This window comes from Gadus morhua, chromosome 2 (genome assembly GCF_902167405.1).
Source record: "Gadus morhua chromosome 2, gadMor3.0, whole genome shotgun sequence".
In the NCBI taxonomy this organism is placed as follows: Eukaryota; Metazoa; Chordata; class Actinopteri; order Gadiformes; family Gadidae; genus Gadus; species Gadus morhua.
The window spans coordinates 14,384,939-14,457,027 of NC_044049.1; the positions used below are offsets into that span (position 1 = coordinate 14,384,939).

At 42.5% G+C, this 72,089-nt stretch overlaps 1 protein-coding gene and 3 long non-coding RNA genes across 4 annotated transcripts; 3 read left to right on the forward strand and 1 right to left on the reverse strand.

Moving 5' to 3' along the window:
• The first annotated feature begins 28,510 nt into the window (after window positions 1–28,510).
• On the forward strand, window positions 28,511–29,313 carry LOC115558604 (uncharacterized). The gene is made up of 3 exons (XR_003979354.1): window positions 28,511–28,743; window positions 28,897–28,981; window positions 29,086–29,313. It is a non-coding gene; the product is annotated as an uncharacterized LOC115558604 (long non-coding RNA).
• A 679-nt stretch (window positions 29,314–29,992) lies between these two features.
• LOC115539359 (uncharacterized) lies at window positions 29,993–30,832 on the forward strand. Its single transcript, XR_003975845.1, has 4 exons — window positions 29,993–30,121; window positions 30,238–30,374; window positions 30,485–30,578; window positions 30,719–30,832. It is a non-coding gene; the product is annotated as an uncharacterized LOC115539359 (long non-coding RNA).
• Window positions 30,833–30,935: 103 nt separating this feature from the next.
• Window positions 30,936–43,109, forward strand: LOC115558159 (uncharacterized). Its single transcript, XM_030376047.1, has 4 exons — window positions 30,936–31,164; window positions 31,273–31,444; window positions 31,539–31,666; window positions 42,476–43,109. The coding sequence occupies exons 1-4, from the start codon at window positions 31,063–31,065 to the stop codon at window positions 42,791–42,793; spliced, it is 720 nt and encodes a 239-aa protein (XP_030231907.1). The 5' UTR covers window positions 30,936–31,062; the 3' UTR covers window positions 42,794–43,109.
• A 14,891-nt stretch (window positions 43,110–58,000) lies between these two features.
• Window positions 58,001–59,349, reverse strand: LOC115557699 (uncharacterized). The gene is made up of 3 exons (XR_003979227.1): window positions 59,152–59,349; window positions 58,706–58,829; window positions 58,001–58,500 (listed from the first exon to the last, which is right to left on the reverse strand). It is a non-coding gene; the product is annotated as an uncharacterized LOC115557699 (long non-coding RNA).
• Between the last annotated feature and the right edge of the window lie 12,740 nt (window positions 59,350–72,089).

A 72,089-nucleotide genomic window follows, 5' to 3' on the forward strand; every position in this document is an offset into this window, starting at 1 on the left:
CTGCCTTGCATTCTTAATATGCGTTTCTTGACTTGCAGCAGTTATAGGTCCGTGGTTAGTCAGCTACTCTGATCATGGGAAAGCCACAACGTTAAAGTGACTGTAGTACAGAGCGGGTGGGATACACGGGCGGATCATTCTGCAAATGCGTTAATTGCATTAAAAAAAAAAATTAAACTTAAAGCATGCCCCCGGTGCGTTTGAGAGTTAACATGGGGGCTGAGAAGGTGGTCTAAATAAATGATAGATTGCGCTGAAAAACTATAGCGCTCGTGAAGAAAATTATCAGGAAAAGAAAGTATATCCAGCCGGGGTCTTAATAATCGTTCCTCACAGAGATTCCCTCTGAGGATCGCAGCCTCTACGTCCGCAGGCTCTCGTAGAAAGGACATGCCATTTCTAACACTTCCTTCTGTCGGAGAGCTGCCTCAGCCTTATAGACAACAAACTCAGAGTAGGTCTAACCACCTCCCGAGCAGGTTAGACCCACGGCGTATGTTGCCGCAGCAACTAACTCTCGGTTGCGCTGAACCTGCTACCTGAAACGGAAAACCCAGAGTTTCCATTAACTCAGAGCTTAACTCGGGGTTGCAAAACCAGCTACCTGAAACAGGGCTCTGAGCACAGCCTTGTGCAAGATGTAAGCACAAGGTGGAACAGCACCTTTTATATGGTCAGTCGACTGATCGAGCAAAGATGGCCTGTAACAGCAACACTGTCTGACATCTCTGTCACACAAAAAGGAAAAAGGTACCTTGATTTGAAACCAGAACAGTGGATCCTGCTAGAAGAAATTTTAAAAGCCCTCAAGCCTTTTGAATGTGCCACTGTGTTCATGAGTGCAGAGAAATACACAACAATATCTGCAATACCTCCACTTGTGAAGGGGCTATTGAAGTCCACCGAGAGTGCTGCCTATGAGTCGGGCCCGTTGCAGGCTTTTCAACTCACTGCTACCAAGCAGCTCCAGGAGCGATGGGAAAGGGAGACTTCCTTTTCAGACACAGCCGCAAACACAGTGATTCTTGCATCAGCACTTGACCCACGGTTTAAGAAACTGAAGTTTCTTTCCCCTGAAGAAATCCTTTGTGTTCAAACCAAAATGCAAAGACTGGCACTTGGAGAGATGGAGATGAATGTGCAGCAGCCCGTCACTTCCACCAATAAAGCTTCTACATCAACACCTCCTGCCACTCTACTTCATTCATTCCTTGGTTCCAGCAGTGAAGAAGGGGATGGATCAAGCGGAGATGAGGATGATGATGTCAACAGCAAAGTACGGGATGAAGTCCTCAGATACTTTGGAGAAAGGAAAGTTGCTAAGGAAGACAACCCACTGCAGTGGTGGAAGAATAACAAGGACAAATATCCAATATTGGCCAGGCTAGCCAAGTCCTACTTGTGCATCCCTGGCACCTCGACACCATCAGAGCGGCTGTTCTCTGCCGCAGGCAACATAGCTTCCAAGAAGAGAGCCAGCCTTAGCCAGGAGCATGTAGACATGCTTACATTCTTGCATTGCAATGCAAAGTTCCTGACTAAAACTTAAGTGAACAGTGAGTTTGTGTGTTTGATAGAGCACCAAGCAAGACCACGTTAATGTCAATGTTAATGTTTAAACAAATACAGCGTGGACAGATTAGTAATTTGCATTTTTCATTATTTTTTATCATTTATTTATTGTTCTAACAGTGCCTTGTTCTAGGTACTTCACTGAAAACCTAATTTTGTGCACTTTATAAAAGAAAGGAGCCTTTTCATTTGTGTATAATATATATATCATACATTATATGTTTTTCCAATGTTTTAATATTTTTTCATCATTTAAGGACTTTTAATAGCTCAGGGACGTTCAAGCAATAACCTGCACACTGCAGTCTGCACTGTGAATTTATGTTCAGTATTTAATGTTCAGAAAGTAATTTTCATTAAGTTTTTGAATAAAGATGCAGCATTTACAAATGTTTTATCCGATTCATCGATTAATCGAAAAAAGAATCGACAGATTAATCGATTATCAAAATAATCGTTAGTTGCAGCCCTACAACGGACCATCTCCTTCAGAAACATCAAACATATCAACACCACAGACCTCTCCACCCTGATCAGCTCCTACCCCAACCCTCCCCCAGCTTCCTCCCTGACTGACCTGGTGACTCACTACAATAACTGCTTCTCCTCTTCCCTCGCCACCCTGGCCCCCCTGAAAACCCCCTCAGTCTCATTCACCCACACTGCTCCCTGGTTCACTCCTCGTCTGCGCCAGCTCAAAGCCACTGGTCGTCGACTGGAGCGACTCTACAATAAGACTCAACTCACTGTACACCGCCAAATGTATTCAGACCACCACCATCACTACAAGAATGCCCTCACCACTGCCAAAACCTCATACTACTCCAACCTCATCAACACTGGTACAGGCAACAGCAGAGTCCTCTTCTCAACAGTCAGCCACTTAACTCAGCCTCCTAAAACCCTCCCTCCAGACATTTCCTCCACCCAATGCACTGCGTTCCTGGCCTTCTTCAGCTCTCAACACCATTCACCAACAACTGGCCTCATCTCGCACCCCCTCTGATGACCTACCCTGGATGATCCCCTCTGGCCAACCTCTCATCAGCTCCCTCTCTGATTTCACCCCAGTAACAGAACAGACCGTTTCAGAACTCATCCGCAAAGCCAAAACCACTACCTGTCAGCTCGATCCTCTTCCCACCTCCCTTGTCAAAGCATGTCTACCGTCCATCTCCCCCATGATCACCAACATAATTAACTCCTCCCTCACTACTGGTACTGTTCCCCCCACTCTCAAGCTGGCTGCCATCACTCCCATCCTGAAAGAACCGGGTGCTGACCCAACTGACCTTAACCATTACCGGCCCATCTCCAATCTCCCTTTCATCTCCAAAACACTTGAAAGGGTGGTTGCCGCACAACTACAGTCCCACCTTGACACAAACAATCTCCACAAACCGTTCCAATCTGGCTTCCGTCCAAAACACGGCACTGAAACAGCCCTAGTCAAAATCACCCACGACCTCCTCCGTGCAGCCGACTCTGGATTACTCACCATTTTCATCCTCCTCGATCTCAGCGCAGCATTCGACACCATCTCCCACCCTCTGCTCCTGGACCGCCTGGCTGGCATTGGGATCACTGGTGCTGCACTCTCCTGGTTTACATCCTACCTCACCGGCCGTCAACAATTTGTTCAACTAAGCAACCACAAGTCTGGGTGTTCAGGTGTCTCACTGGGTGTCCCCCAGGGGTCAGTCTTGGGTCCACTCCTGTTCACCAGTTACCTCCTCCCGCTGGGCACACTCAGTCCTCCGTCACCATGGGGTCCATTTTCACTGCTACGCTGACGACACACAGGTCTACATCTCCACCAAACCTACCGCTGCCATCTCCCCCACCTCCCTCATCACGTGCCTGGAAGACATCCGGAGCTGGTTGAGCAGGAACTTCCTGAAACTCAATGGAAACAAGACGAGGCCCCGCTCATCGGCTCCAAATCCACCCTCACCAAATCACAACACACCCCAGCTCCACTCATAATCATCGATGGATTCACAGTACCCTTCTCCTCCAAAGTCAAGAGCCTCTGCGTCATCCTGGACAACACCCTCTCATTCGCACACCATATTCACAACATCACCCGGACTGCATTCTTCCACCTCCGCAACATCGCCAGACTCCACCCATCACTGACCCATTCCAGCACTGAAATCGATAGTTACGTATTGTAACTCTAGATTCTATGAGAATAGGCGCAGCCTTTTAAGGCTATCGCTATTGGGTTATCCCTAGGCGGGAGCCGTAGCACTGAAAAATTTGTAATCCCCGCCCACCAACAGCGTGGTGGGCGGGGATTACGACGTCCGCATTTCGCAGATATAGTCGGGCGCCGGCGGACGTTCTGCTCCCAATAAACAGCTTTTCTTCAGCTATTTAAAGGACAATGAGGCCGACACTTAAAAGGCTGCGGCTATACTCATAGAATCAAGAGTTACAATAAGTAACTATCGTTCTATGTCGTATAGGCTTCGCCTTTTAAGGCTATCGCTATTGGGTTAAAGGGCGAAGCACGATATAGTCTATGCCTCATTGGTCCCGATCAGTACCAGAAACACAGCTACATACGCGCTAGTATCATGCGTCAGACGTAGCATAACCTCCTTAATGCGTCTAACTGCACGTCATCAACGAGCAGCTCCAATGTGTCCAGACACTAGAGCTCTCAGCATGAATATTTGACTCCTCCTCACATTGTCTAATATGCGAGGGGAATAGTCACACAATCAAACTCACTCTGAAAAAGCACCTAGAACTGAGTGTGTCATAGAGAGGCGCGACATGTCTCAAGAGCATGGGGAGGCCAGGGAGGCTGCTGTGCAGATATCCTCCATAGGCATCCCTCTTTGCAGAGCGACGGAGGACGATATTCCTCTGGTCGAGTGAGCTCTGATAGTCTCAGGCGGCTCTGCCCCCGCTGACACATAAGCCTGTGTGATAGCATCACACAGCACAATGCGACAGCCGTTGTTTCGTCAGGGGGAGGCCCTGGGAATGTTCTCTGTAATGCACAAATAACTGTTGAGATTTGCGCAGAACCTCCGTGCGCTTCACATAACAGGCAAGCGCAATTACGGGGCACAAGAGATGGGCTGTTGCCTCCTCCTCAGATTGATGAGGAGGGAGAGAGAAACCATTGAGTGTTATTACTCTCGATCTGAACGAGCTAGTAATACTCTTAGGTATAAAGGCCGGGTTCGGGCGTAATATGGCCGAACTGCCGTCCCCTTGTATTCTAAGACAAGAAGGGGCTACAGAGAGTGCAGACAGGTCGCTCACTCTCTTAGCTGACGTCAGCGCCAGCAGCAAAGCTGTCTTGGCTGACACAAACTTGAGGGGCACCCGGTCAAGAGGCTCAAATGGGGCTTTAACCAGTGCGCGCAGCACCAGTGTCAAATCCCATTGTGGAGCGAGAGAGCGCTTCACGGGTCTCTCTCCTCACACCTTTTAGGAAGCGCTTCATTAAGGGGTGACTAAAAGCAGTTTTATCCCCGAAGCCTTCGTGGCATGATGAAACAGCAGCCGCGTACGTCTTAACCGTGCTAAAGGCCAGCCCTCTTTCCATCAATGTCTGGAGGAAAGGGCAGGAGATGGGATCACAACCCCTCTCCGTGCACCATTTCTGGAAAGCAGCCCATTTAGCCGAGTAACACGCTCTGGTGGAGTCAGCAATGCTCAACACTGTATCCAATCCAAGTAGGCAACTTCTACTCTTAACATTAATACTTATTACTCTTTTCCTTAAGTCTTGATGCATCTGTTGAGGGTAATTCCCTCGGAAGGCTTGTGAACGATGACCACAAGAAGCCTAACTGCAAGATGAAAACAATTGATGGTGATGGGATGCCACATCTTTGCCTATTTGCTCTAAGGGACATTGCCCCAGGCGAAGAAATAACTTTCAGTTACGGGGATGCAGACTGGCCTTGGCGCAAACAGGTACTTAATATAATTTAGCAAATGTTCTAGTTTTCCCTTCAAATGATAAAAGTAGCAGATTAATTTGTTTAATGTTGATAATAGTTATTGTAATTTTCAGCAGAATCTTAATGAGTCCAAATGCAGCATCATTTATCTTACTGTGTTTTATAATGTGTGATATATTTATTTGATCCTGTTTCCTTTACCAGCAGAAATTGGCACCTGATGTCAGCGTGCAGTTTGTTCATGACAGTGATAAGCCTCAGGTAGGGGCCTGTTTCTAAAATACGACTTGATAGGTAATTTGACTTAACGGTATTTGTTCTGAGTGTAGTATTTAGTGGGTCTATTAGTAATTATTATTATCCAGTGTTTCTCTTATGGCAGCCCAATTGGTCATGGTCTGTCAGGACATCTCTCTTACGCATTTCTCCTTTTGGGATGGTCTGTGATTTTACGTGGATGAACGTCCCCGATTGGGTTTCAGTTGTGTGTGTCTGTGTGTTTGGAACGACCCCAAAGGTATTGATGGACTGACATACTGGTGTCCAAAGGTTTACGTGGATGAACGTCCCCAATTAGGTTTGAGTAGCGTCTGTGTGTGTGTTTAGAACGACCCCAAAAGCATTGATAGTCGGCAATGTTCATTTTGGCTCCTATTTAAGATTTAGCTTTGGTCTTTAGGCAGTAATGCACGTCCATTTAAGTCACATTTAGTCATTTTATCCTTAGTTTTAGTGGACGGCACCTCCAAACATTTCAGTCTAGTTTTAGTAAAATAAAACTCGGCCCAGGTACTCCCTGCTTTCTATTAGATTTTTTTCTATTCAAAAAAGAATTACACTAGGTTAATACAGGTATTGAAAATTAGATGCAAGTGTTCATGTATCAAACATGTGTAAATTTCAACAGATGTAACAGAGGGAGTGGCTGTTGCAACTCTAACCCAGGCCGCCTTCGACTGCATCATGATTGGTTTTAATTTTTTCCTGTTTTTGTTTCAAGCAGACATTGGCACCCGATGTCAGCAAGCCGATTGTCAATGACAAGGACATAGCTCAGGTAGGGGCTTGTTAATACAACAATACCTAATATCTTAAAAATCTTAACCAATTTTGTTATTTGCAATTGTTAGTTTGTCCCCTGGTCCTGAACAGCCTGTTAGACAAGATTAAGGTGTGGGGGTTTTATGTAAGCAATGTTCTGACCTTAACCCACCTTGGTATTTTTGGCGCAAACAGGTACATTAAGTTATCATGGATAACTGATCGTGGACCAGCAATATACACATTTTATAGTTTTCCCTTCAAATGATAAAAGTAGCAAATTAATTGTTTAATGTTGATAATAGTTGTTGTAATTTTCAGCAGAATCTTAATGAGTCCAAATGCAGCATTATTTATCTTACTGTGTTTTATAATGTGTGATATATTTATTTTATCCTGTTTCCTTTACCAGCAGAAATTGGCACCTGATGTCAGCGTGCAGTTTGTTCATGACAGTGATAGAACTCAGGTAGGGGCCTGTTTCTAAAATACGACTTGATAGGTAATTTGACTTAACGGTATTTGTTCTGAGTGTAGTATTTAGTGAGTCTATTAGTAATTATTATTATCCAGTGTTTCTCTTATGGCAGCCCAATTGGTCATGGTCTGTAAGGACTTCTCTTGTACGTACTTCCCCTGTCGGGGTGGTCTGTGGTTTTTACATGGATGAACGTCCCCGATTGGGTTTCAGTTGTGTGTGTTTGGAGCGACCCCAAAAGTAGCGATAGAGTGACACAGTGGTGTCCTAATGTTTTACGTGAATAAACGTCCCCGATTAGGTTTGATTAGCGTCTGTTTGTGTTTGGAACGACCCCAAAAGTATTGATAATCGGCAATGTTCATTTTGGCACCTATTTAATTTTTATTTAGTTTTGTTCTTTAGATGAAAATGCACATTCATTTTGGTCAAATTTAGTCATTGTAGCCTTAGTTTTAGTCTAGTTTTAGTGGACAGCATCTTAAAACATTTGAGTCTAGTTTTAGTCAACAAAAACTTGGCGCAGGCCGAGCACTCCCCGCTTTCTATTAAAAAAAGAAATAAACTAGGTTAAAACAGGTATTGGAAATTGGATGCAAGTGGTCAGGTTGTATCAAGTATGTGGACATTTCAACTGACTTAATAGAGGGAGTGGCAGTTGCAACTCTGCAAATGGTATTAATTTGTTCCTGTTATTGTTTCCAGCAGAAATTGGCACCTGATGTGCGCAAACTGATTGAAAATTACAGTGACATAGCTCAGGTAGGGGCTTGTTAATATAACAACACTTCATATCTTAGAGATTGTAAGCTATTTAGTTGTTTGTTATTGTAGTTTGTCCCCTGGTCATTGGCAAGTGTAATTCTAACACCATGGCTTCCCACACTTGAAACGGGAAGGACTTAACCAGACACAGGATTTCACTCAATCTTCATTTTTATTTGACCAGTATTGACCAGCATGATGAATAAGATAAGGTGAAAAACCTTTAAACATACAAAGATAGGACAATGCAAATTAAATCAATGTTTCCCATCAAACACAAAAGTACATTAAATCAGGCAAAAGGTAAGTATATTAAATTAGGCAAAAAGTATTTAAACAGAAAATAAGGCAATGAACGCCAGAAAGCCATTTCTACTTTTAAATTAACCTGTTAAGCATTTCAATTAGTACAACTCAGTCCAGTAAAGAGACCTGGGCTTACCGGTAGCCTCTTTGATCTTTTCCCCTTTCCCATGGGTTTTAACTCTGTGCTTGTCTGAGGCCACGTTTATACGTAGCAGGGTATTTATAGAAACTAATATTTCCCCCCCTCCGTTTTCAAAATAACATTGTGCACACAGCATTGTTTTCAAAAAAGTTGTCGTTTACATCAAAACGCATAAATACGCCGTCGAGCGCCAACTATGCCAAACCTACGGTCGGCAGTTTAGTAGAGCTTAGATCGGGCCCAGAAAATCAAGCCCGACCCGGCCCGAGCCCGTGCACGTTCGGTCCGAGGCCTGCCCGACACATTAACCGTAATCATGAGCCCGAGCCCGATTTCAACCCGACTTTTTTTTTTAATACATAGGCCTATGTAACTTTGTACACATTTGTTACTAGGCCTAGGCCTACTCTGCTAAATATATATGTAAGGGATAATGTATAGAACGCCGGTCATTATCGGGAAAATAAGCCCCGACAGGGCGAACCGTATACCGACCGACGCGCAGCGACGGTGTCTTGCTTCGCGCTGAAGGGGCTTATTTTCGACAATGACCAGCGACGTTCTATACATTATCCCGCTTATCACACGGCTACTTGCCAAAACGAAAAATTAACTTCACATGGTTTTTTTTTTTTTCTTTTTACAATTTATTCGTTACCAGCATTTGTAGTGTTGATCAGCAGAGAAATAATTTGTCCGCAAAGACGGTGTCGTCGCTTAGCAACGGAAGACGCTGGGCTTGACAAGTCAACGGACTACTACCCATGCAAGTGAACGGAGCGTTCCACGGCATTGAGAAGACCCGTGTAATAAAGGCCTATAATATTTCTGTTTATGGCATAGATTTCTTCTCAGATTAGGCCAATAAACCAATGATAAAAATAATTAAAAAACTCGTCGATCAAAGGCCCGGCCCGAGGATAGTGGTGGGAAATATTGTCCCGACCCGGCCTGCGGGTCGGGCTCGGGCAAAGAATCTAAACTCTAGTAGGGAGAAGGTTAAAGCCATGCAAGCCAATCAGAATCCTCAGAATCAACAACAACGAATAACACGAGCGTCTTCCTGTAACAAACAAACTGTAAACATAGGGCGCTCATATGACGCTAAGCATTTCCTGGCGCATAATGTGACGCTTCAGAACCTAAAACCCCGTTTCTCCCCGTTGACACGACAACACATAACCGGCGTTTTCAGAAATCTCCACTTTTGCCAGAGTTTTTAGAAATGATCGTTTTCTGTGACAAAAACTGCGTTTTCGTGTAAATGAGAGGCCAAACTGCGTAGAAATAACTGCGTTTTCCCTTCGTGTAAATGGGGCCTGAGAGCTCTTCCTTCTGCTGCCGCGTTGCAAACAACTGAACAAACACGTCTCTTCCCTTGTCTCTGGCACTCGCTGCTCATTTAGACCAATTGCATCCACCTGTTCGCTCGCTGATGCGCGCATGCGCAGTAAGGCCATCACGTGCACCCACTCGCAGGCAGACTTCCCTGGTAGATCGCCGCTGTTGCGCGCATGCGCAGTAAGGCCATCACGTGCACCCACTCGCAGGCAGACTTCCCGGTAGATCGCCGCAACAGTCATAAACAGGCTGTTAGCCAAGATTAGGTATGGGGATTCTATAGGGTTAGGCTTCACAATGTTCTGACCTTAAGCCACCGTGGTATTTTTAATTTTGATAATTTTGACCGCATTTTATAAACACTGATGGAATCACAGTGTTCAATTACACTCAAGCATCACACTATCCCTTTTTACAACTGTTTATAGTTACAAATTAGGTACTATTGAGATGTTCATAAATTTAAACCATCATTAATCCATACATTTTCATTATGCTCTTCAAAAATACACCCCATGATTTGTTTTGTTTGGTATGTTTTTAAAAAGAACATACCAAAGATCTGGGAATCATTGTGGATGACTCAAAAAGGAGGCGGTCAAAACAGGTATTTCCTGCCATTTACTAACAGATGAGTACATTTTGATGTGTATATGAAGCTCTAAATTATGTGGCTCTTCATTAACTAGTTTTTGATAAATGTAGCCTTTATATGCCATGTCCCTCATCTAATGTTCTTGCAATAAAAGTCCAATGTATCAACGCATGCATGACACACAGTATAGTAAATGATGACCGATGTTACTAAACAGAATCTTTTACTTTTCTTTTTTCCAAGACCCCTAAATATATGGAAATGTCCCTTGACGAATCCGATAACACAGACTATAGTGATCTCGACTATGTCCCAGACTCTGAAGCAGGATGTTACTCTGAGACTGAGGATGAAACACCACAGCATCCAGTTACAAAAAAGCCCATGCGCTCTCTGCAATATCCAATTTTATCGATTATCGATTCGGTAAGCAGCCCAATCAAAGTATTGGCTCCGTCAAATGCCGAAACTCGCAGAGTGTACAACAAAATAAACTGTCTCTTTTGCCTTAAGCCCACTTCCAAATTTGCACGACACCTGGAAGCTGTACATGGAAACGAAGCAGAGGTTGCCTTAGCGTTTCAGCATCCGAAAAATTCCAAAGAGAGACGCAAAAAATAGGACATTCCAAGAAGAAACTTTGCCCACAATGCTGCTGTTTTTAGAAAGGGAGCCGGAAAGCTGCAGGCCTGCTACAGACCACGAGAGAGTAGACGTGCCTCTGATTTTATTCACTGCTTTCACTGTCAAGGACTCTACTCCAAGTAAACTTTGTGGAAGCACATGAAAATCTGCCCAGCGAAAAAAGAAACAGGTGATGAACCCACTATTGGAAAGAAAAGGGTCAGATCCAAATGTGCCCTTAAAACTGCTGTTGTGCAAGAGATCAGTGAAGGCTTGAAGGCGGTTATTTCCTGCATGACATATGATCAGGTCACTCAGAGAATCCAAAATGACCCACTTCTCTTACAATTTGGACAACACCTTTTTGATCTTAACGGTTCTAAAAAGCACAGGCATGACTACATAAGGCAAATACTTTGAGAAGTTGGGCGACTATTACTCGTCGCTCAGAAGAATTGTCCTATCCGGAAACTTAACTCATCTGATATCTGCGGTGAGATAACTGGCAGGGTACAACCCAGAGAATAACAAGTTCTGCACACCATCCTTAGCCCTGAAAATTGGCAACAGTCTGGGAATAATTGCTGAGCTTAACCCTTGTGGAATTCGCTAGAGAATTCAAGACTATTAAACAAATCAGATGGAAAGGATTCATTACCAGAGGTGCAACCACTACTCTGAAAGAGTCGAAGTGGAATGCTCCACAGATTATACCTCTTACCGAAGATGTCAAATGTGTGGACGCCCACATGAAGAATATAAAAATCCTTGCTGAAAAAATCCTGAGAATGCGTCCCTCTGCATTTAACTATGCAAAACTTGCCAAAGTGACGCTTGCTCAGCTGATCATTTTCAACCGAAGAAGAGAAGGAGAGGTGTCAAGAATGGAGTTGGAGGCCACTTTCAAAGCAAGGAAAAAGTCAGAACTCAATGAAGACATTGCCGTATGTCTTACCCAACTAGAGAACAAGATGTGTGATTTCTTTACCAGAGTAGAAATCAGGGGAAAACGAGGAAGAGCAGTCCCTGTGCTCCTTAAACCATCAATGGTCTTGGCTATGGAGCTTCTAGCTGACACTCGAGAGATTTCTATGTCAAATGAGTCCCTAAGGAGAACATCTACATGTTCGCTAGACCAGGAGCATCATCATCTTACAGAGGTGGACAATGCATCCATAAGTTTGCAAGGGAGAGTGGTGCCAAACATCCCGAGGTCTTAACCTCAACAAGGCTCCGGAAGCACATTGCAACAATGTCTCAGGTACTTAATCTTCAAGAAAATGAAGCAGACCATTGCTGACATTCTGGGTCATGACATTCGCGTGCACAGGCAGTATTACCTTCTGCCACAGGGAACACTTCAGCTCGCCAAATTGAGCAAATTGCTTTTGGCAGTGGAGAAGGGGACGCTCTCACAGTATAATGGTCAAACCCTTGATGACATCGAGATTGACCCTGAAGGTATGGATACATGTATTTATATTATTTTGTGTAATATAGACAAGTAAGATACATTAAGCTCAGATGATGGCCATTGATAATGCCCATCGGGAAGTGAATATGAACTGAGACGTTCAGGACTTTTACCAGTTGTGAATTGGTCTGGCAATGCTACTGATGTATCACATTCATATACACAATAATTGTGATTTAATGTGAACTGAAGTAATTTGGGCAATCCATTCAGAATGGACTTGTTTGATATTTTGTTGAGGCTGTGCCGTTTTTTCTTTCTTTCATTTTGTCCTCAGAAACAGTTGATTCCTCACAAGATAAGGACGTGTCAAGTGATGAGGATGAGACTGTTCAACCTACAACCGAGGCCACAGGAAAAGACATCCATGACGACACGGATGAAGACGACCATGAGACATCAGAGAACATTAGCCGAGTTTGGCTGGTGACAGGTGACACACGCACACGCAAAATACTAGGAGAGCTATTGTTTTTCTGAAGTGATTTACAAACATATTTAAGCACATTTGTAACATTGGAACCAAGAAGAACAAGGAGGACATTGATGAAATTAAAAAGTCGCTTGACTTTTTGACAGAGGAGATGTCGGTTGTGAGTAAACAGCAAAAAATGATCATGGAGCTGGTTGCGGAAGTGAAGACGCTGCGGATCCAGAACGCCGAGAAGGACAAACGACTCGACTTTTTGGAGAGCAGGGTCCAAGCTTTGGAGCAATACAGCAGGATCAATGATGTGATTGTGTCTGGTCTCCACATAAAACCACATTGGATCACTATGAGCACAACACAATGGACTTGGAATTGGATATTGACCCAGATATTAATTTCTTTTCCAACATTAATAACTCTTGTAAATACTACACTACTGAACAGTATAATCACAACTTCAAAGCAGATGGGAAGTTATCTATTATTCACATTAACAGTAGAAGTCTATATGCAAACTTTAAATCCATCAAGAACTATTTGTACTCATTCTCACAACCATTCAATATCATTGCAATCTCTGAAACCTGGTTCAACAAGGAAAGGGAAATGGACTGTGAGATGGATGGCTATGAACTTACTTATAAAAACAGACTTAACAAGGGTGGAGGAGGAGTAGCAATTTATGTGGATACAAACTTCAATTTCAAGATTGTAGAGGCTATGTCACAGGTGGTTGATAACCTTCTCGAATGCATTACAATTGAGATCTGCATGGAAAACAAAAAAAATATGCTAATCAGTTGTGTATATAGGGCGCCCGATTCAAGTATTGATACTTTTAAGGACTGGATGGGAGGCATGTTCTCAGGAATAGGTAATAAAAATGTATTTATATGTGGAGATACCAACATAGATCTATTGAAACATAGCAATCATAAAAATACAGAGGATTTTATAAATACAATACACAGTATGTGCATACTTCCTTCGATCACTAGACCCAGTAGAATCACAACTCATAGTGCCTCTCTCATAGACAACATATTTACCAATGTAATTGATAACAAAATAAGTGGGTTATTAGTCTGCGATATTACCGACCACCTGCCAGTGTTTACGGTAATTGATTATGTTTATTTATTATTAAGACTAGGACAGAAAAACAAAAAATATTTAGACGAATCAAGACAGACAAATCAATTAATATGTTAATACAGGATCTAGTATCACAGAACTGGGACATGATTTATAATGAAAAAGATGTGGACGGTGCTTATAATATATTTTTGGAGATATTTAAGGCAAAGTATGATAAACATTGTCCAATCAATGAATACAACAAAAAAAGAGCACATGATAACTGTCCATGGTTAACGAAAGGTTTGCAAAATGCTTGTAAAAAGAAAAATGCATTATACAGGAATTATATTAGACAGAGAACCAAAGAAGCAGAGGATAAATATAAAAATAAGTTAATCAGTATTATAAGGATAAGTAGGAAAGAATACTATAAGAATAAACTAGATCGTAATAAAGATAACATAAAAGGGATATGGAACATTTTAAATAGCATAATAAGAGATGGTGTCAAACAAAACAGCTTACCTAAATAATTCAAAGAAGATGATATTGAAAATTACAATATGGAGGAGGTGGCAGATCGCTTCAATAACTTTTTTTTGTTAATGTAGGCCCTGATCTAGAGAGCAAAATTATGGATCGAGGGGTTGAAGGGAAGCATATGGGGGATCTGGTGAACAGAAATCCATGCTCAATGTTCCTTGAGAGAGTCGAAGAGAAGGAAATATTGGACATAGTAAAAAACTGTAAAAATAAACAATCAACAGATTTGAATGATATTGACACGTCACTGGTCAAACTGGTCATTGAGGGGATTTCTAAGCCACTTACTCACATATGCAATTTATCATTTCAAACCGGTTCATTTCCAAATCAAATGAAAATAGCAAAGGTCATTCCACTGTATAAAAATGGGAGCAAACACCTCTTCACAAACTACAGACCTGTCTCACTACTGCCTCAATTTTCAAAAATACTGGAGAAACCATTTAATAGCAGATTAGATTAATTTCTGGAAAGACATAATGTACTCTCAGAGAGTCAATATGGTTTTAGAACTAAAAGATCAACTTCTCAGGCATTGATGGAATCCATTGAAAGAATCACAGACGCAATTGATAATCATCAATATGCAATTGGCATCTTCATTGACCTTAGAAAAGCTTTTGACACCATCAATCACAATATATTAATTAATAAACTGGAGAAAATTGGTATAAGAGGCATGGCAATAAACTGGATAAAAAGCTATTTGGACAGACGGAAACAGTTTGTGAAGCTGGGTAACCATAGCTCAAATTGCTTTGACATTGCTTGTGGAGTCCCCCAGGGGTCAGTATTGGGACCAAAACTTTTTATACTGTACATAAATGATATTTGCCAAGTATCCAAGTTGCTGTATATGGTACTTTTCGCAGATGACACTAATGAATTTTGCTCTGGTGATGATCTAGATACATTACAAAAGAACATAAATGAAGAGTTGTACAAACTGAAATTATGGTTTGACTGGAACAAATTATCTTTAAATGTGAGCAAGACCAAGTGTATGTTCTTTGGAAGGTTCAGGTTAAACACACAGTTAAAGATAGAAATTGATGTCGATTGAAAGTAGGGTGAAAAGGGTGCTGGCGAGCATCCCCCGGAGTCGTTGTGTCGTGTACCTGGACGATTTGTTGGTGCACGCCCGCGACTTTAGGGGAGCGCTGGCGAACCTGCGGGAGGTTCTTGGGGCCATCCGCCGGGCCGGGTTGCGGCTGAACCCTGCCAAGTGTTCCCTGCTGGCCAGGGAAACGCTGTTCTTGGGGCACGTGGTGAACGAGCATGGCGTAGCCACTAACCCGGCCAAGGCAGCTGCAGTCCGGGACTGGCCGACCCCCACCAACGCCGGTGAACTGCAGAGTTTTCTGGGCCTGGCGGGGTACTACCGCCGGTTCGTCCAAGACTTTGCCACGGTCGCTAGCCCCCTCCACCGCTTAACCGAGGCAGGCCGGCCGTACGTCTGGGACGATGCCAGCGCCACGGCCTTCGCCCGACTCCAAGCGGTGCTCACCGAGGCCCCGGTCCTGGCGTACCCCGACGCTGGTCGCCCTTTCGTCCTCGACACCGATGCCAGTAACGTGGGGGTCGGTGCGGTCCTCTCCCAGGGGGTGGGAGAGGGGGAACGTCCCATCGCCTACTTCAGCCGCACTCTCAGTCGGGCGGAGCGCAATTACTGCGTGACCCGACGGGAGCTGTTGGCTGTGGTCCTGGCTGTGCGGCATTTCAGGCCGTACCTACATGGGAAGCGTTTCCTGGTCCGCACCGACCATGCGTCCCTCACGTGGCTCCTCAGTTTTAAGAACCCTGAGGGCCAGGTGGCTCGATGGCTGGAGATTCTGCAGGAATACGACTTCGAGATCCAGCATCGGGCGGGGCGTATCCACAACAACGCAGACGCACTCTCCCGGCGGCCCTGTGCGGTCCTGGTGTGTCGCTACTGCCTGCAACAGGAGGAGCGGGTCCACGAGTCTCCGATGGTGGCGGCTCTCCAGACCACCGAGGCTGACCAGACCGTCGGTGAGGCGGAGGGCTGGCTCCTGCTGACGGCGAGTCAGTTGGAGCAGCAGCAGCGGGCCGACGAGACCCTGGCGTTGGTGAGGGACTGGCTGGAGGCGGGGCAGCGCCCCAGCTGGCCGGAGGTGTCGGCACGAGGGCCTGAGGTGAAGGCCTACCACTCCCAGTGGGGATGCTTCCGGCTCCACAACGGGGTGGTCCACCGCAGCTGGCAGGACCCTAGGGGTAAGAAAAACATTCTGCAGCTGTTGGTGCCCCGTGCGCTTCGTCCCCAGGTGCTGCAGCTGGTCCACGGCTTGGTGGGAGCGGGGCACTACGGGAACGCCAAGACCCTGCATCGCCTGCGGGGGCGGTTCTACTGGCCGGGCTGTCGACGGGACGTGGAGTTGCATGTCCACTGCTGCGACACCTGTACGGCGCAGAAAGGGCCTGCCCAGCGTTCCCATGCCCCGCTCCAGCAGTACCTGGTGGGAGCACCGATGGAACGGGTGGGGGTCGACGTCCTGGGGCCGTTTCCAGTCACCGACTCCGGCAACCGCTACGTCCTCGTGGCCATGGACTACTTCACCAAATGGCCCGAGGCGTATGCGGTGCCGGATCAGAGCGCTGCCACCACCGCGGAGAGGCTGGTGGAGGAGATGTTTGCCCGTTTCGGGGTCCCTTCTGAGCTCTACAGCGACCAGGGGCGGAACTTTGAGGCCCAGGTCTTCGGGGAGGTCTGCCGGCGGCTGGGGGTGCGCAAGACCAGGACGACGCCGCTCCATCCCCAGAGTGACGGGTTGGTGGAGGGGTTTAACCGCACCCTGGCCACCCAGCTCGCCATCCTCACCAGCCAGCACCAGCGGGACTGGGACCGCCACCTGCCCTTGGCCCTGTGGTCCTATCGGACGGCAGTGCAGGAGTCCAGCCACTGCACACCGGCTGCCCTCATGTTCGGGCGGGAGCTCCGGACACCGGTGGACTTGGTGTTCGGGTCTCCGCCCGAGCCTGAGATCGCTGGGGGTGCGGCTATGGACTATTTCCGCAGGCTGAGGGATCGCCTGCTGGTGGTCCACGACTACACCCGCCAGGCTCAGGCTGCCTCAGGGGTGAGGCAGAAGAGGGGCTATGACACTCGCTGCCGGGGACGAGCGTTCACACCTGGGGACAGGGTGTGGGTGTACTGTCCCGTCAGAAAGAGGGGGGTCTGCCCTAAGCTGCGGAGCCACTGGCAGGGACCGGGGGAAATCCTCGACAGGGTGTCCGAGGTGGTGTACCGGCTGCGGATGCCGGGCGCCCGGGGGCGTGTGGTAGTGTTGCACCAGGACAGACTCTCGCCGTACCGCCCCCTCGCCCCGGTTGTTGCTGATGAGGGAACTCCTCGTGGTTCCCCTGCCGGCTCCCCGGATGGGGCCGTTGGCCCTGCGGCTGTCGCCCCTAGGGGGGCTCAGCGGCCGAACCGGCGGCGCCGGGCCCCTGAACACTTTAAGGACTATCTGTCGGGTGATGGGGTCGTCGGGGACGACTGACCCCTCAGATGGGAGCTGTGTAGCGACCAGCGTTCGCAACGGGTTCATTCACTTCCGGGTTCGTGCCGGGGATTCTGGGGGATTCCCGGCGCGCATGTTGTTGTGTTATTGGTGATGTTATTGTTGTTGTTCTGGGTCCGTTACTAGTTGTTGGGGTTATTAATAATCAGTGGGGTTAATGGGTTGGGATTGTTAATGGGTTGGGATTGTTCATTGTTGCATGTTGTTCTGTTGTTGTTGCCACCGCCACCGAGAATGACTTGTGTGTTAGTTAGGTGTGCTGTTCTATGTACGTGTGAATGAGTCAATAAAAGAGGGTGTTCTGTAGTCGAGCGGTGTATGAGGCACAGACCCCTAGTGGACAAAAGCCTGTCTCCCTGTTCTTCCTGGTCGGCGCTGGGGAAAAGGGGTTTTATTGTCTTTAGATAACTTGTTTATGTATTAGGTTAAGTGGGGTTAACGGGTTTGGGGTTCTTTATTGTTTGTGTGTTAATTGTGATGTGTAGTGTGATCGGGACCATTAGTGAGAGTGTTGTGTGTGTTGGTCAGGTGTGCCGTGTTTTCTGTTGTGTGTTTGAATAAAGGCAGCTCTCGGGGTCGTGCGGTGTATTGAGGCACGAGAGTTGCGCCGCCATTTAAACCTGGGCTCCCGTCTCGTCCTTCCCGCGCTGCTTGCCACAGTATGTTTTCATGTGAATAAACGTTGTGTCTCAAAGAGATATCGCCTTGCGTCACATTGATTTCCGAAGTCGCTGCTTTGCTTACAGAGAGGAAATAAAGAAGGAGGACGCGACAACACCACATCAGGCGACCGAAATGATAGAATGAGTGCATAACAGTGTTTTTGGCTAGTTTCAAGCAGTGGAGGGCAACACAACATTAGGTTTGGATTAACTGGATGTAAAGGCGTCTTATTTTTGGGATACGCGACCAATGCATGGTCATAACTACATGGAAAGTAGGGTCACAAGTTGATCTGGATGCCTTTCGTGTATTCAAGAAGTATTTGCGAATTCTATTATACTGCGGCGGCGAATTTCCCCAGTGGGTCAACGGCACAATTGAATGGAATTGCGGATTGTTATATTTTTTCCCCCCAATGGTATGAATTCGAATCCCATAATGTATCATATTTTAAACATTCATTTTCCATTTATTTCGGCTTAGAACGGTTCTACGTGACAAGTTTCTTCAAATTACACTCCAAAAACGAATGGGATTGTAATGTTTTTGACATTTTATTGAATAACAAATCAAAGAGGCATTCGCAAGGACAGCTACGTGGCTGGTCCCGATTTCGAACATCTGGCGTAGCCACGACAACAAGCGAAGCATTCGGCTGAGGGTCACCAGTTAAACCGGTCACGACTTGAACTGAAACACCGGTCAGAGATTCAACGATTCGGAAACGTGAACTGTGCACTGTAAGTTTTGTTTTCTGACGTTTACTAACTTCCTACATTAGTCAACATAATGACTTATGGTCAGTATCTTTTATTGTAAAGCAGGTTTGCTGTCTTGTAAAATCCTTCAGTTTATACTGTGAACATGCTAAAATGTTAGCTAGCAACAGCATCCTATTTTATGAAACTTTTATGAAATCATCGTCATTAACAGTTACCTGTTTAGCCGTAAACCGTCGACTAGAACATAAAGCAATTAAACTAATCAAAATGTTATAAAACAACTTTAAAATAATACAATTTAATTAAATATATATGGGATAGGGGGTGAGTCAGCGATTTTTTGGCTAGGTGATTGACACTGACAGGCTGACGCCATGATGATGGTCCTTTGAGACGACTATGGAACTCCTAAAAAAGCTAATTTCTTGTGGTTAAAACGTTATTCAGAGACAGTTTCCGAGGCTGTTCACTTTGTTGGAGCGGTATTTGTGCTTTCCCGAACATCAGGCACTAGGCTACCACATGAGCGGTTTTTCCTACAACGTCAGTGCGCACTAGACTGCCTGTCGATATGTTGCCGTTTCTGAATAAACTAGTAGACTATCAGGGATTTTAAACAGTTTGAAATGAAATTGTATATGTAATGTTTTTCTTATTAGTTGCTGGGAAATACGGCACGTTTTAAAGCCACAGATACTCCTACAGCCAGTGAAGACTCGGAGCAAGATGCCGTCGCTTCACTGGCTTCTCAGCCAAAATCTGTGCGTCACTTTGGCTCACAGTGTCACATAAGACCTCCTTATCGTTCATCAGGTAGTGTGACTTAACTCTTATATCTAGCTTTAGCTCTACATGTTCTTAGCCAACATATTCACTCTTTACATACTGTCACAATAATTAATTATCTATTTTATAGCTTTTGTTGTCTATAAGGCTGAAGGCAGCTCTCCGACAGAAGGAAGTGTTAGAAATGGCATGTCCTTTTCTACAAGAGCCTGCGGACGTAGAGCCTGCGGACGTAGAGGCTGCGATCCTCAGAGGGAATCTCCGTGAGGAACGATTATTAAGACGCCGGCTGGATATACTTTATTTTCCTCATAATATTCTTAACAAGCGCTATCGTTTTTCAGCGCAATCTATCATTTATTTAGACCACCTTCTCAGCCCCCATGTTAACTCTCAAACGCACCGGGGGCATGCTTTAAGTTTAAGTTTTTTTTTTAACGCAATTAACGCATTTGCAGAATGATCCGCCCCGTGCATCCCACCCGCTCTGTACTACAGTCACTTTAACGTTGTGGCTTTCCAATGATCAGAGTAGCTGACTAACCACGGACCTATAACTGCTGCAAGTCAAGAAACGCATATTAAGAATGCAAGGCAGAAAATACCCTGGTACTGCTTTTAACCAGATGCTTCTTCTCTACATGCACATGCTCAGCATAATCGTCTGCATTGTTCACTGGAGTAAAACCCTTTGAGTAAACTGTTCAACAAAATAACTTGTCCCACCACAGCCCGTGTTCTAATAAAGACAATCTACTTTTCTTTATTTCCTGATTTCTTTATTTCCTGAAAGCACAAAAAAAGTCATTCATATTGGGTATGTTTTTAGAGCAGGGAACAGTATCCCAGTACCTCACCCACCTTTGACTTATGTTCCAAAATTTGGATCTCCAAAGCATCCTTTTGCATCTTTTGCCTAAGGTGGTCCATTTCCAAGTCTGCTTTGTGTATTTGCTTTTCTAGATAGATTTTATATAAGTCTTTGACTGGAAGCTATAGGAATGCAAAAGATGAGATTGGATTTCACAGTGCCAAGTAGAGCGTTTCATTATAATTCCAGGGAGAATCTTACAGAGGTAAGCTGTGATTTAGAAGTGGATGGCCTCTCATTGGATTCGATTTCATCCTGTTTGAGAGAAAGAAGATGTCAGTTTTAAATTGTACAACGCTATCATCAACTTTAAGAGGTTATTTTTAAAAGGTGTTAACCTCAATAGGACTTTCCTCTTCCCTTTCGAATGCCGCAGACAATGTTTCTCCATCATCTTCCTGTAATGACATTAACGGTTGTGTTCAGCAATTACCAAGACATTATTAATAATCTGTGGAAGGTGAAGAATTGTTACAATTGCATGGAGGTTGGTGAGGGCATCTGGTTCAAGTGGGGCGATAACGCCATCAGTAACTGGAAGAAGATGATTAGACAGTGAAATTATTACTTGAGCCAGAATATTGCCCCATCTAATTTGCAACGCGCTGGGTTGCGTGTACATATTTAATTATTTTGAATAACCAACCTCTTATAAAGGCACTTCTATCCGGGGGGGTGGGGGGGGATCACCTGTTCTGAAACCGAAAACCCAGAGTTGCTTTTCAACCCTGAACTCTGAGTCAACCAACTCAGAGCGCAGGATTAAACTCAGAGTATGTTAAACCAGCTACCTGAAACAGGCCTCAGATATAACACCTCGCTTGTATACTTTTATATGTTACCGTTACGTGCCGTAGTGTGTTGGTTTTGGGCTTGTTTCGTTTTGTGTTTTATGTTCAGGCTTGCCCCGTACCGGTGACCGCCAGCAGCATAGGGCCAGCTTCTATTGGTCGCCAGTGAGGGTGCCGTGTGTTGTTTGCTGATCCTTGCCAAATCTTTGCATGTGTCCCGTCTTCACGTGTGGAGATCGCCTTCAGTTTATTTTTGTGGTTCCGAGTAGCTAAGTAACAGTATCCATTGCAGTGTTTTTTGGCTTAAATGTTTTAATTAATTAAGCTATTCATGACATTCATAGGTCAGACTCTCCTGGTCATTGTGCCAAGTATGGGACCTACACCGTGATTGAGGACCGCATCAACAGGGTTTTGGATCTTCAACTTGTCCAAGTAAATTACCATTAGTGGACACACAAATCAGTTGTTCTCTTTATGATGTGGCACACTTTCTTATATGACTGATTAATGTTTTTTTACAGAGCTCAGAGGTACCAAGCAGCAACTGGTGTGAGCTGGAGGGTTTGAAGCGAAACATAGCATTTCTCAAGGAGCAACACTTGCAAGTTTCAGCCCTTATTACCGACAGAAATCGCCAGGTAAAGACAAACAAGAAAGACATATGTATCAGTGTATCCATTATATGTTCCCCTACATACATTTTACAGTGGGCTGTTGATTTTGACACGCTGTAAGGAGCAAATGCTCAAAAAAGCCTTACTAATTTATTTATTTTTGTATAAATAAATTTTAACCAAGATGAACACTTGGTTAAAATAAAAACATAAAATTGTGTTTATGTCCTGAAATAGGCATAGGAAAAGCGCTAGATGCTGCTGCAAAGGAGAGGGGTTGTGAGGACCTTAAGCTGTGGAGGCCATCGATTGTCAACCACCTATATTAGACTGCAGCTTCCACACCTAATGGGGATCCAAATGTAATGGAGGCCAAGTGGCAAAGCATGGTGAACCATGTTCAGGACATCCATGAACATGACAGTCCTGGATTTCCCTCCTGTGCACATCTCCCTTTGGAGGGAGAAGCAAGGAACAAGCAGTGGCTGGAACCAGGTACAACATACTACTACATGTGTGGCTGAATATGATTAGAGGTCAAAGTTCTTGTTGGTGCGTTGTTAATTTGTGTTCCACAGCAATCCATCAATATACAGCCCCACGAAGAAAAAAAAATTAAGACACCAGTCTGGATTTTTCTTAAATCGTTATCCCTAAATTACTTATTGAAAATGCTCTAAATAACAATATTTTTATTGTTAATTTGGTATAAATGTGGTCATTAGTTTATATTATAGAATCAAAATGTTCATACTACTCAAACATGCCAATAAAGAGTAAAACAAGAGACACTGAACATTTGAAGTGGTCTCTTAATTTTTTCCGGAGCTGTATAACCCAGGGTGTGCTCACACATAAACAAAGTACTGTTCAAACCTGTGTGATACTGGAAGTAATTATATAATCATGCCTAATCAGTGTATGTAACTAATGAATATATGGACATCTATTAACATTGGAACACATGTTATGTTGTTGTTAATGCAGGATCAACTGTAGCTATTAAGTTGGAGAGTGTTACTACAAGAACAGCATTGTTGAAGGATGTTCGGCAGTTTACCCCACAGCATCAGACCTTTTCCCTGGAGGCCTTTCACTCGCTTACCCTCCACTTTGCACCTAAGCACCCTGGCTTCTCCTTCCTTGGGATGTACAGCAGGTAAATAGTGTGATATTGAAATGAGTATGGTACAGTGAGGCTGCAACTGCATTCATTTTAAACTGGTACTTGGATATAAGAGCAGCTTGTGAATTGCTTTTCCTACAGGCTTCTCTTGGCAGCCCTGCATTACAACCACAATGGAAGTCGAGAGGTTGCACGAACACATGACGGCGAGGTTCAATATGGAGTTCGTTACCCAAGGTTCCGCAAAGGAGGCTGGGTCGTCCGCCCCGTCAAGGAGAAGCCATCGTACGTTAAGCTGTTTTAGTTTTTTATTACTTACTTTTATTAAGTCCCTGAATGGGATCTAAACATTTGTTTTCTTTCTTCAGCTTATGCATCTGCCCTTATGGAGTCTCTGATTGAGGCCTACTCAAGGTCACCAAGGAGTCTACAAGACAGCTCAGCTGACTTGTCCTCCTCTGCACCTGCCCCCCTTTCCACATCCTTCCAGATGATCAGCAAGGATGAAGCTGTTGGCTTGTATCATGCACGACACGTTTTAACACAGGAAATTAGTGTTAGGAAACTAGGATCTTTTTATAGTTATTTTATTAAGGAATGTGGACAACTGAACATACTCGTGTGTGCTGGCCTGCAGAGTGGAATATACTGGGCACCGGTGTTCTGCCATTTTCTGCTCCCTCGTCAGAGTTTGCTACCGTAGTGCGACTCGATTAGCAGAGTCTATCAAATCATGCTACCCTATCAGAAAATGCTACCTTACGTCACAAGCGTAATTCATCTGTAAATCGCCTCTATAATGCTCCCGCTGCAGAATCCCGTTATTTTACACCACTACTCACCCTATAAGAATATGGGGAGCATATTTTGAAGCTTGTTTATGACGTCTTTATTGAAGATTTCAGTATGTGGCTAGACAAATTGCCCGTTATCAAATAATGCTCTGCAGAATCACAAAAACCATCAACCTGATCTAAATAACAGGGAAAATATGTTAACTTAAAAGCTTTGACACACACACACACACACACACACACACACACACACACACACACACACACACACACACACTGAATAAGTGGAAGATATTAAACTTTCCTCTTATTTTTATTTTATTTTACTAATTTATTTTACTCACGCATTGACTTGTTCAGCTATTTCCTGCCGAGCTCTCTCTCACGCTCAACATGTGATGGGCCTCTCTCTCACGCTCAACATGTGATGGGCCTATATTACAAGTACTAATACAAGTATGTGTGTAGAGTAGGGTTGCCATATTACCGATGTTACCGGTGTTGAGGCCAACACCGATTACTCTGTTGCGGGAGTTCTTTTTTTAGAAATAAAAAATTATAATTAAGAAAATAAAAAAATGTGTAAAATAGGCCACAATTCGGCTCTGTGCGGAAGAGAATTGTCAGACAAGTGCAAAACATACAGAGGAGGCCAACACCCAAATATCTGAAAATAGTAACATAAAAACATATTCAAAACCAATTCCAAAATCAAATAATTCAAATAATCAATGATCAAATATTCTCTATAATAAATCAAGCATATTCCATATCAAATACCGGTGCTTCAAATAATCAATGTCAATAAATCAAATAATCCATTAGCAAAATAAATGCAAATTAAACTTTATTACTGAATGCATTTAACCATAATTTACAACATAATGGAATTATCACCTCAGTGGATATTTAGCATCTCATGGAGAGCTGAGCACCCTGCTCAACACAGACAACGTCTTCTGGCAACAGAATACAGCAGACTGTTAGAATGACAGCAGCTCACCCCTTTTTTTCATGGCCCTCCCACTAGACAGGCCCAATCAACAGAAGGATTATAATACTGTGGCATTTTGCAAATCAACCATGAATAAACTCATCAAAAATACAGCATGCATGTTAAAGTTCATTTCATCTTGTAAATCAATGATTTTCACTAGTGCATTTAGGCTTGTCGCTCATTAATGTCCAATGTCAATGTCCAGTGTCCTCCTTTGACACAAGGGAAAATGGTTTGGCCCAAATTGGGCTAATCAGTGGCAGCAGGTGTTTCCTGACACCATATTTAAAGGCCTCAGCCCCACCCTGACTCTTTCAGTCTGCAGTACAGAGCCATGGTGAGAGGGAGAGATTGTTTGTGAGTGTTTGGTTGTTGCTTGAAGAAAGAGCTTGAATATACTATCCTGTATGCTTGAAGGTTTGCTGTTAATACAATATTATAAGCACATTGTGGATGGATTGTGTTATTTGAGGAAGACTGGTTGTAGTATGAGCCTGTTTTAGCTGGACTATTGTCTTAAAGAGGGTGCTACATTGCCTCCACACTTTGGGTCAAATAGTAACTGGTAGTGATGGGCAAATTAAGCTTTTATAAAGCATTGAACCAGTTGAGCCAATGTTTCGAAAATGGGTTCATTACTCGAAGCTTCAGTGACAGTGACCTCTGCTGGCGAAGTTCGAGGCTGCAGTGGATTCAACGTATCCCTGCTTTGAAAACTATTTGACGCACAAACAGCATGATCTTTTCACGAATAAACATTGATCTAAATACAGATGTCTAAATTGTTCTTAAAGGGATATGCCTAGCCTTCTGTCCAGATAGGCTAACTGATACTAAGGCTAAGGCTAGGATATAATTGAAACAGCATATAAAAACTTTCCCCCCAGGAATTGGATTCGAACCCGGATCCTCCACTCCACAGTCAGTGTGTTATCCCCTAGTCTACTCTAATCGATACCTTACGTTGTTCTATTACATACATACCGTAATATGCACAACTCCCGTAAACGATTGTAGCATCGATTGTGTTTTTTTTTTACATTAGATAATTAGGCGGTGACCAGCTGGCTTCGGACAAGGTTGGGTGTGCTTGAGTAACTCTAGGGGGTGATTATGTGGGATGGGGTTAGACACTCAAAGATTTGTATTGAGGTAGGCTGCCTTATGGATTGAGTCGGTTTCTTTTTTTTTTGCTCAAAGCTTCTCCACCGAGCCGCGGACCAGTCAAGTGATTCATTCAGGCAACGAAGCAGTTGCTGCTTCGGGTGTCACGTGGTTTTATTATGATACATTTATGAATAAGATACATCTTATCAAAATACAGATGTCTAAATTGTTCTTAAAAGGATAGACCAGCCTATGTCCAAATAGGCTAGTAGACTAGGATATTGAAACAGCATTTTATAAAAACCTATAACATATTGACTTATTCTTATTCTATTCATTCGTTTTTAAATGTTTTATTCATTTGCTTTTCTAATATGTATTGTATTTCAATATTGCCCCAGTAAAGCACTTTGAATGGCCTTGTGCCTGAATTGTGCTACATAAATAAAATTGCCATGCCCTATTCTTCGTACCGAGATTAGAACCCCGGTCTTTTGCACCAGAGTCGGTGTGTTATCCCCTACCCTAATCTTGTTGACACACTTGTTTTATTACATAAATACTCTTCGCAACTTCCGTACACGGTTGTTGCTCCGATTGTGTGTTGTTATTTTCTTTTTTTCATTAAATAATTAGGCGGTGACCTGGCTTCGGGCGAGGTGGTTAGGTGTGCTTGAGTAACTTTGAAAGGGGGTGATTATGTGGGATGGGGTTAGACACTCAAAGATTTGGTATTGGGGTAGGCTGCCTTCGTTTTTCAACGGCTTATGGATTGAATCGGTTTCTTTTTTTGCTCAAAGCTTCTCCACCGAGCCGCGGACCAGTCAAGTGATTCATTCAGGCAACGAACCAGTTGCTGCTTCGGACGTCAAATGTCACGTGATTTTTTTTGCTCTGAAGCAAGCTTCAAAGCAGTGCTTCTTGGGAGTTGTAGATCAGGGTTTGAAGCACGTATCAAAGCTTCAGTGTCACACTGCCATCACTAGTAACTGGTATGTTTTAGATTATTTGGAAAGATACACAGCCATCTGGTTGCATTATGACTTGTAGGGACAATAGTGTGACTTGTAAAGACAGCCGGTAACATTACTAGCCTATCGCCTTTATCAAGCATTTTCGCACGTCCTCCATAACTGCAAAATATTTTGTTCATGCAAGTGTTCCTCAAACCTCTACAGACGTTAGGACAACAATATACATTTCTTCTCTACAATTTCAGACACCTTGTGGAGAAGCATCGAACCCTGAGTCCAAGGAAGCGTACATACATACACAGTAAAAAATGGAGTGTCATTATTGCAGAGTAAACCTATTTTCCTCTGGATAGAGTAGTTATAATAATGCACAGAGTAAAATCGTCTAAATAGTAGTGTCAAAAGTGAGTTAAGTCCAACATGCACACAATGACCAAATCTACTCTACGTGGTGATGATTCCCCGCGAAAGTACTAGTCTGAACTGGAGCTCGAGCGGGCAGTGGCGCGTTGGAAATCGTCTCTCTCCCCACTAGCAGACCTATCGTGGTAAGTTTGTATGAATATTTGTAGGTTTTCACCATCTAGCTAGATATTTTTCCACTAACGACCAACTTTTTGCAATACATTGACGATGATAGACGATGGTAGGCGTATTAAGTTAAGTTAGGCATGCATAGATGTAGTTAGCTAATCAATATGCCTCACTGACTCCAAGTTCAGATGCATTCGACTGCAATACCACGTCAAGAACTTAGAAGTAATACAGTTGATAACGAAATTCATTTAAATGACACATTTCAGACTTGATTTACTTGTTAACACCGTGCAATGTATGGGTTAGTGATAATTGAAGTTGTTCGGCCGGGTGGGTGACGTTGGGTTAACGTACCAAAATGTTAGCAAGTTAGCTTGACAACGTGGTTTCTGCCCAAGTTGAAATAATTTGCAAGATGTTATGTTGTCGTGCTTGACTTGTGCCTGTCTGAAACCAGACATTGAGAGTAATTTCAACAATTGCTGAATGGCAAGAAAGTCATTAGAAAGACACAAGGTTATACTCTCAGCTAACAAGTTTATTAGCACCCCGTATATCAACCTATTGATACTGTAAGGAGATTTATTTTTGTGAATAATTGTGTAAAAGAAAATATGATTTCTATGATGGTTAATGATTTGATAAATATATTCTTTATATAATTATTTAGATTGGGGAACTACTTCTTCCTGTGTAGTTTGTATCCATAGGGTTCACCGTAGTTAGGTTGGGCGGAGTGATACGCCGCACACGAGGCTAGTTTCAAGTTTGTTACCGGCGACAAGGGTGCCACTTGTCTGTTTTCTTGAGCGGAGAATAAAACATATACAAGTTGCTCTGAAGAAGCTGTCCCCGTGCTGTTCTTACCCACGACCCCAAAAATAGACTTTATTAAGGTGACGCCAACTTACACCCAGCGTTACAATACCATAAGTCCGTGAGTGTTTATTAGACCATTACGTTTTCTAATAACTTTGCTCTGATTCTTCAGAGAATATTTTGATGGATATTAACAGTTATTCAACCTTCCTTAAATTTAAATTTAACAGAAAATGCTGCTGCGTGTCTCGTTTGGCGGAGTGCAGAAGTACATGAAGCTGCCTGAACTAACATTCGGTGATTTCTTGAGAGAAGGTTAGTCACTAAATTTGGATTGAAAGTAGCCTCATCAAGTGGTGGCATATTGCAATTGTTTCTCATCAGAACATTTTGTGCACTGTTTATTTATTTTACTCTAGTGAGTCTAAAATTTAACATTGCTGAAGACAGACGGTTGGACATGAAGGTTTATGACCAGTCTAACACAGAGGTCGACTCTGAGGTTTTTGAGGAGATCGTACAAGAGTTCCATGGACCTTTCCTAATTTCATTGGCCAATGAAGCACCTGGTAATTGCTGCCTACCTGCATAAGACTACACACACATCGTTGAAGTGGAAGTGTTGAACTATGTAATTGTGTTCTTATTTCCCAATGCTCAGGTAACCCTCAGTCCACGTCATCTCCATGCTCTATTGCAGGCCTATTCAACTAGCGGCCCGTGGGCCAAATGCGGCCCCTCTTACTTTTTTTCTGGCCCGCAAGAGGTTGCATGCAAAAAATAAATAAAATAAAGGAGAAACATAGTTGCATGCAAATCAGGTTTCTGTGTGTAGCCGGTGATACTAGCCAGTATCAGTACCCCACAATCAGGAACTGGCATCACTTATTCTGACAATGTGTGGCTCAACCGATACGTGTGAATCTAGCTTTTCTCATATGAATGCCATCAGAACAAGGGCACGTTGCTCCATGACCTCCATGAGAAGCTGCATGAGTGTCTCAGGATGAGCCAAACTAGGCAAACAAGGCAGTGCAATCTTTCTCACTGACTCACTGCCTCAAAATGTCTCATATGTACAGTAGTTCTGTTTTGTGATGATTCAAACAACATTGTTGAATTCTAAATACGTGTCCAAAATCCTTTATAATGATACGATTAAAAGTCCGACAAGTTTATTCCATGTAGTAGTATTATGTATATTAAGTTAACACTACCTTAAGTACGATTTATTTGTAGCGATTCATTCACGAAGTTTTACTCTGTGTGGCCCATGAACCCCCAGTGGTTTTCCTTTTCGGCCCACTCGTTAAGGAGGTTGAATAGCCCTGCTCTATTGCATCTGAAGACACAGTGATCCTCAACTTCTCGTTGTGTGACCCAGCTGAGGAGCCAGTTGCAGCCGAAGGAAGTCAACCTAAAAGGCCTTGCCGCATTAACTATGAAGCAAAAGCTGTGAGTTGTTTGTGTGTGGGGAGTTTGATTCACATGTTTAATTTGAGGTGCATCTTATTTGTTTCATAATTTCCAAGTATTTTTCAAAATACAATACTGCACATTTTATTTCTTAGCTGATTGAAAAAATCTTGACGACAAAGCCTGGAGGTGACCGTGTCATGGAGGAGTATGCGAAAACGAAATCATTTACAGATTCAACCAGAAGACAGCTCATCAACATACTTACTGCAGAGATGACGGAAACACATGGGTAAGTATGGATCAAATATGTTATCATGAGACATTGTTTAAACATAGCAATTATTGTTTAGATCATGTTGTTCAATGCTATCTATGAATGTTGATTATTGAATACACCAGGACATCGCCGCCCCGGAGTGTAAAAGTGATGTATGCACAGGGGATTGTCGCTCTGTTTCCATACCTTGAAGACCCATATTCACAGAATGGCTATGTAAGTAAAGGTTTTAAAATATATTTGCCCTTCGAACTGCTGAGATTTACATTTACATTTATGCATTTAGCAGACGCTTTTATCCAGAGCTCAGAGATCATATGAATGTATATATCACACTGTGCCTACATTATACATAGGAACATTACTACGATCCTGAAAGTGGTTCAGGCTACATTGCATGGCGGTTGAAGACAATTCAACGAAAAGCTGCTGAGGAAAGAGGTCCTGCAGTTAGTACATCTCCTAAAGTTAATATTTATCATGAGGTGGAATTATCAACCTGTGAAATGTGTTTAAAGGAGGATATGAAACTGTGTAGTTATTAACAGCAACAACAAAATTGTCTTGTTCTAAAGTTGGTGGGCCAGGCCATGGGCGTACTAGACCCTTTACTGCCGACAGAGTCCTGACTGACGAGGAAGTGGAATGCGCTATCGCTTTCTTGAGACACACTGCTGATGAGGAGACCATCCGTGAAAAGATGAAAGTCACTTTCGCATACCGCCACGCCATGGTCAATGATGAGAACAAATCAGCAGAGGTCTTCTCAGTATTTCCACGGTTCCTAGACACACCAGGACTGGTATGGCATCTACATTCATTGAATACTGAGACATATTGTAAAATGTAGCACAAGGTACCAACTCAGGTTGTCCTCCTTTTCTTCTTTTTTTTCTTTTTCAAACTACAGATAGAACAAGATTTTAGAGTGATGTTTGGTGAGCAGACTGCCAACAAGTTCATGGAGAGGTGGCCTACCACTTTCAAAGCAGGAGTCATTAAGGAAAGCCATGGACTGGTCCCCTCCACAGACCTTCTTGATTTAATGCGCAACGCCGAGACATCTACTGAAGTTGAAAAAGGTAAGTCTTTGATGTGGAGAAGCATGTTGCTAAATATATTGAGGATGGTGGAAAATTATGGCATAATGTTAACCTGATACTTGTTGGCCTCTAGGCTGGGACAGTGACATGTCTGCCATCATACTGCTGCTACATCTGCTACCACCATCTGCACAGGGACGAAAGAGGCCAGGGAAGATATCTGCATCTAATGCAGTTTATCACCTCATCAAATTCCAAAAGGTACACTAGACATTAATCAAACCTCATCCCTCCCACCACCACCCACCCCCCTGCCAACAACACCTCAAACTCCAAACATCCACCAACACACCCCAACTCCACCCCACCCACACTCACTACCCCTTTGTCAACGCCACCCTACACTCAAACATCACTCACCCCCAAACACACACACTGCAGCCGTGCATCCCCTCAAACATCATTGTATCATTTTATCTATCTAATTTCTGTCATCACTCAAAGTTCTACAATACACAGACACACACACACACACACACACACACACATACTGGTTTTCATAACTCATGAGGACGACCTTTATAATCATCACTTGTGAGGACCACCCTTTCCAGAGGTTGTAGAGAGCTGAAAAAAATTCAGTAAACTTGCCATAGCTTAGTTAACCTATACACGCCTTCAAAACTCTGAAATGATGAAGTGATGGTTTAACCAAGCTTTATGGGGACTTCCGGAAAAACCAGTAAACATGCTTTCAGGGGACATCATTTACATAAATTAGAATATTTCACACAGATTATTTGGTGACTAATGGGGACCTGCATGTACATTAAACAATGAAAATTGTATAGTATAGCCCGAGGGACAAAGGTGTTTTAACCTCTCAATTTCCGAGAGCCCATGGAACCAGGGGCGGCCATGCCCTCTGCAAATGTTCCTCTTTGCCATCCACCATCTATATGTGGCGTGATACCAACTTATTTCATGATATTACCATGTACTATGCGTGTATGGGTTTTTATTTTACCAACCCCATCGATGCCACCCTCACACATGGGAGGGATCTCCCAAACAGGTGTGGGTCCACAGTAAATAGCACCAGAGACGGATGGAGAATTAGATGCATTGATACTTTATTTTTAAAAGTATACCAGCACATACATACATTAGCATAGACACACATCACGCACAGACTCGAGCCATCAGAGGGCCGTTAGTACATGGCAGAACCTGCTGGTGTATCCTTGTGGGCCAGGAAGAGGCATCAAGATACAGAATAGTCAAAATATAAATTGAAGTCACATAGACCTCTGAATAAATTCCACCTCTGAGGCTCCGGTACCCTCGGTCAAATGTCTATATTAAATAACATGGCGTGTTTGAATAATCTTACATAACAAACTCTGTAGGTTGCGAAGAAAAAAAGGGAAGCTGCGTCACGTTTTGAACTACACACTTTTTCCATCTAGTGTCGACTGGGTTTTTGGATTGTCGGTACCGTTAAAGTAGCATTAATAATCGTTTACTACTTCAACGGCACCAACAAACCAAAAACCCAGTCGACACTAGATGGAAAAAGGGTGTAGTTTAAAGCGTGACGCAGCTTTAACTTCTTCGCCACCTACAGAGTTTGTTATGTACGATCATTCAAAAACACCTTGTTGTTTAACAGACATTTGACCGAGGGAACCGGAGCCTCAGTGGTGGAACTTATTCTTCAGACGTCTATTGTCACGTACAAGTTTCAGTTTCACCTCCGTCTATCCGTACCTTGGTCTCCTGATTGTCAAAGCCAGAGCACTTTGTCTCTTGTTATATTTGTCTCTCTCATGCATACGATTTGTCTGCTTATTTTTTTAAATTCATTTTTGAGTGTTAAGTCCTTCACATAGCAACGTAATACGTTATGTGAATCCAAAAAAGTTCATTGTGGAACGCAGTCCAATATGGTAATTGTAGTGCTCTTCTTTGTGCTTATTCTGATCAAATGTCAGATATATTAACCTAAAATAGAACAGAAGGTATTCACCAGGCTGAGATTGTGACTAGACTAGAGAGCTGCGATGAGTAACACTACCTCATTAAAATGTTTTCATTTTGACTTATATAACCTCAAATTTGTACTTTACAACATTACGTTGTCCAATGAATTACGTTAGTCCAATAAATAACCAAATAAGTGTAAGAATTCACCTTTGGAAGAATGGCTCACAGCACTGACTGCAGAAGATGCTCCATCTTCTGCTGGTGGCAGTTTGCTTCTCTGTTTTGCTGGGACTTTATTCCCCTCCGTGTCTCCAACGGTTTCCTCTTCTGATGATTCTATAAAATACATTAATATATATGTTTTTTAAAAAGATACGTCAGATGTGCTATAACAATGCAGAACATAAACAACAAAAAATAATCCTGTAAGAATGCTTTAAAACATTTAAATTAATCAATTCAACGATTAGAGACTCTAGATTTGTTGTTTTTCTTTTGTTAGTACATCTGAACATCATAGAACTGATTAATGATCCATTTGAGGTTCTCCGCTGTCACAGAATTACATCCCAGACATACCTGATTCAAGTTTCAGTTTCACGTCTGTCTATCCGTACCTTGGTCTCCTGATTGTAAAAGCCAGAGCACTTTGTCTCTTGTTATATTTGTCTCTCGCATGCATTTTTTTGAATTCATGTTTGAGTGTTAAGTCCTTCACATAGTAACGCAATATGTTATGCGAATCGAAAGAAAGTTCAGTGTGGAACACAGTCCAATATGGTAATTGAAGTATAGAATACTAATAGAATACTATGAGGACACCATAGCTTGAATACTACACTAGTAGCAAACCTTAGCACCAATATAGGAAGTACCTCAACAAACCTAAACAATAAAGACAGACTAAGGACAACTCTTTTTGGCACATACCCTGAAGAGTTGATGAACGGTTTTCTTCCTCTCTGCACAAATCCTCCTCACCCCTACCCAGAACTTCTTCTGTAGGAAACAGAACAAGCTAATAAATATGTCCAAACCAATAATGAAAACATACGACAAAAGGCAAATATAAAATCAAACATACCATCTGGATCTATTTCAATTTCATCGAGGTTCTTTCCATGGAAATCCGACAAACTTCCTTGCTCAAGAGCCATCAGGACTTTACTGATCTTTGCAAGTTGCAGTGTCTTGTCTGGGAGTCTATAGAACTCACGATGGATCCGAATATCATGACCAAGAAAGTTTGCCAGTTGGTCCATCTCGGTATCGGTCAGGTTTAGGACTGTAGAAAGTGTTGCAGCATGCTTCCGTAGTTTAGTTGAAGTCAGCGCCTTCGGGCACTTTGCCTCACATGCTGCTGCCATAACACGCATGCAATCTGAGCCACGCAAGTGTGACATCGCTTCCGGTCTTGCAAACATATAAATGTTGCCCTTAAGGACCCCGCAAGCAATTCTCTGATCAACAAGAAGCTCCAGTGCACAGAGCATTTTGGGGGTTAGCAGAATTGGCACCGGTCTACCTCGTTTTCCTCTGGTGACAATTCGTGTGAAATGTCTGCAAAGCTTTTTTTCAACCTCAGACAAGGCCCAGTCCAAATCCTGATGGGGATAAGTTCTGTCCCTTGTCAAAAATACATCCAGGGGCATGCTTGCAACCTCTCCTTCCCTGCGTCTGTTGAACAGGATGGTCTGCGTCAAACATACCTTTGCAAGGTCTGTCCAGGTCTTTGGAGAAGGGCTCTCTGACAGTGCACTGCTGTACACCCCTTGCATTTTATCAAGAAACTGGTGCAGTTTTTGAACATCCTCTGTGAATGGCATTAGAGTGGGTGCATTCCATTTTGCTTCAGCGAGGTTCCTCAGTGCTGTTGCCGAAATGAGTGCATTCCATTTCTCATTGTGCACGTCTTGGAATTCAGTAGCATGCTTCACAAGCTCTTGGTTATTGGATATTAGACCCTGAGCTTTCAAGAGCTTGCTGACTTTTACTAAAGCATTTCCCAGTTTGGTTGCCAGTGATGGAATGGCAAATGTGTTGGTTTCACTATCATAGCCACAGGTCATTTTGACAGCTTTGATCATCTGAAGGTAATTTTTAGGGTTGATGAAATCCTCCAGTTTATTTAACTGCGTAACTTTCCTGGCATTGCCAACCAGTCGTCCCAGTTCACGCATTTTTTCTCGGACACACTGTTCGTTTTTTGCCATCATTCCACCCTTACTGAGCATGTGCCCAACCTCCATAATGACCTTGTCACTTTTTACTATGGCGGTGACCGAATCTGGATTCATCATACACACAATTTTCCACAGTCGCTTGCTCATATGTTTAGGCACCGGCCCAGTGTACGTACATAAAGCCTGAACGCGGTTTTGACCAGGTTTGGGGGTGTGTGTTGCAGGCTTTAGTTTGCAAATCCGAATGTGTCGCCTAAGAGTCTTTCGAGAGAACAGCCCTTGGCAGAATGCACAGTGCATAAAATCTACTCCCTGGGCTTGCTTTGGTGGTCGTTTACATGGGACTAGTTGCCCCTTGCCCGTCTCTAGTACAGTGGCATTATGAGCATAGTTGCCTTTTTTACGAAGATAATCTAGTTGAATTTTTCTTTCCTTAGATCCCTTCGGAAAACTAAGGGCTTTTGCCACATCCATTTGGTTACTGTGTGCACTTTCAAGGTGCCTTGAAATTTTGGCGTAGGGCTTGCTGCAATACATACAATGTTGCCTCTTGTTGTAGACCCTCTTGCCATCATTCTTGTCGAATGCATCAACAACCACATTGCATTGGGTCCCTGACTTGAGGAGGGTTGCTCTTCTGCGATTTGACAGTCTGTACTGTTGATGTCCACATTGGTTGTTGAACTATCGCATAAAATTGGACTACATTCACTTGGTAACCAATCAAGAGACTTGCGGGGTGTTTGTTTAAGAGGAAGGCTAGCATCACTGTCCTCTTCTTCAGCTGCGGATTCTGGCACATACTCTTCTTCACTAGCTGATGTACTATCGTACGGATCAGAATCTTCCACACATCTGTCTTTCATCTAAAAAACATTTTTTTATAATTTAGAATGTAATCCCAGTAAATCAGGTACATTATGACAACAGCTTATTTAACATTTATATAATATTGATCCAGCCATATAATGATAACTTACAATGATGGTTTTTGTCCGTCTGAGTCTTGCTGAAATATGCTGGAATTCTCTCTCAGTCTGTAACACAAGCAACATTTGAGGGCATTACGCTATTTTGCAAAGAAACAAAAAGTACCAAACACATTGGAATATGCTGAATTAGACCTCAAAATATTTTTTGGATAAAGTACAATGCTTTGACACAAATGTCATATTACAATGCAACTTCAAGGTTGGAAGTGAAGTTAAATCTTTCTAAAAAACAGGTATGGCAAACAGCGAGAACATCTTTATAAAATTTTGAAGTTCATCATTAATTGATCAACTGGCAATAAGAATTTATAATGCATTAACTAATAAAATACAACACTTGCTTTTAAATTTTCTCGGAACAGTATTGCATAAAAGAAGTTTGACTAATGTTTGAAATTTTGTAATAGTTAACATATCATATCTTGAATAAACCCTGCTAAGTGGGGACATTTCATACACCTGTACATTCTTAGTTATCAGATACTTAAAGTAACATTTCACTGAAACAAAACAATAAAAGGTGCACTGTGTGTCCTAAATATCCCTTAATCATTAGCCTTATACAAGCATTACAGAAAACTGTTTGGCAGACCTGATGCATAATAGATTCCCTCAAAATTATCATATTCTCTTAATTTACCTGCTTAAGGAAAACAACTGCAGAAGTCAATGGTGACTAGAAGACACCAGAAGTAAACATTAAGTGATGGACATGAATTACCTGTTGACCAGTTTCCTCTGACATGTCAGCTTTATCCCATAGTTGCTTGGACATGAGCACAGGATTTGAGCTCACACAGGGCGTGTCAGGTTTACCTGTTACCATCTGCAATTTGATACAAAAACGAAATCAGTCAATTTCATGTAAACACTGCATTATATTTTATTATTTGAAAACATTTTCTAGAGGACATGACTCTTGGGTCAAATACATGCTCACACACCAGACAAGTGAGAAGGAATTCAAATCTCATATTTTGTCCTGCTTTGTCAACCTGTCTGCTGTCAAATAGATTATGCCTAGTGGGGACATTTCACTCATCTTGAATAAACCCTGCTGAGTGGGGACATTTCACACACCTGGACGTTCTCGGTTATCAGATACTTAACATAAAGTTTCACTGAAACAAAACAATACAAGGTGTATTGTGGGGACGTCGTGAAAGTCCCAGACTACAGTGACATTTTGCCCCTGGAAAATTACACATCACGTTTCAGATGTTTCCTAAATATCCCTTAATCATTAGCCTTATGCAAGCATTACAGAAAACTGTTTGGCAGACCTGATGTATAATAGATTCCCTCAAAGTTATCATATTCTCTTAATTTACCTGCTAAAGGAAAACAACTGCAGACGTCAATGGTGACTAGAAGACACTAGAAGTAAACATTAAGTGATGGACATGAATTACCTGTTGACCAGTTTCCTCTGACATGGCAGCTTTATCCCACAGTTGCTTTGACATGAGCACAGGATTGGAGCTCACACAGGGCACGTCAGGTTTACCTGTTGCAATCTGCAATTTGATACAAAAACGAAATCAGTCAATTTCATGTAAACACTGCATTATATTTTATTATTTGAAAACATTTTCTAGAGGACATGACTCTTGGGTCAAATACATGCCCACACACCAGACTAGTGAGAAGGAATTCAAATCTCATATTTTGTCCTGCTTTGTCAACCTGTCTGCTGTCAAATAGATTATGCCTAGTGGGGATATTTCACTCATCTTGAATAAACCCTGCTGAGTGGGGACATTTCACACACCTGTACGTTCTCGGTTATCAGATACTTAACATAAAGTTTCACTGAAACAAAACCATAAAAGTTGTATTGTGGGGACGTCGTGAAAGTCCCAGACTACAGGGACATTTGGCCCTGATTTAGATGCCTCCTGAATATCCAATGTTTTAATATTCAATAGAAAAAAACATTTATTTAAGTAGATTTATATAGTTTCAAACAAAGATACCATCTATCATAAAGGTATTCCAAGGCATTTTTTAATTATATATACCTTAACACTAGTTGTGACACGTACCTGCTTTCGCCATGGGCAGTCCTCTCCTCCATAATTGTATGCAATTTCTTCACCTTCTTTAATGTCTTTGAGGGCAAAAAGACAGAGGTGTGTGCTTCCTGCAAAGTCGATACTCTTCATCCTGGCATTGGGATGTCTGTGGTCATCGTTCACCAGGCGGCCGAAAGAACCATCTTCTCTCGAGGCGTCAATGCTTTAAAACCACAAATAAAAATAGAGAAAATGGAAAAAAATATTACTTTTTATGCCCCAGACAGCCTCTCTCACTGCTTTTTAGTCTATATCAGGAACTCTACAGAGATTTCTTCTCATTAAAACATAATTTACTAGCATGCAAGATCACAGTTTAACATGACAGATTGATTGAGTGAGCCTACAAGTTAAAGTCAGAATGGATTCCGGAAGGTTGACCCAAATGCAGGGGACGACAGACAGAACATTTCCATAGATATATAATGACTAGATATCGCCTGAGCTGCACTGTTCAGTGGAACGTAGGTGTCAATGGTAATAAATAAATTTTAAAAAGACACACCGTGTGAAGTTATTTTTTCATTTTGGCAAGTAGCCGTGTAATAAGCGGGATATTGTATAGGATGTCGCCTGACATTATCCAAAATAAGCCCCTTCATGGCGAAGCAAGACACCTCCACTTTCGCATCGGTGTCCGGTTCGCCCTTTCCCCGATAATGACCGGCGTTCTATACATTATCCCTTACACACATATATAAATGTCAGTGTTGAAAGATTAATGTTAGAAATAAAACTACCCTTGCATTGCATTTTGAGGGACTTGTGTCTCAGCAGCAGCGTAGTTTATACTTTCCTGCAGTTGGTAGCAGGCTACGGCAGCGGCGGATTAGTAATTATTGGATTAGTTTTGTGTAAGCAAGTGTAACGACTTCAGTATAAGGTAGTATAGTTAGGTGCAATTTAAAAATCTTACCACCATGTTTTGCCTCCCCACTTGAACGTGAACAAAAATCCAGAACATGCAGGGTTATAAATTCTTCTCTTTTGAGCTTCACCATCATTTATCAAATCTCCCCTGTATTCCACTATAAAATCTCCTTTGGAGAATGAACCTATGGCAAACACCCCACGCCCTGTAAAAAAAAAAAAAAAGACAGACATCTTTAATTAAAACAGGGAAATTAAAACATTCCATTTTCAGCCCTTCGCAACAGATGAAGAGTGACAATAACGCATAAATTGGCTTCCTAAGAAGTTTTGCAATTATAATCATGTTTCTTAAATACAGTATAATGCTTGGGTATTGGCATCAATTACCGACATACGTGTAAGCATAGCCTCTCTTTGAGACGCTGGTCAATCATTATAGTAGAAATGACAGTAAGATTAATGTAGCTTATTGAATACAGAATAAATACATACAAAATACAGTTATTTTGGTAAAGTTCATATTTCACTGTGACCTTAAAAATCGGTCTTGGTTTATTCTACTGTATACTGTAGGACAGAAAACTCACTGAGCAAAATCACACTCTGATTTAACCAATCTACAGTACAATAGTAAGTGTAATTGAATCACATTCTTTAGACCTGCTTACCTAATGGAGAGGAATTAGATATGGTATCACTTTAAGAAACGTGTTTTGTAATTTATTATAATCCCACTTCCACCCTTTATATCCATCCATCCATCCATCCATCCATCGATATACCATATGCCATAATTTTACCTTTTACTGCATTGATGAACTTCACCTCCAGTTTCCATGTTTTGTCAGTCTTTAAACCTACATGGTGACGGGCATCTGTGAGGGGACTGGTTCGTGGTGGCATTTCAAACTGCAGAAAAATACAAAAGTGAAATCGATTTGACTTCAAGTTAATTTCCCATGCATGGGATAAAATAAAGTTATTATCTTTTTATCTTATCTTATCAGTTCTAGTTAAATCATACTACATGAGATGCATTCAAAGTTGGTAGCTGAATAACACATTTACATTTTGTGAAATGTTAAGCATTTTCTACGCTTGAAAAACTGCACTGTCGCCGGGGCTCCGGCGACAGAGCCCAGGCTGCGGATGCTAATGCTGCGGATGCTAATGCTAACTAGCTAACGTTACATGTGCGTTTGGCTAGCAGTCAACAAGCAGACCATTTTAAAACATAAATAAACGGCTACATGATGCATAAAGCTCTTGCTATTACACGATATTTCAAGAAAATTGTTGAATACTTACTGAACACGCCACTTGCTCCGGGTAAATCCTGAATATGCATTAAATTCGACGGTTTCACAGAGATAAAATGCTCTTCTTGTAGATTGAGGTTGAACCTGAAGGTACATTTGACTTCCTGTCTGATTTCACATTAAAAGTAAACGGCCAAAGTCACAAGCCCCTTGCTAGCATTGGAAGAATGTATTGTTTGGACTCTTGGAAAAATAAGAAATCAATCGGAAATATGTTTAATCTTATTATTATTATGGAAAAATACCATATCTATAAATGCTAATTCACTAATAAGAAGTCATGTTTTATTGCTTTTACTATATCAAGCAATATATTATTTCAATCGAACACTCAATTAATTATAAAGCAATTACAATTCCTATAAGTTGCATTTTGTATTGAATAAAATAAAATGCGTTCTCCCCGGACGGCCACCGAAGAGGCAGTCACGTCAGAGAGCGCGCAGGTTGCCAGCAATCAAGCGCCATGGTTAAAGCACCATTCTGCTGTCGCAAATACAAATATCCCTGATATATGTAGAAGACTATTTATTTAACAGTATTTTGTGTCATAACCATTGTTTGTATTTTAAACATGTGTGCGATATTCATATGCAGAGTTTGACACGATCGCCAGGGTAGGCAAACATATTTTATACGACAATGTCGGCACAGTAGCCTACATCTAAATTAAAGAAACCACACAGCACCTAGTACTTGAAAATCTGATATTTTAATCTAGCATCTGCCATAATACACTGCATAAAATCAGTTTCCGACAACTTTGCACTGTCAATTTACAGCACCAGCTAACGTGGCTGTGGGCTACTCCTAACCACTGGCGCAGGCTAATTAGGCATTACTTTTTCTTAATGCGCTTTAAAACATGCAATGTACACGTGAACTTGTTTTGTGTTAAATTGAGAACTCTTTGATATCTAACTTACTTTGTGCACACAAGCACACAATTAGAACATACTAAATTAATCTATGGCGATATATAACTTACGTCTTCTATGCACAACTTCTTAGCAATGTAGTTGGCATCTATTGCAAATAAACGTTTCCAATAGCCTAATTGTTGATTAACACTGAAAAAAGTTCTTAGTTTGTGAATTCATACATTATGGGGACCAGGAAGGGGCAGTACCTACCATATTTGGTAGTGGTGTGTGTGAACTATTAGTTGCAATACCAACTTGGGATTCTAGGGGGCGATAGTGAGAAATCTGTGTGTGTGTCCCGAAAATAAAAACAGAAATTTGTGAATTATGGGCCAAAGCTAAAAATCACAGAGGCACCTTCAGATTGACTCCTGCATTCATTTAAAGCACTTTCCCTCATGGGGACCTCGATTTTGGTCACCATACTGTCAGAGGTCCCCACGGCGTGACTGTGTGAACAGATCGATGTCCCCATAAGTATAGGAATACAAGAACACACACACACACACACACACACACACACACACACACACACACACCCCTCTTCCCTTTGAACCTTTCTTTCTTCTGGAGAACCTTACAGTTTCACTGCATGTGCTTTGCGCAAGTAATTCTATGCATGTGACATAAAATTCTTGAATCCTTAAATTGTTTAGAGATTGGAGTGATATCATGTTATTGTTTTAATAAATAGTGTTGTTGAATGTGTTTTGTTATAGACGGGAACAAGTGTGCAGCAGCATCTTGACAACATCCCTCAAAGCAGTCAGCCCTACCTCCTTGCTCACGGACCCACAAAAAGCAGCATTCACTCTTTCTTCATTGCCATCGACAAGCATGCACTTCCATGCCAAGCCACCAGCTCGGTTGGAGCCCTGGATGAGCTCTTCAAGGCCCACTATGCGTTTGGTACATCTTACAGTCCTGCCTTGAACAACTTTTTCACTTTTCTGCAAACTTCCATTTACAACATTGACGTGGGGAAAACTAAGGAAACACCAAGAATTGCAGAGTTGCGAGCGAGAATGGTGCGTTAGGCACTCTTGAAATTAAACAATGAGGTGCTTTCTTTGCATCAATGTCTTTGGTGAAGCAAACAATCTAGTAAAGCACCTCAAAGTAATACATGGACTCTGTACGGGAAGGACTCTTTATCTTCAATGTGGCCAAGTGGGATGCTCACGTTTTTTCACTAGTTTTTCTGGTCTTAGGAAGCATCTGAATAAGTGTCATGTGAATAGTGCATGTGATGTTATTGTTACAAATGTCATGTGGAAAGAATGACACCACTATGTATGTTGTCCCATATTGTTATCTCTGAGGAGTTATCAGGAAATAAATGGTGCTACAGTACCTGATGGTGTGTATTGTCTTATATTATAGCAGTTAAAAACATTACTATTTAATTAAAATAAAATAAAATAAATATACACTATAGTGTATTTTAAGAATAGCCTATTTAGAGTGGAAACTACTCTATGTAGTGAAATCATTTTACTCTAACAGTGTAAACAGATCACAGTGTTAAATGTTTTTACACATTTCATTGTAAATTGTGAAACGAAATAGAGTAATATTAACTCTGAAAATCTTACACTGGCTACAGAGTAAATTTTACACTAATTTAGGGTGGGACCAAATGTTATCTGACACAGAGTTAAATTCAACTCTTAAAGAGTAAAATTGACACTTTTTTACTGTGTACTAGGGTTGTAACGGTACACAAAAATCTCGGTTCGGTACGTACCTTGGTTTTGAGGTCACGGTTCGGTTCATTTTCGGTACAGTAAGAAATCCAAATGCTAAATATAAATGTGCTTCATAACATGTGCTTCAAGTTGTTCATAACACACTTTTGTGCTTTTTACAATAGGAACATTAGACAATAAAAAGCTAGAATTCTGCTTAAAGATTCTGAAATGTAGAAATAAAAAAAATTATCTGCAGGATAATAATACACAAAATTTGAGTGTACATACGATGTACCCTACATCAGGGCTATTCAACCTCCTTAACGAGTGGGCCGAAAAGGAAAACCACTGGGGGTTCATGGGCCACACAGAGTAAAACTTCGTGAATGAATCGCTACAAATAAATCGTACTTAAGGTAGTGTTAACTTAATATACATAATACTACTACATGGAATAAACTTGTCGGACTTTTAATCGTATCATTATAAAGGATTTTGGACACGTATTTAGAATTCAACAATGTTGTTCGAATCATCACAAAACAGAACTACTGTACATATGAGACATTTTGAGGCAGTGAGTCAGTGAGAAAGATTGCACTGCCTTGTTTGCCTAGTTTGGCTCATCCTGAGACACTCATGCAGCTTCTCATGGAGGTCATGGAGCAACGTGCCCTTGTTCTGATGGCATTCATATGAGAAAAGCTAGATTCACACGTATCGGTTGAGCCACACATTGTCAGAATAAGTGATGCCAGTTCCTGATTGTGGGGTACTGATACTGGCTAGTATCACCGGCTACACACAGAAACCTGATTTGCATGCAACTATGTTTCTCCTTTATTTTATTTATTTTTTGCATGCAACCTCTTGCGGGCCAGAAAAAAAGTAAGAGGGGCCGCATTTGGCCCACGGGCCGCTAGTTGAATAGGCCTGCCCTACATGTTACTCCCGTATACCACAATGCAATGCGGTCGTGTTTTTCCGGAGGAGAAGAAGAAGCTGATTAACCTCGAAAACGAATATATTTAATGGAGGCTTTCGTTTAGAAATGTCAACAATTTATTTGGGATTTAACATAGAATATTTAACATTCAAAATTAATAAAAAAAAACAACGAACAAGGAAATGTAACGTTCAACATCAATACAACCTCCAGCTTTCCTCGTGAGTGCCCGGTTTGTTTACATGATGTGGGCGCATCCGTCTGCGTCACACAAATACCCGGCGCATTTACTAACACAAATGACGTTTAGAAATGTTCAGCGTAGTGTCCGAATTCTCTTTGTTCGTTCCCTAAATAGTGCACTATATCATGAACACTATAGGGAATAGTGAGTGAATAGGGAACGATTTCGAACACAGCTACGGTGTGCGCAACTGTGCATGTGTGGCCGCAGCATGTTCCACACATGCGGTCCTCTACTTAATATGTCCGTATGGAACTCGTTCGGTACGCCTCCGCACCGAACCGAGCACCCCGTACCGAAACGGTTCAATACAAATACATTTACTGTTACACCCCTAATACATACATACATACATACATACATACACTATATTGAATATAGTGTATGTATGTATGAATGTATATGCATATAGTTTATATACTTTTATTTTATGTATTTTTTTATAATTTTTTTACAACTCTTGTTAATCAGGCCTGATGTTAAAAAAATCCATGTGTCCTTATACAAAATAAATGTATTTTTGCTTAAAGGGACACTGTGTAAAAATTACTCCCATCTAGTGGTACAATTGTATATTGCATTCAAACTAATAGTGCTCGCTTGTTCAAAAACTACGGTGGGCAGTATGTGCCAAGCTGTGTCATGACATCCAATACTACCTCATCGAGTCATTCGAGTGATGATGTGGTTCGTTATTTCAAACAAATTTCATTTTTTGGGGTACTTTTTCCCATACCAAAAACTAATGCAACACTAGTTTTAAGATAATATCGAGTTAAACCATTATTGTGTCATGCATTAGCATGCCCAGCCCACAAGGGCTTACAAGACACCATTATAAAATATAGACAGACCAAAAACCAAAAGTAGATGCTAAAAAATACTAACATTAACAATATAAACCATCCTGACGTTTCATCCAGGCTTTAGTAACAAAAGAGGCTAACTTATAAACATTAAAGGCAAACAAACTTTCCATCCTGACATCATTACTCCTAAAATTTTCAGGGTTTTGAGAAAGCAGTTCAGGTACTCTTAGTTCATCATAGAAGGGACAGTATAAAAGAAAATGAGATTCATTCTCCACTTCTCGTAAATCACAAAGTTCACAAAGTCTGTTCCTCTGGGATATTTTTTAATTTATAATGTCCGGATATACCATTGATGTCCTCATAACCAAGAGATTTGCTTTGTGTATGTGTGTGTAATGTCCAGCTAAACCATTAATGTCAAGACTACGGGTTTGAAACATTTGTGTGTGTGTGTATGTTTGATGTCCTGATATACCATTGATGTCCTCATAACCAAGGGATTTGCTTTGTGTATGTGTGAGTGTATGGGCATGTCCTGCTAAACCCGTTTGTAAATCCGTCAAGATTTCAGCGAGATAAGAGTATTAGCGTTTGTGCAGATCACTGATTTACGTCCGCTACAACAGATTCCACCAGAAAGCTTTACTGTGGTAAGATGGCGGCCTATGGTGACGTTCTAGACACCGCCGTAGGGCATCTAGTTAATACATATATCTCTGGCCGAGCCCGACTAGATGGTGCAGTGCCTCTCACTCAGCGACAGGGAAGATGAAGACCTTACGCAGCATATTAAAGTAAATCAGGTAAGATATATTCAATCTCATTAAAATGGCAACAATGATCTACTTTTGATACGAGCCTACTTTGCATTTTAGTATTATGTAGGTAAGGCGCCGACTTCATTTTCACCTTTGGTGGTTCAAATGAAGTCAGTGATTTGGACAATAGATTTGGGTCACGTCGTCCCAGGGACGTTATTAAGTGTCATCGGGAGGATCAATATTCCCTCTCGGGTTGACCTCGGGACGAAGAGAATGTTCAACAAAATGTTTCTGTTTAAGTTTTTCAACACTTTCTGCGAACCCGAACGGGTTTGCGGTCGGTTAAAAAGACTTGTGAAAAGGTAAATGGAAAAATGACAGAGCTTCGTTCAATTGGCCGGCGCGCTCGCGTTTGTGTTGTTCAGTGAGACGCATAGACTGCTTGCAACAATGGTGACGCCCTTTTAACCTTGCCAAGCCGGTTCGGTCGCAGCTTGGCAAGCCGGCGTTTTTACCGTCTTATCTCAAGTTTCCTGTGTCAAACCCCGGGGGTAAAACCCCCGGTGGTCACGGCACAGGCTTTCTTGGTTGGGGAAGTCGGGGCTGCGCACGGAGTCTAGGCTAGAGATGCGTGGATGAGCTGAGTAATATCATCCGTACCCGCTGCCTAATATCAATATCCACGCGAAGCAATATTTTTTTCAACAATTGATACCCGCACCCGCCCGATCATTGGGTGACCAGACGTCCCGATTTTGAGTTGCGTGATCCGTGTCCCGACAAAAGCCCGTCGGCACGGTAAAATGTCCAACCACAATGAAATGTCCTCTGTTGTCAGCGATTACATAGCCAGCGTAGAGACTGGCCAATAGAGACGTGTCTTACATCTTTCAGCGTTGGTCCCGCCCACGAGATTCAGCTCAACAGCAAGCAAAGCTTTTGGATTCGCAAGCAAAACTTTGGATTCGCAAGCAAAACTTTTGGATTCGCAAACAAATCTTTTGATTTGCGAACAAAACTTTTGGATTTGCAAACCAAACTTTTGGATTCCCATTAATAATTTTTTATCACATTTATTTTACTTGCAATAAAACATGTTTCATTGAAGTGTCGATAGTTTTGCTCTCAAATCTATTTTTTGATTGCAGTGTGGAAAGTTTTGCTCTCAAACCTATTCTGTTTGATTGTATAATAAAAGACACAAATCTACCTCCATAAGCAGGCCATTAACCTCGGGCAGCTGATCGTGCCGCGCAAAAGGCGTGAGCAGCTCCTGCTGCGAGCGTGGTTTCTCCTGCATGGAACGGGTGAAGTCGGACTGGAGATCTCGCCTAGCCAATGACATTCTGAACAGCCTCATGCAAGTCTCAATGCATGACCCTCCTCTTGACGAATACAACTCATAAATGCAGTCACTAAATGGTGGTACTGGCAGAAGGTCACGTTCTGGGACTGAGGGTGTTGGTTGACATCTTGAAGCTAAAATAATCTGGTCCGGAAATAAATATATGATTTTATCAACATAATGTATTGTGTTTTTATTATATTATCAGCAACTAACAACTCAAAATGTAAAAAAGATTCTTGGGAATTTTCGGGACGTTTCCGTGACGGTGGTGAAAAAAGTTAGTTTTAACCCCTGATAAAGGTGCAGGCGCGTCGTTAGACCTGGGCATTCGAGGCTATAGCCCTGGATCTTTTGGGAATAGCCCCGGGTCGCGGTGCCGTCAAAAACAACAACAACATTATGCTGAAAGTAGCCCCGTAGAGTTTACTTCTTTGTGGTTGAATTACCAGCAGCCACAGAGGCAACATTGCTGCGAGTGAAAACCGCGTCCATATATGGGCAGATTTAGAATCAAATGTTGCGAAATGTTGCAAATTCAACGTCGGTAGTGACACACAAACACACACACACACTTTAAAGGAGTTTTTCACCCGCTCCGTATCTATGGCGACACATTAGTGCCATAAAGCACTCATGTGATATAAAACATGCATTCGGGCGTATTATATCATATCACACGCGTAGATATTAATTGCGAGCGCGCAAATTATCTCTGTGCTCGCGCGCACTCAGAGCGCTGCTCCCCGAGCGAGGAAAACAGCTCCTCGAGAGCATTACCTCGTTGCAAGCGAGAGCGGGAAATAACTTCGGTCGCACAAAACAGCCTCAGCCTCCCGCGAATGATGTTCTGCTCACGCACGCAAATTTAGTTTTGCCACTATGGGGAGGGAACCAAGGCAGGGCGGGCTTTCCTATGATTGGCCGTTTCTGAAGCGCGATATTTGATTGACAGCCCTCCCCAGCCCTGTACTCTTTCAATTCTGAATTGTACAGTCAATGGCTGAAACCCAGACGACAACCGCGTGGGCAGAGATACCTTCAGGTAAGAAACCCTTGGCTGAATTCGGGCATTTGTGATGAACGAAAATTATGGCTTGTGTAAAATTGAATCTACGTATGTTTCTGAGAAATATGTTAGTGTAGTTAAACTTTGTATAGGTAGAACGTTATTACTTAGTCTATAACGTTAACCGTAGCTAACGCTAACGAATAGCTAACGTTAACTTTAGGGTCAACATTAGTTAGCGCCATGTCTGGCAACTCAACAGTGAATAAACCTATTGCGTCAAATTCCTGCTGTGCTTTAACTGTAGACTGTATAAGTAGGTTAATAGTAAACTGTATATATCCACGACGCTGAAGTTGGCATCCGATTTGCAGCATCCAATTCGGCAGCTGCTGGTCCACCTTAAAACGGTCTTGATTGAAAACCACCTTGAATATTCAAATCGGTCCTCCTGATTGAAAACCACTAGGGGTGTGACGATACACTCAGCTCACGAGACGAGACGAGATACGATATTCGGTTCACGAGAATGAGACGAGACGAGATTTTAAGAAAACTACAATGACAAAATATATGACTGGACCAACAGACTTTTATTAAACCGAGTTGCACACGCATTTTGAAATGTTTTATTATAACTCTTTACATGCATGAAATTGAAACTAAAACTAAAATTTATAAAAGTTGAAGTAAAATAAATGTAACTAGAACTGCAAGCAGTTATGCAGGGGTCCAAGAAGTGTGCATTTCGCCGGCACAACGCGACAAGAAATGTGCGTTTCGCCGGCACGACGCGAAGCAAGTATTCAAAACGCTACCGTGAACAACATTTGGATATAAAGGTTTGACTGTGGGAGCTTCGGTGTGGGAGTTATAGCCTAAAACGCGTTTTCAGAACATTCCATTGGCCAAATAGGAGATAGACCATGTCGTCGTTTTTTGGCGCCGCCCTGTTGGCGAAATTTTCCCAAGACAATTTTCCTTTGCCAAAAACTCCCGCCCACATTAATAATTCTTGGCCATATTTTCTATATAGATTCGGGTTTGCCCCTTGATGGTTTCCCTTGAGTTTGAAGAACATTCCTTTGGCCAATTAGAAGATATACAATTTCCTCGTTTATTGCGCCCCCTAATGGCGAAATATTCCGAATTCTTTATTGAACGCCATTAAGGGTAGCACCGACATGTGTCTAAAATTTGGACTTGATCCGATGTCTAATTTTGGTATTTTCTGAATTTTTGCGTATCGACGTAAAACGTAGCTAATAAACAAATGTTCAAAACGCTACCGTTTCGTAGTCGAAGGTCGGATCAAAAAGTGTTTGAGTTTTTCTTTTCGAGTTCGTCTGACGATGTCGTGTGCAAAGTTTGGTGTCGATTGGTCAAGAAATGTGGGAGAAGTAGGGCAAAAACAGTTTTCCAGTTTTCGCGATTTTGCGAAAAAAAATTCTAGACGCAAATGGGCGTGGCCTATGTCAAAAGTTGCAGCAGACTCCAGTGAATATGTGCGTACAAGTTTTTGAATGTGGGAGATTCGGTGCGGGAGTTATAGCCCCAAACGCGTCTGTCCTTGGTATAGCGCCACCTAGTGGCCGGCGTGTCTGGATTTGGTTATCTGAGTAGCGGTGCCGTACCTGGATCTAGTGATGCAATTGGCGCGTGTGCACCATTTACGGTTTGGGCTGTGGTACCACTTCTATGGCGGGAAGTATAAAAATAATAAAAAAAATCCTTACAAAAACAATAGGGATCCAACCTGTTGGCTTGGACCCCTAATTAAATAATTCTCTTTTTTCCGGTGCAAACAATATTATGTGCAAAACCAAATCAAAGTTCTACTCCGTCAATACAGAGTGCAATTAGTGCAAACAGAGTCTGACCAAGTATGCCACTGACAACTTGGTATTGTCCGTATCTTATCAGTCACTCTACTGCCATTCATCATTTCCGCCGGGTACCCAAAATGCTGCCAAACAAATGATTTAAAAGTGGCGGGGGCATCTTCGACGGTGATACGGGTATTTTCCGACGTCATTCTGGCTGCCTATGGCTGCTTCCCCTGCTTCCCCTCCTTCTCCTCTTCTTCTTTTCCTTCTCCTTCGTTAGGTTCTGGCAGCCTAGACGTAGCAAAGGCGCATTACTGCCCCTACAGGTCACAAATAGAAGTTTGGATAGCTCACAAATCTTGCGAGACAGATTTTTAGCACGACGGGTAATATCGTTGCGTTTAATCTCGCGAGATCTCAAATAGGGCAAAGGTTTCACAAATCTGAAACTATGTTTTATATAATGTATAGCCTCACTGTGATAATGTAGTCCAGATTTGAAAAGTCTAGGTGTAGTGGTTTTCAATCAGGACCGATTTGAATATTCTAGGTGGTTTTCAATCACGACCGTTTTAAGGTGGACCAGCAACTGCCGAATCGGATGCCAACTTCACTCTGTCTCTCTGCACACGTTTTGACACGTCAAAATGTATAGTATAAAATGTATTCTTGATTCTGCTTTGAATTATGGGTTTGAACTTGAGTTTGAAACAATTGAACAATCACAGGCATCTAATGGAGATCTGATATTTGACTTTGATTTGTTCAGTTACTGTGGGTAAAGGGTCCAATTTTAACTTTAGGTTATCCTACTATGCGTTTAGCACCAAGAGCTAATGCACAGTTTGCTTACTTGCTTGCTCAAGCTGTCCAAAGTTGGGTTTCTTCTAACTATCTCACCCTCCCCAGACAGCAAGCAAACATTGAATAAACATTGATTTTCCATCTGAATCATCATTATGGTTGATATTGAAATTTCAATGCAAAATAAATGTATCACCATCACCATATCGATGAAACCTGATGTTAACTAATGTTGATGGCAGCAACATTGGAACAACATTGATCTATTGTTATCTTTATGATGCAATAAGCATTGATATTTGGGTTACCGGGAGATATTGCCAATGTGTTGAAAAGTCATTGATTTAGAGTTGACTGGGAAATATGGTTGAAAATGCATCGATATATAGTTGACCGGGAAATATGATTGAAAATGCATCGATATATGGTTGACCGGGAAATATGATTGAAAAAGCATTGATATATAGTCCTAGTTGACCGGGAATTATGATTGAAAATGCATCGAGATATAGTTCGCCGGGAAAAATGATTGAAAATCCATCGATATTTGGTTGACCGGGAGATCATCGGGTGGTAGACCAACGTACTTCACCGGACACATCTCATTTCTGGACCCTTGACCCATACGATCAGGTAAGCTTGATTATGTAATGTTCAATATGAATTAATTGTACCAAATCAACTACTGTTACTCGTTAACATGGTGGTAACCCACGCAGTAGGCTACTACAGTCATTGAAATCGATTTTGTTAAATCAATGTCAAAATCTGCCAAAGTTAATGTAACTTCGTGCTGATGGCCATCGTCGTTGTCTTCCAACAGGTTACAATAAGTTAGCAAAACCTCAGAGTCCAGTTTATTTTTCTGATAGCTAGCTCGAAATACATAGGCTATCTGTACCATTATACCATTTGCTAAGCAGGCAGTAGATACATGTATGTCGTTAAATCTATTAAAAAAGCACCGCTTTTTCTTCTGACCGCCGGTGAACGCTAGCATAATTGCAGCAGCCTGCCGGTGTTCTATCAATTTCTGCTCCCTTGTCAGTTTTTGTTATCTAGTGGTTCTGCGCATGCGCACGATGACACTTGATCCGCTGTGTAGTATTGTACCCCTGAATGCTCTAATAAAGACGTTATAATACAGTATCAGCCTATCGAATCATGCTACCATATCAAAAAGTGCTACCATATGCGTTTGGTAGCGTACTTAATCAGTTGATCAACTGTTACACACAATAATAATAATAATAATAATAATAATAATAATAATTAATAATAATAATAATAATAATAATAATAATTAATAATAATAATAATAATAATAAATAATAATAATTCATTTTATTTGTTGAGCACTCTTCATTCTAGCAGAATCTCAGAGTGCTAGTATACAATTTTTAAAAAGTAGGAAATGCCTTTATGAATAAAAAGGTTTTTAGGCCAGTCTTAAAACAGGCTAGTGTTTGTGTTGCCCTTAAGTGGTCCGGGAGGCTGTTCCACAGTCGAGGGGCTGCAGCGGCGAAGGCCCGGTCGCCCATGGTGCGTAGCCTGGTGTTTGGGATCTGCAGGGACAGAATGTTATTGGATCTGAGGGGGCGGGTTGATTTTTGGGGAGTGATGAGTTCTTGCAGGTAAGGGGGGGCATGACCGTTTATGCATTGGTAGGTGAGTAGGAGGACTTTGTAGTTGACGCGGGATGAGACAGGGAGCCAGTGCAGTGAGTGTAAAATGGGGGTTATATGGTTGTATTTCCTGACTCTCATCAGGATCCTTGCAGCGCTGTTCTGGATGTACTGCAGCTTTTGGATGTTCCTGCCAGTGATCCCAGTGAACAGTGAATTGCAATAGTCCAGTCTTGAGGAGATGAAGGCGTGGACGAGCTTCTCAGCATCTGGCAGGGTTAAAGTGGGGCGGAGCTTGGCGATGTTTTTGAGATGGTAGAAGGAGATTTTGCACAGATGTTTTATATGATCGTTGAAGGTGAGGTGAGGGTCAAACCTAACTCCTAGATTTGTTACTGTGGTGGAGAGGGGTATGACCTGACTGTCGAAAGTGAGATGAGTTATGGAGGATGACTGAACTTGGTGTGGAGTGCCAACAAGAAGGGCCTCGGTTTTGCTGCTGTTTAGCTGGAGAAAGTTGTTTCTCATCCATGCCTTTATCTCCCCAAGACAGGCAGTGAGACATGACATGGCAGCAGAGGGGTTTGGGGCAGTTTTGATGTACAGCTGTGTGTCATCGGCATAGCAGTGAAAGGACATCCCATGTCTGCTGACAACACAGCCGAGGGGGAGCATGTAGATAATGAAGAGGATGGGGCCGAGGACAGACCCTTGTGGAACACCACAGGAGACAGGGAGCTGTCTGGAATTGCATCTTCCCAGTGAGACATACTCAGTTCTGCCAGATAGATATGACTGGAACCACTTGAGTGCAGAGCCTGACAGTCCAATGGTGGTGTGGAGGCGCTCTAGGAGGATTGTGTGATCCACTGTGTCGAATGCAGCAGTCAGATCCAGGAGGATGAGGAGTGAGGGTGATCCTGCATCGGCTGTCATCAGCAGGTCATTCGTCACCCTGAGCAAGGCGGTTTCAGTGCTGTGGGCTAAACGGAATCCTGACTGGAATTTTTCAAACAGGTTGTTGTGTTTGAGGTGGTCCTGAAGTTGAGAAGCAACTACCTTCTCTAGCACTTTGGACAGGAAGGCAAGGTTGGAGATAGGCCGGTAGTTGGCTAGGACCTCCGGGTCCAGGGTGGGCTTCTTGAGAAGGGGACGGATGACAGCGACCTTGAGAGCCGGCGAGACACAGCCTGACTGAAGGGAAAGGTTGACAATTTTGGTGATGAGAGGACTGAGAGTGGGGATGTGTGACTTGAGCAGAGCAGTGGGAATGGGGTCCAGGGTACAGGTACAGGGTTTCATTTTCCTGATGATTTCCTCAACATGGCTCTCCTGAACCTCAGCAAGATGCAGGGGAGACAACACACTTGCAGATAGGGTGTTGGCGTCAGAGGGAAGCAGAGATGGAGAGCTGGACATCTCAGAGCGAATGCTGTCGACCTTTGATCTAAAAAAGTCGATGAAGCTGTTACATTGCTCTTCTGTAGCTTCAGTTGAGGAGGATGGTTGTGGTTTCAGGAGATGCTTTATGGTGGAAAAAAGCTGTTTAGAGTTTCCAGGGTTTTCATTTATTAGGCTGGAGTAGAACTGTGAGCGAGCATCTTTAAGGGAATTTGAATATGCCTTTTGATGCTCACGGAAGGCCAGCTTATGGACTGTGAGCCCAGAGTGCCTGCATCGCCGTTCCAAGACACGCCCAGCTGTTTTCATTTTCCTCAGTTCATGAGTGAACCATGGAGCAGACCGTGAGAAATTAACAATACGTGATTTGACCGGGGCATGGAGATCAAAAACAGTGCTCAGTGAGGTATTATAGATCTCCACTAATTCATCCGCTGAGGCAGATGCTGGGCAGGTGATGAGCTGGAGATCCATGCTCATAGTGGCTGCGTCAATCTTTTTCCAGTTGCGAAAAGACATTTGACGCCTAAGTGTAGTGGTTGGCAGCATAAAAGTAAAGGCCATTGAGACCACCTTGTGGTCAGATACACCAAGATCGTAGACCTGTATGTTATTTATTAGGGCAGTGTCAGTAATGACCAGATCCAGAGTGTGCCCCTTGGTGTGAGTAGGGACCTCAACATGCTGCTGCAGGCCAAGACACTCAAGCACATTCAGGAAATCTGCTGCGAACAGACAGGAGGGGTTGTCGACATGGATATTAAGATCACCAACAATGACAATGTTTGTTGAGATACTGCAGAGTGAGGTCAGCAGATCACTTATCTCTGGTATAAACGATGAGTTTGGCTTTGGAGGACGGTAAATGAGAAGCACTGTCATGGGGTATGGATGTTTGCATTTGAAGGCCAGACATTCCATAGAGGAAAGGTCAGGCATTTGCAGAGGAGATAGTTTTAGTTCCGCCCGGTGTATGATGGCCAGTCCACCACCACGACCAGAGCTGCGGGCTTTCTCCATGTAGTTGTATCCAGGTGGGCATGCTTCATTGAGCACGTAGTAGTCCGCTGGTTTATGCCAGGTTTCAGTTAGGCACATGAAGTCAAGCCTTTTCTCTATAATATGGTCATTTATGAGGAGGGATTTATTTGTGAGGGATTGTGCATTAAACAGCTCCATGGTGATAGGAGACAGAGCTGAGGGTAGAAGTCTCTGCAAGCTCCTTAATACGCGGCGATGACCTCCATATTTTCCACTTTGCCTAGTCTTGGGTATTTTTCTATTTGTTGTCAATGCCGGAATGGGCCAGCAGAGGGCGCTAGATGCTGTAAGCTGTAGGGGGATCGTAGTTTCCACAGGAGAGGAGCGGAAGTCAGAGGCAGGAAGTCATTTTTGTGCATGGCGACTGCATCTGGATGTGTCTATGCATGTCATGGTATAGTGGATATTTGCAGCCAGTAGGCGTGAGCCTTTCGCGTTTGGGTGTAATCCATCCCTCAAGTAGAGTGATTGTCTGTTCCAGAAAACATCGAAATTTTCAATAAAGCCAACGTTGGTTTCCCCGCAAGTGTCCCGAAGCCAAGTGTTAAGGCTCAAAAGTCTACTGAAACGCTCGTTCCCGCGTCCAATGGTAGGAATTGGACCCGAGACAAATACAGATTTATCACACTGCTTAAGGTAGCTAATGAGAACACTGAAGTCAGTTTTTGTGAGCTCTGACTGACAACGGGCAGAGTCATCTGACCCGACATGGACGATAATCCTCCGAATCGTGGATGGGAGAGTTGGTAGCATATCCCGGAGCTCAGCCAGGACATCAGTAACCAAGGCGCCTGGCATACAACGCGTGATGACGTTGAAGAAGCGCAAATGTCTAGTGATGGAGTCGCCGATAATCAGAGTGGATGGTGGGAACAGTGGCTGAATGACTGGGATCTTGGGGCCGGGGATACAGTGTGTGGTGGCAGTGGTTCCAGAGGCTCCCTGCAGCGGCTGTTCCACCGAGGGCTGGAGAGGAGAGGCACCGTCGGGCTCCGCCTCAGGAAGCTCCGCCTCAGGTGCCGATCGCCTGGAGACTGCCTCCTGCAGCAGTCTTCGCCGGGATGAGGAATATCCATTTTGCTGTTGGCCTGGTTGATCGGACTGGATGGTAGATGCGGCGACGGACTGATGCTTCACCGGAGGAACCCCTGGACAGCCGTTGGATATAACCTCAGCCCCCAGGGAGGAAACGACCGGAGGAGCAGCCCCAATCGCCGGGACACTGGCAAGCGTCCAGCGGGAAGTTGCCGGAGGTGATGACTGTGCCGGCGAGGCACGCGGCAGGTCCTGCTGTTCGTCCGACCCGGCCGGTGGAGCGATTGAAGCTTCAACTGCGGCGAGGGCCTCATACCGATTTCCGAGGGGCAGAGCAGGTATGACCGCCCTAGTGTGCCTTCTTCTTCGGTCGCGAACGATGACCTCCGTCCAGGGTTGAGGGCCAGGAGTGGAGGAGACAGGTGCTCGGATGCCTGATGGGTCCCAGAGGACCGTGTCCTGGAGGGCTGCACTAAGGGTGGAGATCTGCTTTGATTGATCGGTTGCGATATCAGTGAAGCTTGAGAGTAAAAGTTCCTTCTCCCGGAGTGTTTCACTGAAACTGGAGAGGATCGCTTCTTTCTTTCGCAGCTCAGCAGAAAGTCTACGGATGTCATCAGTCAGGTAAGCTATCTTGTTTTGGGCGTTTTGCAGGAGGATTGAGTCCTCGGGTGATGTTGTCATTTTGTAGGTTGTGTAGCCTGTAGCCACAAACAATCTATGCTGTACTCAAACAATTGATGCGACGATAGGTAGACAGATGTTTCTGAGGCGCTTCAGGTTGGTTTGAAGGCAGAGGCCTCTTCTGGTTGACGGCGGTGTGGTGCTCTCCACACACACACACACACACACACACACACACACACACACACACACACACACACACACACACACACACAGGTTGAACGCTGATTGGCTGTTACGTTACACATGTCACTCAGTGGCCACGCTGTTGAACGCTGATTGGCGAATTTGTCGCGGCACAAAACCTCATGAACGCGCTTGCCTGTGCAGGGCAAAAGTGTGGCGCGACAAATCTAAACTTGTCTCCGGTTTTCTCGAGCGAATAATTCGCCGTTCACTTTGTATGGGATCTTGTCACCCCGTCGCGTTTGTTGTGAACGCACCGTATACAAGATACAGCAGATACAAATATTGGGGGAATATTATGGGGGAAACCTTTTGGTTACCCGAGTACATATGTATAAAGTACAATCACAATGTATCTGTATTTAAATTGCTGTTAACACTGACTTTTGTCTTTTCTGTTCTCTTACAGATCACTATTGCACACAAAGTAAGCAAAACAATATTTTTTATTTCATTTCTACTAACAACTTGCAGATTCGCCCAAGCCCCCAAAGTGTTATTTCCAGGTATAGTTAGCCTCTGTCTCTCTGTCTGTCTATTACGCACAGATCAGCCCCTAACCACCCTTCCCGGCCCCCCACATCTTTTTTTTCTTTAGACAAACCAGCAACCCAACAAGCCAGTCAGGACAGCCAACCATCACCTCCAAAAATGCATTATAGCCTCCAACGCCCCAATTTCCCTAACCCCAATGTCCCTATCCCAATAGCGTTCCCAGGAGATGAATTGGCCTACCCTCCACCCGGTCCAATGCCTCAATTCCAGAGGCCATCTCCTGAAGGTATGTTTGAAGTAATTCATGTCAATTCAAACATCCAAAACAACTGCAGTATATCCAGTCAAATGGTTTAATTTCTCTCTTCATACTTGTTACAGATTCTCCAGGCACTGCCAGAATGGCATTAAAAGGCAAGTACAGGAATGTTATGTTCTAAGGCTATTTCTAGGCTTTCATTCATGTGTAAATGTTTCCTCAATTCTTTGAATCATTGAAGGATGTACCATCTATCAACAATTAGCTTAAACCAATGGCATTGCTTAAATATATATAACTCTTCAAAAGTTGTTCAACACTTTCTGAAATTTTTAAGTAAAAGGGCGTCAGCTTTTACATTCAAATGTTATTATTTTCTTTGTCAATAGATGTGGCTATGCAGAAACTGCTGACTGCGGTGACGGAGTTGTCCAAGGAGGTGAGGGACCTGCGGGAGGAATTCAGGCAATACGTCCACTCCTGCAAGTGTGGACAGACTGTGTCTGTGGGACTGGCCTCCTTGGAGCCCTTGGAGCTGCCCCTCCACACCATGGAGGCCCTGGACCGTGCAGAGGAGACACTGCAAAATGGACCAAACCGCCAAAATATGGTAGTTTAATAGTTACATCATTCTTCGGTCAGAAAACTTCAATATATCCTAAAAACTGTTGTTGTTTCAGTACTCAATCAATCCAAGTTATATTCAGACTGAAAAAATATATAATCTGCACAGTCTATGAATATGTTGGCATGAGCAAATATGATTCAAGTCTGCGTGTGTTAACCCTGCAAATGTGTTATACTATGCCAGACTGCCCGTCTCGCCATTATCGGAGGGACTACCCTAGAGGTGAGGGTCCGCCGGATGATGGCCAATTTGTTGACCAACGAACTGGCTTCAGGACTGAACTGGGATGGAAAGAAGCAGGGCAAGGAGCAGGCCAAACAGAAGCGGCCCTTTAAAGACTTGGCACTCTGCCGATCTATGTTTGGTAAGTCCTGCTACATTTTCAATCACCATAAGAATATTCTATGTCATGAAATTGTGGACACTTTCTTACCACGCGCCTGCCAGTGTGATGCTGCTAGCAAGCACGCTACGGCAGAGCGACTCCTCCGTTTTCAAACCAACTACCTTTTCAAACTTTCGATGCACGGCTATAACACTCTCGGCATGTTCCCTAGCATTTAAACATAAATACATAAACAGTTACACGACCACTGTTCGTACCTGTATAGAAAGTTGAAGTCCAAATACATACAGGGTGGCCAATCAGATTACAGGGGGGGCGGGTTGCCCCCCGTGCCACCATGGAAGCCCCCCACTGGATATGTATATCATTTTAAGAAAATGTCTCCTAGGCTGCCGAATTTGTTTCAAAGTGTGCATATATGTGGGAGTTCTGTTTAACTTTAAGGCAAATTTTTTGCATTGTGCTTGTATTCTCTGTTTTAGATGCTATTACACAGCAGCTCGGGACAGCCGCCGTCACCCAATTCACTTTTGCCCAGGCTGTTCAAAAGTGGCTGCGCTATGCCCCAGACCGGGCAGGAGGGAGTGGAAGACGTGACGTCATGTAATCCTGTAATAAAATGTTGTTGTTTTTACCTTAAACAGTGTGGTGTGGTCCATGTTTTAGGCTAGGCTATAGGCATACAAGCTTTCAAATTTTCCATCACTTTTTAACATCCTGGCTGTCGATAAAGCAGGATATTCATTATAGGCTATTTAATTTAGGGCATTACATTTTCGTATGCCTAGCAATCATAATAATGATTGAAATTCCATTGATATTATGTTGATCCTTAGTTCAGTTGAAATCTCAACATTGTTTCAATATTCCTGATAATTGAAATACCATTGAAATTCCATTGATATTACGTTGATCCTTAGTTCAGTTGAAATCTCAACATTGTTTCAATATTCCTGATAATTGAAATACCATTGAAATTCCGTTGATCTATGGATAGGATTTCAACGTTGTTTCAATATTAAAAAATGGTGCAAAATGATGTAGAATCAACATCAGAGTTAGATGTTGATTCAATGATTTAATGTTGACAACGGAATGTTGATTTAACATGGTTTCAATGATTGTTTGCTATCTGGGTCTCTTGCTTTTGGCAGACTTTTTGCAGTTCTTTAAATGGCGGACCCCAATGAGGTATGCATCGATTAATCCGTTGAAATGCTTTTAGCACTATTTCTAATTTTCAAGTTGTTCAAGTGGATTTATTTTTGATCAGTAGCATGAGTGCCAAATTATAGGCAAAGAATTAATGCCATAGAATTGACATGACATTTTTTAGGTTATTTGTTTGACCTTGTTAACTTCTAATAGTTACATATTTCTCTATAATACCTCAGCGCAATTTGCGTAAGATAGCCATGGATGTCATGGCCATGATAAAGACCTCTTTAGGAAGTGATAACAGTAGTAACGGTAAATTTCACACTCTTCTCTTTAGTACTGGTGGTTTACATGTCAACCACCCATATAGGCAATATAGGCAAAGCCACTGAGTTAATTGTGTTGAATGTATTGTACCTGAAGATCAGGGACAGTCCAGAGCAAATACAGGGCAAGTGCAGAGCTCAGGTCAGAGCAGGGCAACGCCTTCAACGTCATCTGGGACACCCATCTAGCGCAACATGTCCAGGTTTGTATGTTCTCGTAGCATGACCTTACTTTGTGTGAAGTGAAATCAAACTTTCTGGAAGTTAATTAGTAGAGGTCTTGAATTGCTTTGAATCTTCACATTTCTTCCAGGGCTTTCCCTGGAATGTTTAAGAATGGACCTAGGTTCCAGAGGAAAATACCTGCTGGGAAAATGTCCCAAATGCAGTTCTTTTTATTGGACGCTACTTTGGAAAAGACCCAGAAGCCATCCAATGAAATGGTTCTTCTTCAGGCAGGCTTAGGCAGAAGGACCATAAATATTCCAGAGGCTTCTGACCATCAGGAGGTACAGTATGTGACCTGGTTTTATATGTTTGTTTTTTTAGGAATCTGGCTAAAACATGGATGTTGTGTACATCAGGGTGTCCCAAATAGCAGCCCACAGAATTACTTACTGAATGTGGCAAGGAAAATTAAACTGAAATTTTCTTTCTCCTACTTGGGACTCCAAACAGGGATATGAGCTGATTTACGTAGGACTCTCAGTTCAAGCCTTGTAAATTTAAACCAGTTTAAACCTGTTATAAATTTGTAAAACTGTAAGTTTTGTATTCTTCAGTGTAATATTGAGTACACCACACACTTAATGAATGAAACAAGTATGCTATGTAATTGTTGAAACTGCTGCTGCTGTGATTCCTGTATTTACTGTTTTTTATGTATTTATTTAATAGCCCCACTCAGGTCATGATGATGCTGATGATATGGTAAGCTACAAACAAATCTTGAATGTTGTCATAAATAGCTGTTATGGAATGGAGACTGGTCTTGTGCTTGCTTGTTTTCATTTTGCTGTGAGAAGCAGTCTAGCATCTTCAACTTCACATGTCCCTATTTTGCACATTTAAAAGTGGTGACTTTTGTTTGCAGGGGACAACAGTGTATTTGTCCAGCTCAGACACTCCTGAAGTAAAAGTAAGAGCAAAAAAAGTACACCTTAGCCCTGAATGCAATTTCTCTCCTTACCTTTGTCTTTCAGTATTGTTATGTGATCTTCAGTTAAAGGGATCTTATAGAAGTCTGTGTTGTTGTTTTTTTTTACTATGAAGCTCTCCCTACAGCTGACCTTTTAGTAACATATCCCAACGTCCCCAATTCTGAGAGCCTTCTTTTGCCTTGATACAAGTCCTTTACGAGGCTGTTAAATTAACCTAAAATTCTTCCATAGTACGAAAACGGTTGTCAAGTACACACTTTTACTGTTGTGCTTTCAGACAACTTGTCCCATATGTGAACAGTGGGTGGCCAGTGATATTGTGGAAATTCACGCCAGCACATGTGGCGAACGGTATGTGTGATTAATTTGTTTCACTTTTCCTGTGCATTCTTTTGCTAAATATTTGCATGTAGGTTACCCACAGCCATGGGAAACCCTTAAAAGCTATGAAATTAGTTTTTGTTGAATGTTCAATTTCTTTACCCAGTGAATGTGATGAAGCTGAGTATGGAGATGGTAGCCAGGCACAAAAGTCAGAACGGTAAATCATATTTCTTGTATCAGGATGATCCTATCCACATCTATTGCTATGCTAGTAGTTCATTCATATATTGCTGTGGAATTTGCACTTTGCTGCTGTCCTGTTTGCCTTGATTCAATTAATCTTATTCATGGCTTTTTCTGGACCCCCCCCCCCCCCCCCCTTTTTTTAAGTTAAGGGTTACTTTCATTGGAGAGCCGGGCATTGACAATGGTGCACTCAAGAAGGAGTTAACAGGTATTTTTCTCCCTCTTTTTGTACTTTAAATACTGAAGTTTATGCAAAAACCTGATCAAATCGGGTGTTTATTTTAATGTTAAGCTAAATCTGTACTTTCCTTCTTTTTGAAAAGAAGTGGTTGCTGGCGTAGAGAGGCGCTTCTTTGAGGGAGGGACCACCGGAAAAACTCCAAAGTACTCTATCACAGATGTGGGCAGCCATAACTTTAAGTAGGTCATAAAGATATGCTGAAATGACCATGTGGTGTTTTAGCATTCTATTTCCTCACTATGTTGGATCAGAATCTAAAGCAGTAGTGTTGTTTTCTGTTCACTGTATCTATTGCAGGACCATTGGAGAAATATTTGCGGTCAGCATTGTTCAGGGTGGGCCACCTCCGAATTTTTTCATGCCATGGTGCTATGACTTCATCTCCACGGGAGAACTGGACTATGGAGCAGTAGCAGAAGATGATGTTGCTGACCTTGACCTCAAGAAACAAATACAACAGGTAGGATTTAATGCAAGGGTAGCAATTCACAGCTCAGTCACTATTATTGATTAACCTCTAGAAGCCAATGTGGATTGGGAGCAATGCTGAATCTGTATGTCGACTATGGGTCTAAAAATATTGTTGTCAATGTCTGAGATACTGTTGCTTATTAGTGGCTGGTTTAGTTTCCAGCAAGTCCTAAATTGTGCATCAGTCTTGTCAAACAATTTGTGTGTTAAAAGATCCGGGCAGCTGATGACGTTGATGTGTTGGAGATTGACAAAATAGTGGCGTGTGGTTACACAGGGCCCATATCCATCCAAAAGAAGGAAGAAATTGTCGGTAAGATACTGTTGATGTAGGTGCAAATTGATTAATGGGATTGGACGACTTGTTATTCAAGTTCGTTGACTTTTACAGGGCTGTTGTCCTACACGCAACAGTGAGACTAGTACCAATATTGCAACAACTCTGCTCTGGTCTGGAAATCTACGACCTTCTCGGCATGGTCCGGGCGGAAAAGGACATATGCCGACAGCTATTTGCACAAGAGCTTAGTAGGAAGGTAAGAAATACATTTTCTTTGTCAAGAATTCAACATTGAATTGGTAAGCAATTTCGGGAGAGAAAAGTATTTTTCCCCTTTTCTGTAACTTAGGTTGATTCTGATTTCCTGGTGAGGTCCCTGTCGCCCATGTTAAGAAAAGGGAACAGTGAAACGCCAGCGAGAGTCGAAAATCATTAACCATCTGCGGGATCACATCCAAGATTTGGAGGATAAAGGTGAACGATATCTATTTTTTACATTATGTATGCACATTTTGTCAGATGTCCGGTTAAAGGGGAAATCCAGTGTAAATTGACCCATAGCCCTGTTGTTCAAGCTCAACACATGCAACCCATTGGAAAAAGAACGAGACAATTTGGGACAACATGGGCCAAGTTATAGACATGCAGCTTAAAGCAGACCCAATGGGGCGTCTCAAACTGAAACTAAGGATAGATGCCCCATTAGGTCAGCTTCAGCTGCCTGTCCATATCTTTGTCTATATTGTGCCAACTTTTCTCATTCTTGTTCCTATGGGCTGTATGTAGTGAACTTGAACAACAGGGTTGATTTACACTGGATTTCCCCTTAATTGAACTGAACACTTGATTTATTGTTTGTTGATGGGCAGCAGTGCCGTCATTTACTGACTTACATGTGATAGAATTTCCCTGTAAGGACCTTGGCTAAATTAATTGAACACTTTTCTAGGAGCAGATGGAGAAATGGAAGGCGAAGGACACCTGCCTGATGCTGGAAACGAGAACAAGATTGATGTTGGCAAATTCTGCCAGTGGCTTACTGGGCAGAGCCATATACCCCTAGGTAAGGCAGACCGGGAAGATTTTAAAATAGTCATCGAATTTGACCATGACTTTGAGGTGCGCTACGGTACGCATGGGATCTGCTATCCCGTGGTTAATGCGTGTTCCCATTCAGTAACCTTACCAGTTGTACATCTAGGTACATCCAGTGAATTGAGAGATGTCCTCTCCAAAGCCATTGTCTATGGCTTTGAATTTGGCCGCTGCTGAGCAGGTCTGATCAAATAGCCATGTTAAAGCCCCCATTGGTGGCTTTTTGCTCTTAAAAGAGAAATCCGGTGTAAAATGGATTTGGGATATGTTTGGTATGATAACGAGTTGGAATGTTAGTTTTGGAGCAAAAAAGCGCATATAGGCGCATTCTTCAGTTGGCTGTTTTTAGCCAATTCTATCAAAGCACTATAAACTTGGAACGATGGGGGCATGTGTTATGGTAAGAACTAAATCGTTATTTTAACGATTTAGCCCGAGCCCCATCGTTCCAAGTTTATAGCGTTTTGGTAGAATCGGCTAAAAACAGCCAACTTAAGAATGCGTCTATACGCGCTTTTTTTGCTCCCAAACGAACATTCCAACTCGTTATCATACTAAACATATCCCAGATCCCTTTTACACCGGATTTCTCCTTTAATAAAACCGTTATTAATCGTTGCAATGCTAAATTGGCCTGTTTTGGCGCACAGTTCATGCTTCCTAGCAACCCCTGCTGCAAGACATGTTTTTTTGTCTTTTTTGTCTTGAAATAAAATTCTTTATCTAAAACGACTACTTTGGTCATTCTATTTATCCATTAGAGCTATGTAGTGTCACAGATAACAGCATCCCAAAATTGGTTTAAGTAAATCGAAGGTGTTATTTAAATTTGGGAACCTTTTACAATTACCAAAGCGTTGTAAATGCTGAAATGCCCCAACATAGGCTATGGTACGGCTATCACTTTCCTCTCTATTGTTTAAAAGTAATTTTGGCAGTTCCATGTACCATACACACTTACATTGCATTAGATACAGTAGAGCCAATAGGCCTGGGCAATAAAACAATAAATTATCTTATTGTGATAGACTTTTGATCAATATCAATATAAAACATGTTGCACAAACAAGGTTCCATACTTATTAACAATATGAGTGTTTTTCATTGTAGTATTTATCGGTGAAGAACAGTTGAAGGTCATATTAAGTGTTAAACAGAAGTGTTTAAATCCAGCATGGTAATTCCTATTCTTTTTCGGTCATTAAAATGATCAATAGTTCGATATCGATCAATATGATGAAGTTATATCGTGATATGTCTTTCAGTCATATCGCCCAGGCCTAGCCAAGGAACAAGGTAGAATGATGTGACATTCCACTTAAGATATGGAATGAAACAATCAAAAGATGCCATCTAAAAGGCAGGTCTGACATTTTTAAATGGTTCGCCGACGATCAGGATTTTAAGCCCTGTAAACATGACTCAAGGTTTAGAAACTGGAACTTAAGCGGTCTTACTGCATATTGCACTTTTAGACCAAGGTTCAGTCTTGAGCTTCCAACACATCAAGGACAATTTTAATCGCAATAATCAAGACCTCTTTAGATATATGCAAATCAGAGACTATACCATAGTCTCTGATTTGCAAAAAGGTGAAATTTTATTAGAAGAAATCATTGGAATTTTCAGGAGGGCCTATAAGGACGCTCCCTATCGAAAAAGTGATATCCAAAATGTAATTCGCTCTTCAAGATCTGAAAAAATACCATAATTTGCAGGAAGTAGGCTGATTTAACAGAATGAGAAGTTTATTTCTTCAATGAGGGTCGCATCAGAGACCAGTGGGTGGGGGAGTCCTTGGGGATGTGGTGGTAGTTAAGTGGGGCTCAAATATTCGCGGCATAGGAGGTTCAATTAAACACAGAATCAACTACAAAATCTTACTCATCACCTACAAGGCCCTCAACAGCCTAGCCCCCCCCCCTACCTTGCCGACCTCCTCCATCACCACGCCCCCTCCCGATTCCTCAGGTCCAATTCTGCCGACCTGCTACAAGTTCCACGGACTGAGCGACGGACTTGGGGTGATCGGGCCTTCTCAGTTGCTGCCCGCCCTGGCCATGCTTTCAATGGAACGGAAACTTGTCCTTAGCATGCCTGACTTCAATGAGAGAGTCATTGACTGCTTTGCTGCATTAAAAGAGAGACGCAGCAAATTCCAGTACAAGTGATTCTCTCTCTCTCTCTCTCTCTCTCTCTCTCTCTCTCTCTCTCTCTCTCTCTCTCTCTCTCTCTCTGTAACGATATCAAGCTCTTTTCACCTGTTGTGTATTTTGTATTAAACAAAGCAGTGTTAAGGTTGCTTTTTTCAATTGCAGTATAACATTGCCATGCTTGAATATTTCAGTGTGAGGTTAGTGAGTCATGTTTTCTTTTAGAGTAGACCTTGTTCAGCAAATTGCTTATCACATGTACCTCATTTGGTTTCCCTTCAAATGCCTCCTCAGTTTCTTTGCCAGTGCTCAGTCTTGGGATTGTCACCTGCAGATCACTTGACTTGTAAATTGATGTTTCTCATGTACTCTGTTGTCTTTTTGGACTCTGAATGTTTACACCTTGCTAAGACTGTGACCTTTTTTTATTTTTGAGAAGAAGCTTACTTGTGGATGTTGGATATTCTTTGATATTTTTCCATTGGATCTTCTGTGTTGGATTTTTGTATTGTGACTTTTTACTGCTACCTACTGAGCATTTTGAACTGTGGCAAAATATTTTGGACATCCTTCTTTTTGTATCTTGCTGGTCTACCATCGTGCCTTTGTTCAAGCACCTTTTTGACTCAGTAAAACATTTGAACTTGACTTCCCTGGTCTGCCTCTCTGCAATTGAGTCTCTCCTTTGGTCTTTTGGTAAACTGTCAGCCTGCTTAATTGATATCTGATACCTGAATTTATATGCACTAACAAGTTAGGGAAATGGTCTTGCTACCTAGACAAATATACCTCAGTCCTATGGACTTTTATGGTAATTATGGACATAACGGGGGGAAATTGCACCACCTGAAAAAAAAATGTCAGGAGCCGCCACTGCTTAATGTACACCACACACAATAAGTGTCATCTTCCCCGTTATCAAGCGATGTATTAGGGTATATTACGCAATGTTTCAATTCCTAGCCCATGAAACCAGTTTATGAAATACACTATATTTTGTCGGTCAATGACAGTCCACTGACGGCAAGCTAAGGAATTGCTGTTGCAATGACGAACACACACACACACACACACACACACACACACACACACACACACACACACACACACACACCCCACCGGCAGCAGCATTAAATCCACCACAAGCTTTTAAAACTTTCTGCCGGATAGTTATGGGCTATGTGGGAAAGTCGAGGCTAGTCGAAGCCAGCAAAAGGTCGATACTGATTTGCAGTGCATCATGGCGTTAAGGGTGCTTTGATCCACAGCCCGGTAATATGAGGATATAGCCTACCTGAAATGAAATGTGCATTGCCTGACAATGACAGAAGGGCTTATCTGACCGCAAAGCAAACTGCTAGTGTAGTGGATTAACTGAGATATATAACACTTAGACTAATTCAAGAGAGAGAGAGAGTAAAATGAAAACGAGGGGTCCGGAGCAAGAATTGACAAAATACTTTATCGTGCAGAAATACAACAACGACAACAGCCTGAGTAGGTCTATAGAGTACTGCTCGAACATCGATTTCAGCTTCTCTTTATGCACACATACATACAGGAATTCCTTTGTTCCAGTGGAGGTTTCCGCCCACATCAATCTTTGTCTTAGCAACTTATCAACAAAGGGATTTCGGACACCAGTCTGACCCAAGGCTGAAGGCTGAGGTCAACATGGTTTAACCCCGTAGCTTCCTGCTCATTCCTGTGTCCCACCATCTGTTTTGAACCCAGGCTCTGCAGGTATCATGTGTCTTCTACCATTAAGATATACAAGCCTAATAATAATCATGGTTTACCATAGAATATAATCATTAATTTCTACCACACATCCCCCCTTTTTTGTAAGATAAGATCATAACAAAAACATAACAGTCGTTTAGGCTATATTTTGCACTACATTTGATCATCATTAAAAACCTTTAAGCATGTTCAGGAATGACATAAAAATATGAAACTCAAAACATGACATTTCAAAAAATAAGTAAATAATAGAAATTAAAAACTAAGATTGTCAACAAGCTTGCATAGATTTGGATAGCTCTGATTATCGTCATGTACCGGTATACTATATAAACGTGGGGGGTTAGGGCATTGTGGTTGCTGCTCCGGTTCGCAGCCACCAGGCCCTGGAACCCATTAGTCCAATGTCCATTTGTTCAAACTGTCCGAAATGGTTGTGGTTCACATGGAGAGGTCACCAATTAAGAAAATAGGACCTCCTTCTGATGTCCGATTCTCACATTCCGGTCTCCTCTCCAGTTTCACTCCAATCCATCTCCCCATAGAGCATCCTCTCCCCGTCACCCAACTCCTCTCGGTTGTTCATCGCAAGTGTGAATGATCCATCTGGGGCAGTGTTATTTGGAATGAAGGTACAACCCATTTCACCTATAAGAGCACAAACTCCCCCCTTTTCTGCTAAAAGCCAATCTAAAGCCTGTCTGTTCTGCCAAGTCACAGCTTTAAGAAGTATATATTCTCTCATATTTAATTTATACTTTCTGTTATAGCCCCATGTATTCCTGACGTTACTGTTAAACACCATTTCATTGGATTAAATTGGATATTTCCTTCACACCGATTCTTCCTATGCACATGTTCATAATTCTGGCGGAAGGTTAATGCACATAACGGTTGGTTATCCGACATAACAGTAAACAGAAATTCATTAACTCGGTTCTGCGGTGGTATCTGAGCATATAAGACAATTTTCCCTTTCTTGTTGAATATTCCTGAGTGAGTTGGGGCCGGGTTGTCCTGTGTTTCTCTCTGGCTTCCTTGAGTACCAGCCCCTAATTCCTGGCTCTTCCAGGTTTGTGTTGTCTCCGTGGTTTCATCCTTCCTCGGGGTCTGTGCTTGTGCCAGCGGAATCTGGCACAACCCATAAAGGATCAGAAACAGGCTCCCCATTTTCAGCAACATCATGTTGCTGAATTTCTTGGCTCGACTTGATCTGGTCCTGGGACAGCTGGTCAGCCCCAGGTGTGTCTGCGTCTGGCTCCTCCTCCTCACACTCATCCCTGGCTTTAGGTTGAGCGGCTTTTGTGCAGTGGTTGAGATGATACCACGTGGCACTTCCTTCCACTTGGATGGCTGTTGGTGTTGCGTTGGTGACTTTGTATGGTCCTTCTCTCCTGGGCTCGTTCCACTTTCTCCTGAACACCCTGAGATACACTTGGTCACCTGGCTCCACCCCCTTGGTGGCTCCTTCTCCAACTCTGGAACTCTGTCTTTCTCTTGTTGAAAAATAAGCCTGTGTATGCCAGTTAGTTGTCCCATATAACGTCTTAATTCAGTTTCCAGTTGTTCTAATGGAGGTCCTTTATGAGGCCCTCGAATGACAGGTGAAGGCATGGGTCGACCCGTAAGCATTTCATGCGGGGTTAGATGCGTCGTTCTGTTAGCTTTCATGCGATAACTCATTAGTGTCAGTCGTAGTGCATTAGTCCTCCAATTTAGTACTCTAAATTAATTTTGTTAATCTTTGTCTTAAGCGTCCCATTCCTCTCTCCACCATACCTTGTGGTTTGAAGAATGTAGACACGGACTAGTCTTTATTTGACATGCAGATGTTAAATCACTTGTTTGAGTGTTTTCTGAATAAACGCTGCCCTATCACCTGAGCTAATTTGTGACGTAATTCCAAACCTTGGCATGACTTCTCTAGTCAGAAACTTGATTACCGTAGCCGCACTTTGGTCTTCTGATGGGACTGCTTCTACCCATCTGTTGAACACTGTTTTTTCAAATATGTCACACTCATTTAGCTGGATGTCAATCATTTTTTGCAAGTATGGTGAATAAAAACCTTGTTTTCAAATTTTTTCCTAATTCTCCTCAATACCTCCCCCCTTGCGCAATGGTCAAAACCATGCGCATTAAATGATAAACAAATCTAAGAACGCCGTTGGTGCAACCAACGTCGAAACGTCTAACCTTAAGCATCAGCAGACTGAAACCAATCTTTTGGGAAGGGAAATCGAAACCAGTATGTCCAAATCCAAAGCCCAATATGGGTGGGTTTACCATCAGCCGCCTGAAACCACCCTGTTCCAAAGTCATGCACTAAACCGAAAAAACGTACATGCGTTAGTGGGCTTCTATACCACAAAGGTAAAATAAAATAAAATAAAACGCGACATGCCCCGTTCCAAGACCACTTCTGCTGCCATAGCCAGGGTTCGTACGGTCATGAAAAACCAGGAAAAGTCATGGAATTTTAAAATGGTTATTTCCAGGCCTGGAAAAGTGCTTGAAAAAAATAAAGTCCCAAAAGTTTTGGAAAAGTCATGGAAATTTTTTTTATTCATATTTTCTTGTCGTTCATTTACGCTGAGTTTTAAATCATGAATATGCCTTTAAATGAAATACGCTCAAAGTATAAACAGGCACGCGCTGAAACTAAAACATACGCAACTGAAACGTTTGTTGGCCATAGCAACAGTATCTGAGGGAAGCCAAAATTATTCAAAATGCCAGGGAAGTGTAGGTTCAAAAATGCTTGGTTGCGAAATGAGAAATATATGTCATGGGTTTCATCCGACAAAGACCCGGGCCGAGCTAAATGTAGGTTATGTGGTGACAAAACGTTTGACATATCTAACATGGGAGAGGCGGCATTAACGAGCCATGCGAAAGGCGCTAAACACCAGAGCGCTGCTGCTAGCGGAGCAGCACCGGCTTTCTCACCACCACAGCCAGGGCAACTGCTACGGCAAACAGCACGTCTCTCTCTTTGGTCTACTGCGGAGGTAATGTGGGCACTGAAGGTGGCTAATTCGCATTATTCGTTTAAGTCATATGAAGATGCTAGCCTGCTCTTTCAAAGAATGTTCCCCGATAGCCAGATAGCAACACAGTTTGCTTGTGGCGAAAGCAAATGCTCGTTCCTCTGCTCTTTCGGTCTCGCTCCCCACTTGACGTTGTCCGACGTAATGAAGCGAAAGGGCATACGTCATTCTCTTCGACAAAAGCCTGAATAGTTATTTACAGTCCAAACAGATGGATTTACATGTGAGGCTATGGGATGGCGCCGATGTTAAGACAAAATACATTGTGTTTTATAAAGCTGTTTAAATGTGAAATTGTTTTGGTTGATTAATGGTCAAAGAGTTAGTTGCCAACTGTTCTGTTACATTTTGCACTAGAAAAGGGAAATCAATGTTTGCACTAGCTGGATGCTTCTGCATACTAAAGCTCTTATTGATGTCAGTGCTGTGAATGCAACCAGTATATTTATAAATGTTCATTCTTTAAATCAAACTATTGTTTCTCAATTTTGTGTCATTTAATGTATACAGTATGCCTCCGAATTCCCATTGTTAGTTTTAATACTACATTTTATCACTTTTGCACGTTAACACCGAGATTTCACAAAATGTTTGGTCATGGAAATTTGGTTTAAAGTCATGGAAAAGTCATGGAAATCCATTGGTCCAAAAGTGTATGAACCCTGCATAGCTGACATATCTGACTCCTGTTCCCCCTCCACCTTTCATCAGCCGGCTTTTCCTATGATGGTTGCAGTCCGTCACTCCATGATCAAGTGAGCCAGTGCTCACAGTGACTCTGCCAAGTAATCGTGACTGTGCCTGTTTTAGGTTGTCCCGGGCTTCAAGGTGGGATCTTACCTGTCGTTGGCTAACCAGCCTTCCATACTGGCTTATTGCAGGATGCCGTACCTGGGATACGATCAATCCCCACCTATATGGTGGTATAGATGGAGGGATGGAGACAGG

What these genes read in the sequence shown, in the direction of transcription:
- LOC115558159 (XM_030376047.1), top strand. Translation starts at nt 31,063, where the DNA reads ATGAAAGTCACTTTCGCATACCGCCACGCCATGGTCAATGATGAGAAC. An exon ending in ATCTACTGAAGTTGAAAAAG is followed by an intron (nt 31,445 to 31,538) that starts GTAAGTCTTTGA and finishes GTTGGCCTCTAG; the next exon opens with GCTGGGACAGTGACATGTCT. An exon ending in ACCTCATCAAATTCCAAAAG is followed by an intron (nt 31,667 to 42,475) that starts GTACACTAGACA and finishes GTTTTGTTATAG; the next exon opens with ACGGGAACAAGTGTGCAGCA.